Here is a 72,089-nt window from a genome sequence, read left to right on the forward strand (position 1 = left end):
ACCTTGACTCAATTACGTACGCTTATTTGACTTAAAATTACACTTATTATTTTTGTTAAGAGTGATATCTATTCATTCTATACTAGCGACCCGCCCTGGCTTGAATGTCTTTATATACAATTTTCACAGCTTTTTTGTAATTGCGTTTTAAATCTGTAATATCATCAAAAGTATTCATTTAAATGATATTCTGGAAAATGCCATATTAATCTATATTAAATGCACAATATGTTTAAGGTACTTTATTGGATAAAGATTAATGCTGTATTGCTTACAATCGCTTCGTTAAAAATCCTGCGTAAAAAGTAAAGGATAAAAAATGGTTATTATGTAGTATCTAAGCATACACAGGGATAGACAGACAGCGGAAAGCGACTTTGTTTTAAACTATGTTGTGATTAATAATATTTGTTATTTCACGAATAATATATCTGACATCACATTTATTTATATTCGGTCAGTACATGAGGAAAAAAAAAATAAAGAAACATAAACACGCCATGTTTATCAGTAAACGAACTGGAGCTACAAGTGTAATTTTAAAATGTATGTTATTTAATAATTTGTTTGATAGAAGCAGAGAAAATATTTTCAAAAGGAATACGTTTGATAGTTACAAACGACGTGCTCCGAAGATTCGTATACTATAAATTGCGAAGCGAGTGCATCATTTATCTGTATAGAAACATATGTCTTTCTATGTCATTCGAACTTTTTATCTTGCATTTTGTTTTTTATTTTTTCTCATGTAAAAAATGCTATGGTGATCCAGTAGTTTGAACACTTAAATGACAAAGGAGTGCGGGCAATCCTGGAAAGGCACCATTGAGATTTCATATTTTTAATTTTTCTGTATGTGTATAATTTGGCTAAGTTTGAGTGAGCCAGTGTAATCACAGGCACAAGGGACATAACATCTTAGTTCCCAAGGTTGGTGGCGCATAGGTGATGTAAGGAATGGTTAATATTTCTTACAGCGCCTTTGTCTATGGGCGGTGGTAACTACTTACCATCAGGTGACCCATATGTTTGTCTGCCAACCAAAGCCATAAAAAAAGTAGCCGTAGTATGATTTTTTCGTATGACGACATTAGACGAGACGGACATCACGCTCTTCTTAACATCAAACGCAGTGAACTGAGGATAAGGAGCAGTTGAAGTCGTAGAAAGTGAATTTAAAAATTTAGCTGAACTATCAAATGAATTCGAAGGAGTAGAATGATATTGATTTAAGAGTTCTGTATCAATATTAAGAACAGATGAATTATGAGAAGACTTACCAACTCCAAAGTCACAAGAAATTTTCAAACTCTGTGAGAATCGCCATTCTCGACTGTAGTACGATTATAGTGTCGTTGTGCATTCCTACATAATGTATTGCAGAGATTCCTAGCTTTAATTTACTTACTTCGATTTTCATCAGAATTATTTAATTTATATTTACTTATAGCAACGTTTTTCCTTAGCCAGGGAGCAGGAAGGTGTTTCAACTTCGCTGGGTGAATCGGCGCATGCACGTCGTAAAGTTGAGTGAGCAACGAGCAAAAAACATCAACCCCTTGTTTAATATAAGACGCCGACTCTACTGCTGACCAATCAATATTTCGGGCACCAGCACATCGTTCCAGAAATATTACACTGCAGAAGTATTTTAGGTTTAACTTTAGAGGACTTTAGGAGAATAGTGTTGAAACTGTTAACTTTAATACTGGAGTTAACTTTAATGTTGGAGTCGGTGGATAATTGTTCTCACAGGTATATTTTATTTATTAGTAAACTTGTTGAAACAAATATTAGATATTATTTAAAGTACGAGACTGATTTTTATGTGTTTACTCTGTTGCACCTCACCATTGTGTTTGTTTAGACAGAGTTAGCCATGTTGCTTAAAAAAACAGGTTTTATTTTCAGCAATTTTGTACAAAATACTTATAAATTATGAATACAAGCCTTCACCGTTTATCGCTCTTTCTATTAGTAAATTCATCGATAGTAAGAGCCCATATTTTGAGCTAAAAATAGCCATTCTTGTCATCTTAATAGTGTCTACTAAGCTATCACGAGTACAGAATTCGTATTATAATCAGCTATGAATAAAAAAAAAAAAAAAAAAGAATAATAAAGCATTGTAAGGAAACCTGGACATGTCGAATGAACCGTAGTTGACGCACCATCGTGGAATAAACTACTTCTATAAGTACCTCGGGACATTGGGCCTAGCGTATCAAGTTTGTTATCGATACTGTTGAGAGGTTGTGAGATCATACCAATGCGTTTATGTGGTTTTAAGCCAAATTACTCCAAATACCCACCCAATTTAGAAGACACCAATCTTGTACCGTGCGGTCTCTTGCCGTTTAATCTCCTATAGCTCTTGTATAGCTGGTTAGCGTTTGTTTAAATATCAGGCATTAAGCCAAATGCATTACACAGATATTGTAAAATGTTCATCCCAGAATACAGGACAATATTTTTTTATTTTGTATTTTTACATTTATAAAAACTTAAAAATATAATTTTGCAAATGTCACAAATACGGCCACTTTAATGGTTACGCTCTGAGTAATCTGTAAAAACCGGAAAAGCGTCATCCGAAATGTTTTCATTTCGTATTCGTGAGCGTATATTTTAAAGGCGCCATTTAAGTTATTTCATCGGTGTTACAAAAATGATTTTGGGCGGTTATTAATGTTATTAAAGCTTAATTAATAATATTATGAACCTTAATAGAAATAACACGTAAATTTAATGGAAAATTGTGGATCTGAATCCTGTAACTGAAGTCGTGGAATTTATCTAATGGTCAGTGGTTCACGACCTTTAGGGAAAATTGTGAGTAATCTTCAATCTACACTTGTCCGATAAATATCAGTTACATATATATCAGCATTGTAGCGTCGTGAAGGTGTAGGTTCCAACTTCTCTTTAAAAAATGAACTTAGCCTAGAGGTCTGTTACTCTGCAATTAAGTTTATTATGATGGCTGATCTGCCAGAGTTCACTTACAAACCACCCAGAACAATAATTTTCTCTAAAACAGTGCTGACGTTTTATACAAAAAAATAAGCTTACAATAATTGATACGTTATATATTTTTAGTAAGCCTATGTCCGTCGAAAACTGAATCCAATAGTGTGAAAATTTCATATAAATCGGATTAGTGCCAATCTGTCAGAAAAAAAATACAGTCATATTTTTAATCAAGAACGAAATAAAACTACACAGTATGAATCAGAAGTTTTCACAAACCCCAGTCTTTACGCATGTATGTATTTATATATTCATATATACATGTCCGTGTATTCGTTACGTAGGAGAAATGATCTCCTGTCATATCTATTACAAAGCGATTCCAACCGTCCCCTAAGCATTATGATGACATGGTTCTCATGACGATATTAAATCCTATTCAGATATTATTGAAGTGAAAAAAGGCAAAATATTTAAATGAGATAAATCTAAGTTAATTAAATGAAAAGTTTTGTAATAATCAATCAATTTGACAAACTCGCACTCGGGACTATGTTTCAATGTTTTAAATAACTTTTTGATATCGGTATGATATATCATGAACGGTAAAATTTCATATTTTATGAGAGTACTCCATGAAAAATAAAATAATTTAGTATTATAAATGTATTTCGTAAATGAAAATGAATTTCACAATTGACTCACTTTGCTGGGACGGCAAATATCAGGTCGCTCTCTTATGCTTCGTTTTTATATATTACCAATTGTCGTCCGCGACTTCGCTTGCGTTTTAGAAGTTGGTTCTCAAATCAACTCATCTCATCTCTCAGCCGAAGAATGAGAAGGTTTTCAGTTTTGTATTTCAGTTTCATGATCTTCTCATACCTGTACAAAGTCGAGCGGCCAGTAAAATAATAATAATAATAAGAAAGAAGAGAATTAACTATGTTAAAAATATCATAATAATATAATAAAACGTTGTACAATACTGAGTAATCAAACGAGAATTTATCTTTGACGAAGAGTAGATACGCCAACAAAACGTTGGTCACGAAAACTCTACCGGTTGTTCACCAATAAGTCTAAAGTTGGCCGTGTTGGTGAAGTTTTCACTTAAAAGATGCTTCTCAGAGCGCAACTATTGTAACTCGTTTTAGAACATCTGCGACACGACACTTGGTTTTGTAGTGATACTAGTCGCAATGACCGTGGTAGCCCTGTAGCTGGAAAACTTAAACGCAGATTGCGGGTTCAAACTCGGGTAAGCACCATTGATCTTTCGCGTGCTTAATTCGTGCAAAGACTTCATTATTATTTGTCCGTGTTATATTTTTTTCGAGTGTTAGCGTAAATAAGTGCAAATCGAGTATTTTTTGACCCAATTCAAGCGTCGTTTATTTCCGAATGTTTGTATAAAGGTCGTTTGTATTTTGACGCCGCTGCGGTGTAAAGTTGGTTCCACACTGTTGTTTTTGTAACTATCAGCATAGGAAAATCAACCGCTTCCAAGTAATTCGTTCCATTTAAACTGTTACAAAATTGACACATTTACGTTAATTTTTAATGAAATTTTCGAGACCGAATCTCACGCTGCGAATATTAAGGAGGAGCCAATTGTGCAAAAGATATTATAGTAACGTGTATATAAATTTGACTCTCTTTTCCCGCGCTCGCATAATCCGAAAAGATGACAGTCCGATATGACCGGAAACAGTTCCAATGGACACAAATCCTTAAATGTTTTACGAAATACCAGATATTTCAAGTTTCAACCGAGAAATATATTTTTTTATGAATTAGGTAAATGGGTCACCTAATGGTGGTCATACTGCCCACAGATATTGAAACTTTAAGAAATACCAACTGTTCCTCGTATCACCAGTGCACTACCAACCTTGGCATTTAAGACGTTATGTCCCATGTGTCTATAGTTACACTGGCTCACTCATATTTCGAACTGGAACACAACAATACTTTCTATTGTTGCTTAACATCAGATGAAATGTTGAGCAGGTGGTACCTACCCAGACAAGCTTGCACGAAGCCACCAAGCCACCAAAGAAGCTTAATTTTGGATCAACATTCGATCCACAACTGTGTCGTCAAGTTTGATTTTCGTTTGTTTATATTTTGATGGTTCTGCTGCGTGAACCTAAATAATTCCACAGTTTTAATTTTGTAAGTATCAGTATGGATATATACTGTTTTCGAAATAATTGTTTTCTATATCATCTCTGTTCCCGATGCTGGTGGCGCATTGGTGATATGAGGAATTGTAAAAATTTCTTACGTCGTCAATGACAATGGACGATCGTGACAACATTTATATTGTTTGTTCTTTCATTATTTTAAATTAAATATAGTTCGCTAACAATTGATTTACTCTGTATGGGTTGGAATATTCTTGTATAGCACGGTTACTGTACTTTTGTCTTGTACCGACATATATAAACTAGCACATACATCTATAGAGAGAGCGAGCTTGGAATATAAATTGTTCATACAATATATTTTCTAAGCAATAACATATCATAAATTATTTATTAATATAACAAATTAAGGAAATGAAACGTATTTATTCTCTCAATTTATCGATGCTATATCAGACTAAATGTATATAAGTTACACACTAAGTAAAAATCCCGAGATTATAGCTTTAAATTTCGTAAAGAAATATTTAAACAATTTTCTCGTTTAAGTATTATGTAAGTGAAAATTGTCTTTTAAGCTGTGCACGCCTACGCCATTCTAAACGTAATAAAGACCAAGAATGCTGACGCAATGGTAACATGACAGATACCCTTACGACCACTTCACACAATAGCCCTGAGACCTGAAAGTACTTTATAAGTCGGACTTTAATTTACCGACGCTTCATACTTCAATGTTAAAGTTCAAGGTATTTTGGAATTTCTTTAAGAATTTATATTTAAAATGCCTTCGTTGTCTATTTTAAGTAGTGAAATAATTTATTACATAAATATAAATGTTATATAAATGTTTATTTAATAATAAACATTTAATTTTACGTAAATAATTATGCGACCCGTCCTTGCTTCGCGTGGGTGCATTTTTTTTATTAGGAAAATAGGAGGTGTTTTTGGCGGTGCAAAAGTACATATTAAGTAGGTATTAAATAGATATATTTAACGTTTAATTATTTGTTGGATTATGTATAACATAAATGAGAAATATGTACAAACATTTATCATAATTATAATTATTGTGTAACACAGATCAAAATAATATGGTCACGGATTATAGTTTCCAATTATCCAAATTTGATAGTCCAAGTCTAAGTCACAGTTCAGCCATTTTGAAAATAATATTTACATATACTTGTTTTTTTATGGAATTAGTTGGCGGACGAGCATATGGACCACCTGTTGGTAAGTGGTACCATCATCACCGCCCATAAACAAAGGCGCTGTAAGAAATATTAACCATTACTTACATCACCCTTGTACCTGTGATTACACTGGCTCACTCACCCTTCTAGCCGGAACATAACAATACAGAGTACTGTTATTTGGTGGTAGAATATCTGATGAGTGGGTGGTACCTACCCAGACGGGCTTGCACAAAGCCCTACCACCAAGTAAAAAAGTTTGTTATTCACTTGTTCTCTTATTGAAAACTATATCTAAGGCATTTGAGTGTGTTTAGAAGAAGAAAGCGGAGTTTCAGAGAGAGCTTAAAAGTGACTTTGTTTTGTTCTATTTATAGATTAATTTATATACGAAAGCTAAGAAAGACTTGTGATGAGAACATATGTATCTTAACAAAGGATTATGGGCTTAAACTCGAGGAAGCACGACTGAATATTCATATTCTTAAATCGTGTTTATAATTAATCTAACGCCTGATCGTAAAGTAATTTTTATTTTAAGCTCTAAAGGCCGCGGAAAATTGCAACGTACAAAAGCGGTAACGTAATGCTAATGCTAGTCATTCTCGGGAGACTAGTCAGTGGCACAGAATATATTATTGTGGTCCACAATTGCATGTTTCTTGGCAGAAAACCCTAATAATATTTCAAATACCTTGGAGTTTGAAGATAGCTTATACTCACGGCTGTCAAAAAACCTAAAAAATAAAGTATGATGTACAATCATCTTAAAATATATAAGCTGTTTATGACGAAACATGAGTTTAACATCAATAATATTATTGGTTTTGCTTTAAACACAATACAAACGTATTTTACAGGTGAAGTAGGCACCTAGTTATAAAAATGTATTCGCTTTGAGTTAATAGTATTTTTTTTATTTAAAATAAACTCATAATAAAAAATAAAATTTAATCGATTACTTTCTTTGGATTTCCTAAATGAGTATTCAAGTAAACTATTGTTGCTGTTGAGGCCTAAAAGGTTCCAGCCATTTAAAATGTCAGAGCACTTAAGTCTGGCATCTGTATTGTGTCCTATAAAACCTCTAATTCTGTCTGCAGACCAAACAAAAGACTCGCAATTTTTGGCCTAATAAATCTTTTCACATAATGAAATGTTGCAAAATCTGTTTCCATGTGAGAAACGTGTTTTTTATTATATGTAAATTTTATATTAGCAATTTCATAAAATTTTCTTACAATAGAGACGATATGACTCAGTGGCTGGAATACGTAAGCGAAGACTACGTATTCCAGTCCACTGCAGGTTCAGAATGATGTTAATTTGTGGTCTACGGTTAAGGTAAACACCACGAGGAAATTGGAATGTGTAGAATGAAACTCTCCCACGTGTGTTTTCTTCGCGTTTAATCGCACTGGCTCACTGTACTGTTTACTAACAAAACCACATCATTACAAATGGTAGCGTTTGGGTTGAATAGCTCATGAAAAGTCTTATTTTTAACCAAGAATTAAGAAATCCTTGAATTACAATATGCTAGCCTCGCCTACAAATGTGAATATATCGGTCCAATAATCCGACCTCCCCTTATTTCCCCTTGGGAATCGATTCCCGCAACATCTGTTTTCAGTAGGTTTAATCCAACTATCATCATTTTGTGTTTATTGGTAATAGAGTTTCACTTTACTGTTATTGCCCCGTTTACAATTTTGTAAAGAATCAGGTTTCAGGGTTTGGTTTTAAATAAATGTACTTCTCAAATTGCAATTTATTAAAAACTAGGTAGTTGACTTTGCCTGTGCGGATTTCGTTTTTTTATCTACATATTCTCTTAAGAAGTTAATTAAATATTAAAGTAACTAATAAGATATGTTATACATTTTAATACACCAACATCGTCTCTAACATAGATTATTATTTTGTTTGTCATTTTAATTGTTATTTTACTTTTATTATAAATACTAGCTGTGCCCGCGACTTCGAAAAAGTTATTGTTGTAGCTTTAGTTACTCCTTATTACATCAGCTCATCAGTTCTACCAGTGAAAGTCCTGTCCAAATCGGTCCAACTGTTCCAGAGATTAGCCGGAACAGGCGGGCAGACAAACATTGAAAAAATAACATTTTGGTATATGTACCGTGTATGCATATGCATTTTGTAAAAACGATTATTTTAATATTACAAACAGACAGTCCAATTTTATTATATGTATAGATTATGTACTTCTACTTCTATCTTAGGGTTTGAACACCTTAACAAATTTTATAAAAATCGGCTTTGTTATTTAGCCATAGCAGCGTTCAGACAGACTGACAGATTTACTTACACATTTATAATATTTATTATGTTTTTCCCACTACATATTTTTCAATATAAATATTCATTCTGTATATAAACGAAATCATTCGATGCATTGCTATAAATGTTTGCTTTTTGCTCTGAAGCCACATTCGACAGCTAATAACTACAAGTTTTATACGAACTATAACACGGTTGACAACTTTGTTTACACACGTAAAAACTTTCCCTGGTAGTTTATTATATGAGAACTTATACGTAATGAAAAGTATTAACGGTAGTTTCTTATTACACACTTGGACGCTTGGCGAATCAGAGCAAGGTTGAAATAAGTGAACTTCACGATACTTTGACTATTTTTATATTGATTCTTCCACTTCTTGGTGGTAGGGCTTCGTGCAAGCCCGTCTCGGTAGGTACCACCCACTCATCAGATATTCTACCGCCAAACAGCAGTACTCAGTATTGTTGTGTTCCGGTTTGAAGGGTGAGTGAGCCAGTTTAACTACAGGCACAAGGGACGTAACATCTTGGTTCCCAAGGTTGGTGGGGCATTGGTGATGCAAGGAATGGTTAATATTTCTTACAATGCCATTGTCTATGGGCACTGGTGACCACTTACCATCAGGTGGCCCATTTGCTCGTCCGCCTACCGATACCATAAAAAAATATATATGTCGAAGCATCAAAAAGATTAATTAAGATTTATTTATTTTTATCGTACATGCTGGCAACCTCAGTATGACGTTAAAAAGAAAATAATTGAAAAGTGTCAGGATTGATTTAACATTAAGAAAAAATATACGAACAAAAACGACGAGATTTATATTCTTGGAAATAAATAACGTCTGATAACGAATTAATACCCAACCCTTTGTTATATATATGTCTGTGTCAGTTTAAGTATAACTGTAATACAAAAATGTAACTCCCTTTAAATATCCCACTGCTAGGCTAATGCTTTCTCTTTCTTTCCACGTAACCCTTTCACTAACACATAATTTACACGCAGAACTAGCACACAATATTAGCAATCATCATCAAGTCACCAGAATCCAAATCATTGATCAGGTTGTTATCTTATATTGTCACCAATTGAGATCTTATAGTGTCACCAATGATAATCCGTCGAAATTTCAGATTGCGATGCTGTCTGGAACTAAAAACATTTAAATACATTAAAATAAATGAGACCAAGAAACAGACAAAATACATCTGTGAAGATACGATTACGACGATACAGTCTTAGTTTCCAAGGTTAGTGACGCATTGGCGATGTAAGAAATGATTAAGATTTTTCATAATTTTTATTTCCCTATCTATTTTATAAAAACAGAATACTCAGATATGTCTCAGGCGAATACAAGTAAATCACAATACAATAAAATAACTTCAAGTTTTTTTAATTTACAACTGAAAACTCAGCGATAATTCCAATCATTGGTAGAAATGAAAATTGGCGAGCGAAACACAGTAGTTATCGACACGTGCGGTTAACTGCAGCAATGGCAAATAAGAAGTCTATTTCTCCCATATTTATGTCTTTGATTATTTTGTATTTGTCGACTATATTACATTCACAATTATAACACATATTTTTTTTATGAAAAAGAATATTAGCGACGCCTCGAATTTATTAAGGAATTACTAAAATTTCTATTTACCCCTCCTTTTATGCTTATCACTTGTGTTAGAACTGCCAAGGGACCAAATGGCCCAAGGGGTTGAGTTTTTTGCCGGTTCTTCTCGGTAGAATCTACATTCTGTAAAATGACGATTCAAAAGTACGATTTAACTGATAATATCAGATACATGTAACAAGAAAAAAGACGAATCTAAAGCATGAATACATTTCGTAATAATAAAGAAGATGAAACTTCGATTATAAGAAGTTCAATGAACTTTCATAAATTACTTTAAAACATATATTAAATACAAAATTTACAACAACCCTAATTTTGATATAACATCGTTTTTAAAGAGACACAAACATTAGTTAGTTAGTTAGACCAATGCGCAACCAACCTTGGGAACTAAGATGTTATGTCCCTTGTGTCTGTGACTAGCTCACTCACCCTTCACTCCGGAACACAACAATACTGATTGTTGCTTGGCGGTTACCAACCTGCACTAACCCGCATTGGTGCTGCGTGGTGGATTATGCCCCAAACCTTCTCCTCAAAGTGAGATGAGGCCTTAGCCCAGCGGTGGGAAATTAACAAACTGTTAATGTTGTATGCATATATAGATGTCACATTTCACTCACCCCCGATTGTGTAAAACAGTAATTTTCAAGTTTGTCATCTCAGAATAGTTCCATTAATAAAGCAATTAACCCTATCTATCATAATAAATTAACTCGTGACGTTCTTAAGTGTGGTTCCTAATGGAAAATGAATGTCTGAATTACGACGCTATACAATGTTATAGTACTTATATTTAATCCTCATATATAATTTACTAGCTAAACACGGAAGACTGACTGAGTATTATATCACTCAGTCAGTACTGTATAATGGCCGATTGTCTTGGCAATCAGTTGGGTTATTTAGAAGTTGAAGTGCTATATTTTTTGGTAAGTTACAACTATAGAGCATAAAAGCTTTTTTCATGAAAAATGTCATCATCCTCCTGCCCTTATCCCAATTTTACTTGGGGTCGGCGCAGCATGTCTTCTTCTTCCATACTTCTCTGTCAGACGTCATCTCACAAGTAACATTCTTTCAACCATCGTCTTTCACACAATCCATCCATCGTTTCTTGGGTCGTCCCCTACCTCTATATCCATCCACATCCATACTCAAAACCTTTCTCACAACATGGTCCTCATTCCTCCGCATAACATGCCCATACCAAGACAGCCGGTTTCCAGATAGCTTCTTAGGGCTAACCGCACGGCGGCGGGTAAACCACCACGACAGCATTCCCAAGGAGGGTTGGTGTCAGGCAGGCGGCCGACCATAAAATCTTAAGCCAAAACCCTTAGCAGCATGGATAGTAAAAATCATGAAAAATGTATAGTTACTTTAATATTAATTGGTCAAGCTTTGTCAAATCGGAGTCTGTAAATTTCAAATATTTAACATTCCTGTAAAGCAGAATCATTAAAAAAACAACCGAAATAAAACGTAATACCAAAAATTTAGTCGAAAATATTGAATTCCTGTAATTTTAGGTTTGGTATATTCTGAATATATACTGCAGAAAATTTACTTTAAGCTCGGTTTGATGAGCGGCGGCTGTTAGCGTCATAAAATATTCAAACATTAATTGTCTATATAAAGTGATACTAAGCCAATGTGAACTTAAACTTGGTATTATTAATAAAATTAATTAATTTTCTATGCATAAAGCATAAAAATATGTATATATCATAAACAAAAATAGATTAAATTGGACTTTGAAACTTTGTCTGCTTATTATTTAACTTAAGACGTTTTGCTATATACTTTTTTATAGATTAAAAAATAATAGAAACGACTTAAAAAATAGAAACGATTTAATTAAAAACTATTGTTCTTTTAATATTTAGAAAAGGTATCAAAAAAGTTGTTTTTAGCCATTTGCCAAATTCTTTTGCACTTTGAACAAATGATCTGATTTTTTTTTAAGTGGACTTTAGACTGACCCAAGACCCTAACCTAACCATTAACCATTAACCCTAACAACCAACAACTAGGACCATGTTATGGGGAAGGTCTCGAGCATGGAAGTTGATAGATATAGAGGCAGGGGACGACCAAAGAAACAATGAATGGATTGTGGGAAAGAATGTTACTTGTGAGATGACGTCAGACAGATAAGTATGGAAGAAGACAAATAAGTTCAGGAGGATGATAATACTAAATAAAATTTATGAAAATAATTAAAAAAAATATAAATACATAATATTGCTAATATTTAATTACAATGAATAAGTATTAGGTAAATTTGATTTAGAAAATACTATATAAAAATTAAATAATAAAGATAATGTAAGAAAATATTTTCGATATTTTATTACAGAACGAATACTTTCACCCGAAAGGATTTATTAACTTTACGGAGTCGGAAACTTGGTGTTATAAGCTTATTAGTTTATATCTCTGGTCGTGTCGGATTGCTGTCGCATCAGATTACAAGATTCTGTGAATGCGAGGGAAAAGAGCAGAGACCTGTTCCACGAATACTTATGCTATAAATCTTTGGCTCAGTTGATCAGTCCATAAGATTCCGTCAGGAGTCGATTCTGTTCAAAACTGGTTCAGGGTGACATTGTTACTGAATAAGGGACTGCAACAGTAGAACTTCATTATATATTGATATCGCAAAAGGAACCCCTCCAAATTTTAATTTTAATCTTACCAAGTCACGTGAACAAAAACTTCGGATCGGTTTCACTCTATAACTAAATAAATAGCCTATTTATTTACACGCAAATTCATCACAGCGATTATTCAGTTTAACTGGAAATGAAAGGAGTTTATTATTTTATAATCGACAGCCGCTTTCGCGTGTACAGTTCAGTTTCCAAAATGAATACTAATTGCCATCGCCAATTCGAACCAATTATGTTATTCGAACGTAATTAATTTAAATGGCGAAATTTTCCAAAATATACGTCTTAATTTGCGATATTTTAATCTCGCTTTGTCGTCATTCGACATGACACTTTGTAAGAAAAGTGAAAATTTGTTTCATTCTGACCTAAATGTTGTTTTATTTGAACTCTTGAACTCTCTTATTGCGATTTTTTATTTGACTTCCTTATTTAATGATTCGGGTGAGAGACTAAGTACTTAATATTTTTTTTCTTATGAACAATTGTTATCGGCTTAAATAACTTTGAGGTTTAATTTTTTTTTAATAGATAGAATACAATAAACTTTAAAAATATATCATTCAAAACTTATATGTATCTTTAGTAAAAGGCGAAAGATTTATACGTTTTGAAGGGAAACCAGAGATGGCCCAGTGGTTAAAACGCATGCATCTTAACCGATGATTTCGGGTTCAAACCAATAAATTTTCATGTGCTTAATTTGTGTTTATAATTCATCTCGTGCTCGGCGGTGAAGGAAAACATCGTGAGGAAACCTGCATGAGTCTAATTTCAACGAAATTCTGCCACATGTGTATTCCGCCAACCCGCATTGGAGCAGCGTGGTGAAATATGCTAGAAACCTTCTCCTCAAAAGGGAGAGGAGGCCTTTATCCCAACAGTGGGAAAACTTACAGGCTGCTAATGCTAATAATGCTTATATGTATCGCTGTATACCGAGAGAAATTATTATAAAGAGTATTTACAAATAAATTATGTACAAATAAAAAATAAGGGGACTGTGTTTAAAGCTGTGTTGTAATATTTTAATAAGCAATAATGTCCACGCTGTATATAAGAAAATGTATTCCTTATAAGAACTATTTAAATAGTGGTAGGACTTGGTACCACACACTTATAACATATTCTACCGCCAAAAAAACCATGCTCAGTAATATTGTGATCCGATTTGTTTGATGAGTGAGCCAGTCTAACAGACACAAGGACCATAATATATTAGTTCTCAAGGTGGTGCATTGGTGCTCTATGGAAAAGTTAATATTTCTTACAGCACCAATGTCTATGGGGGTCGATGACCACTTACCATTAAAAGGACCCCTGGCACATCCACACACATTAAAAAAATAACATAGTGAAATTGTATAACATTCCTTTGTGTCATAAAATTACTTTCTGCGTAGTTATGATTGGCGCAATAGATAAATGCACTATATTAATGGTTGATGTTAGTTTTAGGATAGCATTAGCAGCCCGTAAATGTCCCACTGCTGGGATAAAGGCCTCCTCTCCCTTTGAGGAGAAGGTTTGGAGCATATTCCACCACGCTGCTCCAATGCGGGTTGGCGGAATACACATGTGGCAGAATTTCGTTGAAATTAGACACATGCAGGTTTCCTCACGATGTTTTCCTTCACCGCCGAGCACGAGATGAATTATAAACACAAATATAAACATAGTTTTAGGATAGGAGAAAGACAATCGCTCGTTACACTTGGTAACTTAAAAACGCGGCAGACTAACTATACACTAACGATACACAGAAGTACGTCATATGTCAACTATTCAATATATGCAATATCCTAAATACGCTTTACAAGAAGTTATGCTTGTAATGTTATTTTATGCAGGAATAGGCCAATGGACCGACGTGATTTTGACGTGAAATATCTATTGGCGTGCCTTGTGGATAAGAAGGATTTGACGGGACAGCAAACGGCACGATACTCACATGCCGTCATGCCTCTCTGCCACATATATGTACGTTATTACTTTATACTTCGTTGGATACGTATGTTTCTTTTACATAAATTGTTGTTGTTACTATATTTAACTATAATAATATAAAAAATATTTTTATTATGTTAATCCATATTTATTTACGGATTTAAATATCAAAGGATATAATATATTATGCACATATATGTCGTTCGTCTCGTGACATTTGCTCTTTTTATTCATATAAAATATCAAATGTCACGAGACGAACTTAATACTTTTGAAGGTTAATTTTAGATGGGCGTTATTTTGGTGTTTACAAAGAAAATAAGGAAATTACGGAGTCTGACGGATGAAGACTTACTATAATATCAGGAGTATTAGGAGTGCTCCGATCTTTGTCACCCCTATACTGACTGGATAGAATTTTATTTTCATCAGATTAATTACACATAAGAAATTGTATTTGATTGAACTTGAATTGCGAAGTTAGTCATAATCGAACTTGCTCGAAGAATTGGTGCAAAGCCCAATCAAATGTAGAATTATTTTTATAGTTTGCAAATATACAAAAAAAAATGCCACGAGTTTACAATGAAAGTGCGCGTATTTTATTACAAATTCTCGTGTTACTTTGACATCGTTAGTATTTTTTCATAAACGTTTTCACAACAAAAATATCATATATCGAATAATAACGCACGATATAACGGAACTATAATATCTTAGCGATGTCAGTACATGAGCTGATCATCATCTCTGGATTTGCTAACATTTCATCTTTATTAGGCTAAGTTAACTTATAGTCGGGGAGACTGACAGTTGAATCTCAACCTTGTTACGAGTCGGACGTCAAAATAATAAATCATTAATATTTTTCTAATTCGAAAATATTAATACTAATTCTGTTTTAATTATAATTAATTAGATCCATTGTGAAAATTCCTTGAGTATACTTCTAATAAATCTATGTGTTATTAATATTATTTGAATGCTAGTATTTAAATTTCATGTCACAGAGACTTATTCTGTTCCACTCAACTTAACTGCACCTCTCACGCTTGCCTAACATTCGTGCTTTGCCAATCATTCGTAGGTTTACAGGCTGGGATACAAGCTGCCTTCATACCAAATATCATCAATTTAGGTTCATTGGTTTAGCTTTGAAGACGAAACAGACAGGAAGACAGATTTATAGATTAACGGCAGGAAAGAACTATTTTTCAAAAATCAATTGAAACCATATTTGTTTTAACCTAAATTGGCTTGGATATTTTGAATGTTTTTCTACTATATTCACGCCTTTAAATCATTTTTCTTATCTTTTAGTTTACTGGTTTTGTTTTAATGTTTTCGCCTGTGACTTCGTATACTACAGTATCCTGTGTCCTACCATGGAGTTCAAGCTTAATTCATAACAATTTTTGATACATTAGTATACATTAGGATAGAATTATCAAATTACTTGATAGTAGGGCTTTGTGCAAACTCTTTGGGTTGGTACCATATATCCTTGCGTCAATTAGCAATACTTAAACAACCTTTTGGAAAACCAGAAGTATTATTAGGTTCTCAAGGCACATAACTTCAAAGTTCTCCAGATTAGTAGCTTATTTGCGATACTATTAGAAATGTCTAATATTTTTTACAGCACCTATATAAATATATGTAAGTGGTGATCACTTAGTATCAGGTGACTCATTCGCTAGTCCGCCTACGAATACTACATAAAAAAAACAATATATATATTATATATATTATTTAATTCATATCCTACCGTCAAACAGTAGTACTGTCGGTTTGAGACCGTATAACTACACACATAAGGGACATAACATCTTATTTGCCAAGGTTGATGACACATTGTCCATTTAAGGAACGGCTAATATTTCTTTCAGCGCCATTGTCCGCTTACCTATATCATAAAAAAAATATTCTATAAGCATATTTGTTCCTACCTACAGGCAGACATAGGAGTAATTGTATGGTGAATCCCTAAACTTATATCATTATCCATGCGCTATCAACAGTGACATTATTTTGTGATATTCCCAACCCCATGTATACATTCTCTTAATGCATCGGCTGGCTTTGTTAGATCACAAGAGAATACGCTGTTTGTTTAAGATTCTTGTTTAGTATTGGAATACCGAATGACTTAAAGATGCTTACCAAGAAATGGACTATACCCGTATTAATTGACGAGAGACATATAATAATTACACTCATAAGTCGAACGTTTAAAAAGGGTAAAAAAACGTTTTGAAGAATGAAAAGGTTCAATGTAATTGGCCTTTTTAATATGTACATACATTAAATAAAGTATCAATTTTAAATAAAAGGGAAATGGTTGAATATATTTAATTTTGCGTCGTTAACCTGGCCTCAGTCGTGGTTTGAGCGGCGTAATGCTCATTTTCCGACTCGACATTTTTTTATTGTTGCCTTTAAAATTCGAATTTTCGAATGGAATGATCGTGTAAGGTCTGGATAAAATTATTCCGTAGCCGACGGCATTTAATGAGTAATTAAAATAATTAAGACTTCGAATTAATGTACGTTTTTATTACATATTATTTTTTAATTCAAAAATAGTTTTTAATTTAAGGTTAAGTAAGGCTCTGTTCTTTCATCAATCCACTTATGATATGTGGATGAATATAAAGATTTCAATGAGTTTTTATTTGAACAAGACTTTAGTTGAAATAATAATAGCTGTCTTTTCTCGGCGTTAGAAATTTGTTGAAACTCAGGGTTGATAAAATTCACTGATCACCTATGTTTAACATAAATAAAAAACACGGTGTTCTGATTTGTTCCGGTTTGAAGTATGACTAAGAAATAACTGTAATTTCTTTTATAATAACACGCATATTATTATTTAATCCAGAAACATTTAGCTTAAAGACATTTAATGTTCTGTTCTTCAACATAATACCTATTTTTTGCATAGCACTGAACTAATCCAATGTGATATGATTTGATACCTGTCATACCCACGATTATCATAATCATTACGATTACTTGAAGAGGTATATTAGTAATTGGAGTTAGTTGAAAACAATTCACTTTAATTTTGTTTACTTTTTTAATTTTTTTCTTATACAGCCGTATTACTGCTCCTTAACGGACCAGTAACTTTTTTCCGCCCTCTATAATTAATTATTTGTTAAATTGTAACGATTCAGTAAATTTCAATAGAGAAACATCCTTAATTTCTGCACATCAAAAGCTGGAGCCCTCTAATATGAGATCGTAACAGATTTTTATATGCAGCTATCACCCCATTATCACTGGGACAAAAATCGGCTTACGCTATTAATATATGAGATGATAGTGGTGATAATTATTTCAGCCACGGCGATCAATCATAAGGAAGACCGCTCAACTTCACTATTATCTTATATCCTTTTCTCTTCATTATCCTTAACACGGATTGTGTAAATACCCATAAAGGATAATAAGTTTCACTCTTTGTAAAGTGCCAAACCACATGTAAATAGAGTGCTTAGCTAATAGTAATATTTAGTTATATGCATACTTATTCTGTAAACTCATAAGATTATATTAGATTATTATAGAGATAAGTGGACTGTATTTTTGGTATAAAAGGGGTTGTTACCTCAAAACTCTGGGCTCTGAATTGTGAAGACACGTTCTTCTTGGGAGCGCTCCCTTGGTCTTCATACACTCGAAGAACACAGCCAAAGGGATGGGTGATATTATAGGAGAAGGATAAGTCCGTTAGACTAGCTAATTTCAAAAGCGCAGCGCACTCACATAACACACGTTTCCGCGGCTCACACCAGAAGGGAAGAAGACGTCATACGTCAAATCATTCCATAGACAAAACATAGAGGTTTCAACGTACGCATGCACCTAAATACGCTACATTATATAATATTATTTTTGTAATATTTCCTTTTTGCGCCACTAAATTGTTATTATTATATTTTTATTATCTCGCTTTAGTGCGTACGCAAACATACGTGGACTCTCTATATGCTATCATCATTCGATAGGATGTCAAATTCAACACTAACGTAAAGAATTCAAGCGCATAGCGAACGTCTTTACGTGTTTTTCGATGCAGGGGAGGACGTGTATATACTCCCCAGCATGAATTTGAAGTGTTTCCAACTTCCAAACTCCAGGCTGTTTCTGAGACTTTATGGATATCGATAGAAATACAAAATAAATTTTAAGGGCTGTCCTGAGATTTGAACTCTGGACATCAGGAACTGATCTTAAAGAAATATATGAATCGTATAATCTAAATCATAAATATTGAAGGTAAGTTATTTCCATAATCTTTTCTAAATTTATTTAATGGAAAAAATAAGCTATTAATTATGTATCCATTTGTAGTTCTAAGAAGTTGCTCTCCTTTTGGTATTTGTTTTTAAGAAAAAAAAATGACGAATTTTAAGTAAAGTCTTCACAAAATTAGTGATTTTCATGATCAGCTTAATATTTTCCATGTCATACAAAATGGCGGTAAATTTCGCAAAATTATCATAAAGTCGTTTCTTTTATAACAAATTATTAGGGTGTTTGATTATTGCGTTCGAGATTTTGATATACTCGTAGTCTATCGTTAAAATTAAAGATAAATTTGTTTAAGAAAGCCGATGAACTTGATTGGATCATAGTTACATCTGTAACTATATGAATACCGTATAATATGATTTTCATATATGTTGCGTAATTATCAATCTATCGGTCTAATTCCCAATCTAATTATGCCAGTCGAAGCCGAAGATTGTTGAAGTGAAGCCAATAACTATCATTCGCATTCCGGATACTTGTAATTGAGTGGAATTTGACAATTACTAGTCCATTTCGTAGAGAGTTACATACGGATTAGATGCAGCTGAGTGGAGGATGCTGAGGAGAAGGCAAGGATCATCATGTCATTAGCTGTTGGTATTTCTTTCGGCTTTAAGGTTCCTTCATTTTCTCTAAACTACGCATGTCAACGCAATTTTATATATATTTTAGCTTGTACTAGTTATTAAGCACTTAGAAAGAAAACATTTTATTGAAATTGGGCATTGAAGTAGAAATTTTTCTTTCAATTAAAATAGCTAATTTCATAGTAAAATAATAGGGGAAATGGATTTAGTAATCATTTTATCGTTTTTGATCCTACTCAACCTGAAATAGATGTTCAGAATTTATGAAGAACTTATATAAAATAATACACTTCGTATCATACGTGTATTTTTTTGACAATTTTATATTTTGAAATAGATCGTTTCGTTGAACAGCCCTTAAGATACGGTGTTATAATATGATATTTCTATCATTTGAACATTGTGTTTTTTTATTTCTTTGTATTAAGTTTAAAGGTATGTTTTGTCTACTCGTTAAGTGATAAATATTGAATACCATGAGGATAAAAAATATCAAAAAAAAAAAGATCTCGTTTCGTACTCTTCAGAGCGCTATTATCCTTAGTATGTATTTTTTAATCTTATTTTTTTTTATTTTCTTCGTGGAGACCATTTTCCTGTATCTCATTATGCGAATTATCAGTGTTTGCATTTTAACAAGATACAAGATTGTATTCGACATTCACATTGTCAGTAATTGTATTGTATGCAAATATCAACTCCGTGTCTCGTAGGAGACATCTGTATGTAATTCTGCCATTATTGTTTTAAGGTAAATTGACATAAGGTTGTATCTACGTCGAAATAACATGTATTTGTTATTAAACCTGCATCATATGTATGCTACACCAACCGAGAGGAGTAAAGAAAATAAACAATTCAGACAATGAATTGATGCGATATCGCTGGACGACTTCTTAAGTAATCAATGCGTATAATATTCAGGATGGATTCGCAAAATAATGGTCGTTTGAATGTTACTGAAGTTTAGTTTATAAGTGATAAAGTGGTAGTGTATTTATTACATGCAGTAGTGTACAACAACAACATTAACAGCCTGTAAATTTCCCACTGCTGGGCTAAAGCCTTCTCTCCCTTTGAGGAGAATCTTTGGATCATATTCCACCACGCTGCTCAAATGCGGGTTGGTGGACACACATGTGGCAGAATTTCGTTGAAATTAGATACAAGCATTGTTTTCCTTCACCGCCGAGCACGAGATTAATTATAAACACAAATTAAGGACATGAAAATTCGGTGGTGCTTGCCTGGGCTTGAACCCGCAATCATCGGTTAAGATGCACGCGTTCTGACCACTGGACCATCTCAGCTCTCATGTATAGTGTACATATGTACATATATTGTATATTCCATCTCAATTTCCATCACCTCCTTGTTCTCCAAGGTAATGGAGTCCATTATAAACTGCCAGCTCCTGCGGTACCTAGAGGAGTACCAGCTGATTAGCGACCGCCAGTACGGTTTCCGTCGGGGTCGCTCAGCCGGTGATCTTCTAGTTTACCTTACTCATAGATGGGCGGAAGCAGTTGAGAGTAAAGGGGAGGCATTAGCAGCCAGTCTGGACATAGCGAAGGCCTTCGATCGCGTGTGGCACAAAGCGCTTCTTTCGAAGCTTCCTTCCTATGGGCTTCCCGGGAAATTATGCAATTGGATTACCAGTTTTTTGGCAGATCGGAGCATCAAGGTCGTTGTCGACGGTGCATGTTCCACAAGGCTGCGTTCTATCACCCACTCTGTTTCTTCTGCATATAAATGACTTGTTGCAAATCAGTAACATTCATTGCTATGCAGACGACAGCACCGTAGACACCTCATACACCGGCCGTGCTAATATTTCTCGGGAAAACGTCGAAGAAAACCGGAACAAACTTGTGTCTGAAATCGAGTCTTCGTTAAACAAAGTCTCGAACTGGGGTCGGCTAAACCTAGTTCACTTCAACCCCAAAAAGACGCAAGTTTGCGCGTTAACTGCTAAAAAAACACCATTTGTCGTATCTCCACGATTCGAGAACATTCCGTTAGCCGCTACAGCTAGTATCGGAATACTTGGCGTTGATGTTTCGAGTCTCGTTCAGTTCCGCGGTCAATTGGAAGGCAAAGCAAAATTGGCATCAAAAAAGCTTGGTGTGCTCAGCAAGGCAAGACAGTATTTCACGTCGGCCCATCGTCTAAGACTATACAAGGCTCAAATTCGGCCTCACATGGAATACTGCTCTCACCTCTGGGCGGGTGCTCCCCAGTACCAGCTCCTTCCATTTGACCGTATCCAACGTAGAGCGGCTCGAATTATCGACGATCAAGCCCTTTCCGATCTGCTTGATCCTTTGGCTTTGCGTAGAGATGTTGGATCGCTCTGCATCTTCTACAGAATTTATCACGGGGAATGTTCCGAGGAATTGTTCGGATTAATCCCGGCTGCTGAATTTCACCTTCGGACATCTCGTCAAAATTCCAAATATCACCCGCACCACCTAGATGTCCGAAAATCCACAACAGCGCGATTTTTAAGACATTTTCTGCCTCGCACAACCACTCTGTGGAACCAGCTTTCGCCGGCGGTTTTTCCGAATCGATACGACTTGGGAACCTTCAAGAAAAGAGCGTACTCTTTCCTGAAAGGCCGGCAACGCACCTGCAAGCCCCCCGGTGTTGCAGATGTCCATGGGCGGTGGTAGTCACTTTCCATCAGCCTCCTGCTCGTTTGCCACCTTATGACATAAAAAAAAAAAAAAAAAAAAAAACAGTAGCAGACATGGAATATGTTAATCTAAGCCTTAGATAGAATTAAGATTCTTCTATTGGAATAAAGTTAAGGTAGTGACGTAAATATTCTAATATTAGATAGATGTCTCTTCCCTTGAGATAACTTACTACTAAACTTTAGCACCTGCAAAACTTACAGAGCTAAATACAGAGAGGTATAAGCTTTCCAATAAGCTTTGCTTTATGTATCCATTTGCATTTCACACGGAATAGTGTAGGAGTTGTTTCGTACTGTTATGTTATACTTGTGAAATAGATTATGCTCGACTTTATAAGCTATTAATAATTTTACATTGATACCGAGTCAAATAATAAATAGTATGTATACGTAATGAGTTATGTACGTAAATTGACCACGTAGTAATTCAATTTCAAGTCGAGTCCTAAATCACGATTGCGAGTTAATATCACTAATTTTCAGATGCTCAGTTTGTGATGCAGAAATCTCCCTTGGTTTCAACCTAGGGTTTACTTCGATTAACATTAGGTGTGTTTGAGATGTAAATTATATGGAATGCTCACCCGGTCCTGGATAGCTTCGTATCACTGAACTACTAAATTTAAACTCCGAGGTAAGTAAGCTCCCTTATTGCTTATGACCCAATTTCGACAAATAATTTTATTGCCGTCGAAAATGTTTAAGAACATTCTTCAATGAGTAATTTTATTTGTCGTTTCCGCGGTGTCTCCGTCAAAATAGTAGTTTAGTATTTATTTATATGAATAGGCAATTTATATAAAGTGTTTTTAGGTGTTGAAAGAATAAAGTTTATAATTTTTCTCTTGCTTGGTGATAAAGTTCGTATGTTAGAATAACTACACGTGCATGTGTTGATGCACTTTAATTTTTTATATGTTTTTTCATTGTACCACGTGATGGGAAGTGTTCATTGCCCATGGGCAATGACATAAAAAAAAAATAACCACTCCTTAAAAACTACACCAACCTTCGGAACTGAGATGTTATGTCCCTTGTTCCTGTAGTTACATTGGCTCAGTGCTCTTCAAACACGTACACAACCATACTAAGCATTGCTGTTTTGCGGTGGAATATCTGATGAGTGGATTTTACCTACCCAGATGAGCTCGCACAAAACTACCAAGTGACATTGACATTTATTGAATTCTTAATTGAATGTAAAGTAATGATTTATATCGTAGATTGTCATGTTATAATATTTAACTGAAATTCTTCAAAAAAAAAAATATTCTCATTCAAACTTTCTGACATTGAAACAGATTTGGCTCAATAGCTTTCTGACATACATATATACTTGTAGCACACGTTTCTAGGCCAAGGCTAGCGTAGGCTTTTCATTTTACATTTGCTCTGGTGTAGTAATGTTTAGGTTTAACACACACTTGAGCACGTTATGAGACAAGTACGACTATTCTATTTCATTCTTTCCGTTTTATTTTTAGAGATTTCATTTATGTCTTTTTTTTCAGATGAAATGTTTTCACTCTCAAATCTAATGCGTTCCTGAGATACTTTCTGTTTCTGATTTTGTTTAGTGAATTATAAAACTGAAGTTAATCCCATCTGACTTACGATAATTAAATATTAATAGTGATGTAATTTATACTTTTAGTGAGTTAAGGAATTAATGTTTATTGAATTAGTTACATCATCAACTTATCACTAAACGCTTAAAATTAATAACTGATATAGGTAACATTCAAAGTGATACGTATTTAAAGGTGTAAACAATATACATCTACATAAATAAAAATCAAACTAACCTTTAAAAATATATTAAATTATTCAAACTATACTCATTAACATGAATTATTTGGATGGGTCAATTATGTTTATTATTTATTTATTATTTTTAAATGTAGATGGATTGACTGTTATGATCATCAATCCTATCTTATATCGTAAAGGCGCCACCAACCTTAGGAACTAAGATGTTATGTCCTTTACACAAATAGTTATACTTGGCTTGCTTATTATTCAAACAGGAACACAACAATACTAGATGAGTGAGTGGTACTTACTCAGATGGTCTTGGGTTAGCTGTGGTCCCAATATCCTGTTAGTTCTTAGTTGTGTAAACTTCTGAGGGTTCAAAATTAAATCTTGAATAATTGTAAAATCATTTTAAGAAGACATACGCAATAAAGTATAAAATTAAACTAAAATACTAACAGTATTTAAAACGGGATATTTAACATGTTTTTTATTTTTATTTGTTGGAGCTCGATATTTCGACATTATCTACGAATGTCTTGTTCTCGTGAACAAAAATATTTAAAATCTTATAAACTAAAATATTTTCAAATATCGAAGCAAATTCATTTACCAATAAAAACAAGCGACAATCGTTTTTTCTTTATTGGTAAAAATATATTATCATCCCTGTGACCAAGCTATTGATCTCAGAATATTTCATTTATAAAAAGTTTTCTTAAAAATTTAAGGTGTATTTGATTAGATGTTTTCGGTTTCATTTAATACCGGGCATTTTATTGGCTGATTCACTTTAAATAATATAAATTCATATAACCTTCAAGGTATTCCATTAATAAGAACTACTATAAAATCAACGTAATAAATTCAGTCTTGGTCGAGTTTATATTCAGAGAAGTTGCTCGTTTGAAAATTTCTATTCCCGACAAAAAATATACTTTATAAATATTTTACAATATTAAATGAAACTTTTAACGAATGCTTAATTATTTTATAGTTATAAACGAAATAAAATTGTATTAAATTATGATCAGAAAATGCATTAATAACGTCGATCAAAACCTATATAATATTGAAGAAAATATTCAACCATTTATATGGTAATATTAACGTGAAATCCAAAACCGTTTTATGAAAGATTTAGGATTCGTGCGTAACAAAGTACGGAACAGATTGGAAGAAAAGAATTATTCTTCTGGTTCGTTGGCGAAGGTGAGACATAAAACGACCCGCGCCCGTGGCCAAGCGGGAATATATTGTTGAAAATAAGCTTTTTAAAAGGTTCACGTTTTTCTAACTGACTGATAAAAGGTTATTTGTTGGGTGTGCTACTCTTTTGAATTTAAATTCATTAATTGTTGATATTTGTATTTAAAAAAATACCCAAATGTTAATGCATTTGTAAATTCTTTCAGCCTTTAACGTTTAAGAGCAACGATATTATAATTATATTAAATTGCAGTGAACCAAATATAATGTCAAATTATATTTAAAAAGTAAACAGGAAACAGCTTGAAATTGGGTTGCAGCTGGGCAAAGGCTGACTCTGCTCTTAGAGCTTATATCCCCACGACGTTCCAAGGCAGATTACTGAAAAAACATTTGGCAAAATTTTGTGTAGCACTTGCAGATTTTCTACCCTGTTTTCCTTTATCACCGAACATGAATTTTAGGAACATGAAAATTAATTGATGTTTTCCAGCTTAAACCCCAAAAATAACCAGCCCTTACAGCGCGCTGCAAGTTACGCCTGCAATGCCCTAAGATGTCTTAGGGCATTGCAGGCGTTATTATGTCAACTTGGTCGGCCCTAAAAAAGCTGCAAACGGAGCAGAAGTTCATTACATATGCCCAGGTCTTGCCTCAGGAGCAATTGTCAGGATTCATTGGAACAGGCGTGAAACTTTAGAGTACTGAAGCTGTCGATAGCTCAGTAGGCAGAAGAACTGACAAACTCGGTGGATAAATATGGTGAATATGGTTTGTAAGGTGAGTTTCCCTATTAAAGTGGTAAGGTGTGAAGTGGTGTCACGTGGTAAGAGGTTTCTGTGATGTACAATAAAGAGTGGGTGGAGTGGAGTGGGTAACCCCGATTTTTAAAAGGTATTCTGGTGCACTCAGTGCCAAATTTAGTTGAACTGGCAAATGGGCCACTTGATCGTTCTTAGTAATGAATACGCCACTGACCTTGGAAACTAAGATATTATTTCTTTTGTGACTGATTCACACATGAAGCTGTAATATAACAATATTAGTACGTATTGATGCTTGCCGGTATAATATGTGATGAGTGAGTGGTCTAGGTAAGACCCAGAAGGGCTTGCCCAAAACCTTACTTCCAAGTGTCATCGAACTAAAAAACTAAAAAAGTTGAAATGAAATAAATACAAAGTGACACGTTTTTTGTTACAAGTTTTATTTATAAACAGAACTGAAAACATTTATAAATTTTATTCAATTTAAAACTATTTTTGTCTGATCTTATTTGGTCGCGCTTTGCATATATCTGCTGAAATGAAATCTCTCGAGTAAATTATTTAAACGAATCGTTTCAAGTACGCAATGTCTGAAGCGATGCTCCGCTCGTCCGCGTCTATCGTACGTAATTTTTCTTTTTACTGGTTGAAATAAACGACGATATTTTATTTTACAAAATATTTTGCGTAAGAACTTGTCTTTCTGTAGTTTATTTTATTTTCCTTAAAACAAGTATATCACCTGACCTCAATTCTAGTGATAAGTGAATAACTATAATATAACTTTTTAAATGAAAGCACATCTTGGCAATAATGACTCTAGGCCGTTTCGATATTGAATATAAAAAATGAGGTCTAAGGTATTATTTTACGTAAAGTAGTATATCCAGAGTTAACAATCCTGTAGAATGCCTTTAATAAATGAAAAATGTTACTTTCAGATATAAGAAAAGTTTGTTTTAGCAATAACATTGGAGTAATTTTAATAAGTACTGGAGTAAGGCTATCTCACTGGTTCGTCCCGTATCTATATTCCGAACCGATAGTAGCTTAAAATTTATTGGATTTCAGACATCGTACTCCAGTCTGACCTTTAAATTTACTCTCGTAAGACTTACAAGTAGGTAGCTTCACTTCAAAAAGCCTTTTGTTTTCGTCGGATGGGAGATATTTAACACTAGACCAAATCGGAAAATCTTGAAATAGAATCTGTTGATTTTATTGCTATAAATTGTTGGTAGGGCTTTGTACAGACCGTTTGCGTAGGCATCGCTAACTTATACAATATTCAGTATTGTTGTGTTCCTGTTTCAAAAGTTGAGTGTATCAGGGTAAAAGAGAGATAGCATCTTTGTTTCAAAGTGTATTAGTGCTTTGGTGATGTAAGGGATTCTTAATATTTTTTACAATGCCAAAATCTACTAGTGGTAGTCACTTGCCACTTGGCGTAATTGCCAATCTGAATTTCCATAAAAAAAAAACTTTATATTATATACAATATTACATTTATCGTAGCCAATGTATCATAATATGTTTTTTTGAAGTTTTACAATAAAATAATTGAAATCTACGTCACGGTTCGAGTTCACTCTGACAGAATAAGCCCACAGGAAATTGCCTCGTTTCTCAACATCGCACGCGGCTTCTTGATCTTTTTGCTTCGCCGTAGCAATTTAAAGTACAAGAATATTTTATTTATAATTTAACTTTGCTATTTACGCTTAAAAATTCAACACATTCATTAAGCAATCTTTGTATTATAACTTTAATGTTGGCGTTATAATTATATTTACTAATTATTATGAATAACGAATATCATACAGTTTTATTGATCGAGTTGAAAAGAGATTGATATAAGAAAATCAACAGCCGTACTAATGTTAATTAGTTTTTTGCCAGTTTTTATTAGAATAAAAAAAAATTTACGCTTGTATTTTTATTTAATAGATTTATGATTTGTAAAAAAAATAACAAGTATTAGGCACTGAACGCTATTTTGTTAGTAATTTTGAGTATATTCTGGCCTCATTATTAATCCCTTATAATATAATCGCTGGGTTTTAATTTTCACATTTTTAAATAAAATAAACAAATTGTAAGTAATCCGAAGTATTTATTTACAATTATCAAATACAATATTATTTACATTGATTTAGTGCCGTAGTATCTACAAACGCTCCCTGTACAAAAAACATTTTAGGATATGTCTGATAGTGACATCAAACAACTTAAATAGTAGCAAATTGAGCTCTTAAAGTCCAAAACTCAACGCAAACAATATTAGGTAGTGTATTACATTCACAAGAGGAGCGATAAGCGGAGCGGGTGAACGCGGAACTCTTTCATCTGACATGACACTCGACGCGACAACGACACGACGCCCGCTGGATCCTTCATTTCTTGTTTCATCTGCTGCTGAAACACTGCTTACCTCTGGTGGAACGCAGCTCGGCAATTTGGCCTGCAAAAAAATTCATGTTAAAATATTATTTATTAAAATGACTCGAGATGGCCCAGTAGAACCCGTGAATGGTAGCGAAGATTGCGGGTTGAAACGCGGAAAAACACCATTGAAATTTAATATTTAATTGTGTTTGTTATATTTAATTGTGTTTTCAATTCTCGTGTTCAGTATGAAGAAATCTATCAAGAGAAAACCTGCACTGGAGCAGCATGATGATATAAATACCAAAACATTCATCATAGAGAAGAAGAGGAGAGGAGGCATTATACCATTAATGGGAATTAATAAAAAATAAAATTAATAAAATTGTTTACTGGCAGCTACACACACTACCTCTAACTCACCTGTGGTTTTGTGTAATTGAAAATCGATTCATGACATCGTCGTGCTTGGTGCGCAAGACATGCAGCGTAGGCAATGGCGTGAGGAATATAGCTTTGCTCCACCACTCCAGCGAATAAGACAGTCGCCATTGGACCTAAGAAAATATAACGCTTTTATCATACATCTTATAGACTTACTCTTCAAATGTATTATGGAGGGTTAAGATAAGGGTACACATTCTATAATGGAGACAAATTCAAAAATAATCCAGTTGTAAGCAGTAAATAGCAGTTCAAAAGATCAAACGATATGGTGTAGATGTAGCAGTTAGTATTATTGAAGTGAAGTCATCCATCATAATTTTATAAATATAACTTAAAATAACAGTCTTTTGGAATCGTAGAGATGATAGATTTTTTGTGAATTTGAAATAGTTCTTTTTTGAGTTTAATAACTTTTGGCGCTTGCAGCGAAATTTAACCTGATTTAACGCATTTTGATAGACACATTTCATACACATACATATTTCTACTTAACGAAATAAAAATGTTTGTAGTTTTAAAGAAAACAAATGTATTATTAAATTTGACATTTGCAACATAAATCGCAAGATTCCGATTTGTATCGTATTTTTGAAAAATTCGGAAGAAATTCAGCTATTTTCCATCACAAAAACAACTTTAACATAATTGAAATGCAGAGTAATGAAGGCTTTATGCCTAGATAAATCTGAAATTAAACTTGACCTTATAAATTCACGAGGATCTGTATTCAAAAAGGTCAAGCTGATCTTCAATTATTTGCTACTCTACGTAGCCAGAAACGAATACTTTTAACAAACAAGACTCGTTTGTAAAATCTTTACAAATAATATATTATTTTATTGTTAGAATATTCTAGAATATTTAAAAAAATTACAACGAATACCTTACCTAAGGCATAAATTGGCACGTCTTCCCCTCCATGTGTCGCCCATTGCCGTGGTACTGCTGCAGCGTGAACTGCATCAGCTGGAGTACTGGTACCATTTAAAGGAAGAGCTCGAGGCTCTGAATGTCCTGGTCCAGTTCCATATAGTAAAGTAGTGTATCTTAAACCATCAATATCTGATACTACTGTATCAGCACCTACAGACATTAAATAACTTTTAATATTTATCCTGATTGTATCGTAGCGAAAAAAGACCTACAATTATATTCATAAAACTAAAGAGCATTAACATAAATTCGTACCTAATATGGGGTGGCCCCTGGGTGTGGCTTGCCCCCCAAAAGTCATTACATGGCCGTGGTCTGCGGTCACGACAATGAGAGTCTCTGCCGGATTTACTTTTTCCAAGGCCGCTAATAACGCCGTTTCCAATTCTAATGTCTCATCAAGTGCTCTATAGGGATTATTATAATGATGAGCGTGATCTATTCGTCCGCCTAAAAATGAAATAAATGAAAACATTATATGGGTAGCATTATTGAATTGTTAATGTTTTTTATTTTGTATGATGCAGAATATACATGAAGAATCCTATTCGGAGGATTTTGATATTTGTAAAATTATTTTAATTGACATAATTGAAGATGTTATTAGAAAGAGAAAGATAATTCATGTTCTCTTTTTGCCAGATTGTGTCGTATCAGCTCTTATTGACATTTTGAAAATGGAATGGATATTGAATGATACGTCAAACTTATTATAGCAAGTATTTTATTCACTTATTCCAAACCTTCTAGAAGTAAAAAGAATCCTTTGTCATTCTTCGTCAATATAGCAAGTGCCACACGAGTCATGTCTGCTAATGAAGGGTCGTCGGCTTTCACGGTTGTACTAGTAGCTGTACCTTCCTCTGTGTCTAGCACGGCTCCTCGTTCCGCATTAAACTCCATGTGAGAATATTCAAATAGACCTGAGTAACAAAATAAAATATTTTTTGAAGGAAAAACCAAATATAAAACCCATGATGTGTACTAAACTATTTTAGTTTCAAAATAATTATTAAAGGTAGCTTTGGATAAAATACAAATAATTAAATAAATGTATATATAAATATTTTTATATAGTTAAATATTAAGTAGGTATCATTGATGATGATTTTAAACGACATTATACATAATATAATTACCAAACATGAGTTCACAATCAACAATATCTTATGTTCTTACAGAGAAAAAAAGCGGAATTGATAAATATTTGAAGTCACTATTTTTTTTTAATTAACGAATAAATTCTGACTCTGCCGTAATACTTGCATGCAAAATTCATGGTACGATTAAAAGTAACGTATATGTTTACCTAATTAATTTACTACGCTGTTGAGTTAAATGCACGTTGCTGAGCTAGCTGTTTTATAACGAACACAAATAAACCAACAGTATTATGTTTAAAACGATATTCTTATGTTTATGTTATGTTTATAATGATTACCAGCGATAGTGGGTACAATCAGTTTTTTCTTTGCAATTGACCATTCGACGTAAGGTGTCTATTTTTATATTAAAAAGTTTATTTGATAGCACTAATATCCACAGGTCTAAGGAGTTTAAGATCTACCAGATTCTATATAAAAACAATGTGTTTCATTAGAAAAGTTATTTAACATCACACTCGATCCACAGAAAAAGAAAAAAAAATAAGACTAAAGGTATTTAAAAAATATTAATGCAACGAGCGATCTTTTCCCTGAAATAGTGATCTCTTCTGAACAACCAACCAGAAAAGTTCTTAAAAGACACATCGGTTAACTATTATATATACACATATAAATAATATGTATGTTGTATACATAAACATATTTGACATATTTTTAGTCTACAGGCCCTACAGGTCACAAAACATTGGATCTAAAATGGATATTTTCATAGACTTGTAAGATTGTTCCACGAAAATATTTTCCAACGAATATCTTTGTAATATCAAAAGCACACCCACGCTTCGATACCGTTGAATTTTTATTTATAAAATTGTTGTTTAACCTTTAAATTCCTTTAAATCGAATTTCGTTAAACGAAAATAAATATGTAATATCTGGAAAATTTCAAGTTGGTCATAATATTTATTGGGATGATTAGAAATCTGTTATAAATATAGATTAACTTAATAGATGTTTTAAATAACATCATTACACATTAACGGGCTGTAAATTTCCGACTGCTGGGCTAAAGCCTCTTCTCCCTTAGAGGAGAAGGTTTGAAGCATATTCCACCACGCTGCTAAAATGCGGATTGGTGGATACACATGTAGCAGATTTTATTCGAAATTAGACACATGCAGGTTTCCTCCACGAGATGAATTATAAACACAAATTAAGCACATGAAAATTCAGTGCTGCTTGCCAGGTTTGAACCCGCAATCATCGGTTAAGATGCACGCGATCTCATCACTGGACCATTTCGACTCTCATATTTTAAATAATTATTCATTATTAGTGCATTAAAATGCTTGCTTTTCTATTATTTTAAATCCTTTAAGTGATTTCATTTAATCAAAATATCGACTTCATTTTTATGAATACAAATAACGTTATCACTTTTATCTCTTTCGTCTACTTCAAAGAAAACTTTAAACTATAAAAATCTTACGTTTTTTGCCATAAATTTTATAGATTTGAGCGAATATTAACACCTACGGTTTACGAGAGCTTCTGAGTCGAAAAATTTCCGTTCTCAACTATAAATCTTATGAAATTAAAACTTGGCTTGGACGTTACTTATCTACAGAGACAAAAGCATTAAATTGGATTTTAAAAAATCTATTACTGAGACGATAAAAGGCTCTTAATATTAAAAAAAAAAACTCATTTAGTTAACTCAATATTATATCGGATTGAAATCGACGACGAATTTTGTCACATCACCACCAATTAATACTGAACGGCGGGTGCTTCCCTAGAAGTAAAATGGCCAGTGTGTTATTAAAAAAAAAAAAAAAACATTTTCATTATCGCTATTTAATCGAAACCCGTAACCCATTTTTCGTAACCTTCGATTTTTCCGGATGAAAAACCAATCGATCAATAACCTATCCCGGTACAAAAAATGATTCATTTGCTATGTGAATAAAGAAAAAAATGAATAAATAAACTTTCGCATTTATATAATAGGGATTAGCATTTTAACCCCAAGCCGTAAATCCTAAACATAAATCCGGATAATATCAGGAATAATTTAAAAGGATTTCGCAGTAGACCGCTGCGATTACACAAAAACATGCTCAGCACAAGTCCCGGTAACTCAAACATAATAAAAAGGCATCAGCGGTGATTACGCGGTCTCATTTAAATAATTATGTACCTAGTAAAAGTGAAAAGTCTGCATCAGAAACGTTTTATGAGCCGCTTTACAATAAACATAATTTGACCTTGAAATATATTCTCATTGAGCGTAAATTATATTAAATTTAATAAATAAAAGTCATTTAATAAGTACACGATCTTTGAATAAAATTAATTCCATATATACATAGGTCTAGGTCATTTTATATAACAATTAAATAATAAAATTAATACAAAGTTCCAAGTAAAAAGAACCCGGAAAATTCATTAAAAAGCGATTTCAGCGCTGCACACATTTTAAGCTATTTTGATTAGCTCCGTCCATTTTAACAACCGTCATCTTGAGTTTCTTAACTGTAACAAGTTCTGTGCAACTAGTTATCTTCTGACGGTAGTTAAACTGTTTGTTCAGCTGAAGATATTACTTCTCGGCTTTGTTTATCGTAATAAGCATATCTTTATTCGAAGACTTCGCATTAAAATCGTTGCTAAAATTTCGAGAGAATGTTTTAAATTTTAATCAATGATTGGATGTTTTATATATGATGATGAGCTATATATACTTGCACACATTCTTAATGGATAGTATATTGACACTTCTCTTGTGTATCATCACTACGAGGTCGTTATTAGTGACGAGGCCGCCATTGAATGCTATTTTATTATCCTCTAGTTTCCGGATATGTATGAGTTACCCTATGTGCTTTTCTGTACCCCTGACAACGTGTACGAAAACTCTCATGATGAGTTAAGTAGTTAAAACGTAAATGTGTATTGAGTGATGAACATAGAGAGATGAATCACCTAAGATCACCTAAGAAGACATGGTGACATAGAGTTTGTAAATATGAGAAAAATGAATGTCGACGATCAGATTACGAATAACAGAGGAGAATAAAGAGACTTGCTGTTCTGTCCCAAATAATTTGAGACAAAGTCAAGGGATAGAAGAAGACGTGAAGCGTTACAAACAAACTCACATTCGCATTAATAATATTATTTAAGATTTATCCTTAAAACTTATTTTTGTAATTTAATACAATAAAGATTTAATCGAACTCGATATCATAAATATATAAATTATACAGAACTTACATGAACAAATTTTGGTTAGGTATAACCACAACTTGTTTTAGTTTCATCGGAGAATTGGCAATTTCTAAAAGTCAGGCCATAAAACCCGCAGACGGAGAACCATTTTCATTGGCGGATAGAAAAGCTTTCGATATGCGAGAGCTTTTTAAAACGCATTACATTTTATTGTCTGACGATAGTTACACCGTTTGCGTAGAATTCTAACTAGCTGACCATTTCTGGCTGCCTAATATCTGTAGTGATTATTCCACTTACGGGGAATGCCGGATGCTGCGATCAAGTAATCGAGCAATAAAAATTTGCATTTATACTTTTATTCATATAAAGATTGCTATAATTGTCGAGGTATAAATTTTCTTTTTTTATTAAGTAATAAATTAGTAATAGCGTTCATATAACTGATAACAAATTTATTTATGTATAAATTGAAATAACGTCCTGCGAAGATTCTACTGTTGGTGTAAAGCCTCGTCTTCTGTTAAGGAAAAGGTTTTGAGAATATTTCACAGTGCTGCTCCAATTCAAGTTGATGTGGGGACACAATCATGTGGCAAATTTTCATCCGTAAATTTTTTTTGCGATGCTTTTCATGACTACCGCGCACGAGATGAATTATAAACACAGATTAAGCACATAGAAATTTAGTGGCGGTGGCGAACTCGGGGGAGTTCACCACAGTCCTACGTAGAGGATGAGGGAAATTGGGAAGGAGGATGGGGGAGGGAGGTATTCATGGAAGGCGCGCACAAGACGCGCTTTCCATAAATATTCAGCCGCCTTACGGCGGCTGCCGCTGGTGGGGTCGCGGTTGCATGCCCTTGGCGATCTCGTGGCCTCACCACTCGGCGACATGGTGGAAACCCGAGGATGGTTTTAGTGGGTAGGACAGGGCATTAGCATTAGCGTGCCCTGGCACGGGGCATTAGATCCCGATTCAGTCCCACATACCCATCCCGGTCCCCCGACTGGGCGGCATACGTAAATGCATTTCCTCCTCGTAAAACAAAAAAAAGGCTTGAACACGTAAATAAACGATCAAGATGCATGTGTACCAACAAAATGAGGTCATTAAAAAATTAGATTTATCATATTTTATTTAATCAGCTTAATATTAATGATAAAAAATACCTAAATAAAAGTTAAGCCACCCACTTCACCGATGAGGGAATAAAATATAATAAACTGACCGCACTTATTGTTTAACTGGAAACAAGTTCAGTTTAAATTACAACCATAATTATGTGGATACATTTCTGCACCAGTAAATAATGAACAATGCATTATAAAGGAATACTTTGTTGCATTTAACAAAAAGAGAGCGTTTTACTTTAATGAAAACTGACATCGTTTGTTTAAAACAAAATACCGTGATAAAATACATAAAGTCTCAAAGACAAGGCTTCTACAAACAATACACGCCAGTACATATCTTACTAGTGAGTAAATTTCTTAAATTTTATACCTAATGTTTAAGCTGCTGGTTCTTAGACATAAATGTGGGCGAATATAATACTCTTAAGATCTTACCTTTGCTGCCGAGCAAGAGATGAATTTCATTATAAGCACAAATTAAGCAATTAAAATTCAAACAATCTTTCCGTTGATAAAAAATAAGTAAAAAATATGTAACTTAAAATTTATAATTTTATTTACATGTAAAATATTTGATTTTCTACTTAGACCGTTTTGGCTAAGTACCTATAACGTGATAAAAATTCAAACGAGATACCTTTTATATTATACAAAAACAAATGTTATGGAGTAACTTATTTATATCGATGGAAAACTTAAAATAATGGTTTATTTTTATATACAGCTAAAGTTTATCCTCGCGAGATACGGTTGAACTGTCTCACATTCTTTGTCTTTTGTTTAAAATGAATAATTCACCGCTCATTTATTGTTCGAGAACTTATTTTGAATAGTTGGAAACGTTTTCCTCTATCTCCGTTTAAATTTAAGATATCTTACGTTCTAAAGGAACTTCAGTATAGTTAATACCCTTTGTATTTTCTTTTCATAATTCCCCAGAATATTAAAAAACAACTCTCGAAAAGTCCGAAGAAATATGTAAGTAATATAAGTTTCATGAAAAATCGGATATTTTTCCAAAAGTGTAATATTTGTCGTTATAGTCGAAAATGTGTTAGTATAAAATATTTAGTCTGGGAATTCTGTGTACAATGACGGTTGCCAGAGAGCCAACTAAATCATCTGCATTTAGCTTATACACAATGTTGCCAGCATGAAAAGACATGGCAAGAATTGTATAATTAAATTAAAATGAAGTTGTGCCTGGTTCAAAAAAAAAAGAAGATGGAACAAGGCGATAACTAAAGTGCGTCTAAGAATGGAATACATAAAAGCCACCCGCGAAGATATGAAGGCTTTAAATAAGCCATAGGCCGATCATGCTTACGGCTAGCGCATTATTCAGAGGAGTGTCACAGATAAATTGATATACCCAGTGGCTGGAGAAGCCGATTTGAGCCGAGGTGGCCCAGTGGCGCGTGCATCTTAACCAATGATTGCGGGTTCAAACCTAGGTAAACACGACTGAATTTTCATGTGCTTAATTTGTGTTTATAATTCATGTCGTGCTCGACGGTGAAGGAAAACATCGTAAGGAAACCTGCATGTGTCTATTTTCGAAACTCGCATTGGAGCAGCGTGGTGGAATATGCTCCAAACCTTCTCCTCAAAGGGAGAGGAGGCCTTAGCCCAGCAGTGTGAAATTTACAGGCTGTTAATGTTTTGTATGTAGGCTAGATGACGAAGATGATACACACATAAATACAACGAAGTTGACAAAAAAGGTTATTATTATTTACCACAGTAACGGACATGAACGGACGGTCAGCATCTAGCACGTGTAATTTCTTTATCATTGTGTAATTCATTTAGTATTGTTATTATAAGTGTTAAGATAAAAAAAAATTTAATGATTTTCTTATCGTCGCGTGATATTTTGTATCAATTATAAATTCAAATGTAATTGTATATAATTTAATATTAATAAATTGTAACGTGAGATTCAATAAAATATATAATAACAATAATAAAACCGAATTGAATTATTTTTTTCATTTCAGTTTCGTATTCCTCGTTGTATTTATGTCATCAATGTAAAATTCATTTTAATTGCATATATTTTTAGCGCATCATAAAATAAATACAATATTCAATGAGTAAACAAACTGGATCAGTTTGCTTTGCCTATTAAATACTGATAATTTAATTACTTTTGGTAATTTTATTTTCATATATAAAATTCATACTCTTTTTGTCAAAATATTACACATCGTGTGAAATAACTAAGATAATGTTTACGTTTTCACTTCTGTCGGTCGTCCTGAGACGCACACGTATCTGTTTATCTTTACTAGTTCCTGCGACTTCGTCTAGGTGTTAGGTATATTTTTCTGGGATAGAAGCAACCTATGTACTATTCCAGTCTATAATCAATATTAGTGTCAAATTTCATTCAGATCCGTTCAGCCGTTCTGGTGTAATTGACTATCGAACATCCGTTCATCCATCTGTAGATAACCTACATTAACATCAACAAGTTCTGCAATGACGCATTTTGTAACCTACTACAACGCATTTTATTAGCATTCAACGCATCAAAATATATATCAGCTAATTCTGTAATGACACACGTTTCTAACTACTATAAATATAAAACGCTTCGAAATAAAAATAGCAATAGCAATCAATAAATCAATCAATCCATTATTCGCGCATCTCTCGACTTTTACTTATCTCCTGCACACCAAACTGGTCTTGTCACCACACATCCTAGCTGATGCAATCATATTATTGGTAAGATAAGATTTAGATTTTTTTTTCTATTTAATTACAAAGATATCTCTTACAATCTGAGATAAAGATCTATACAATTTTTAATCATCTTTTACGTTCGTATTACTTACCTAATAAATAGTCAACTGTCCTTGGATCTAACTTAGCTAGTTGTTCCCGCGAATGTATGTATTGGGCTCGGAGTCGCCTTCTTTTTTTCTCTCTTGCCCAGTCCTCTGCTAAGTTCCTACCATCTAATCTTCTACCTTCTCTATTCGGATGCTCAGGATCAGGGGTTACCGTTGGTAGGAAGTGACGCCTCCCTCCACCCATTATTACCTGTTGAAATTATAATTTTATTAAATTCATCAATCAACTTGATCAGTTAATTTAAATCATTTCAATAATACATTAATATAAAACTCATATTATTCAATATTAGCTTATAATTGTATTTAACTAAAATATCTTTTAAAAAAGAGTAACTATTAAGTTTCTTGCCGGTACTTATAGAAAATATCTAACCGCACTTTATTATAACGTGCAAGTGCGTGCTCAAACCCAAGTGAGCTATTTATTCCCTCACACCCATAATCCGATGGAATGGCACCCTGATATACTCAAAAATATTACACGCGAAGGACAAAATGACTTTACGTACATTCCGAAAGAATGTAAATACTGTCTTCCAAATGTTTGTCTACTTATTTATTTATTCTTTTGGATTTGAACTTAAGTAATATATGCAGGCTTATCAGCTAAACAAAAACTCTAGGAGACAGTCAACATCACTATAGCACAAACTACAAAATCATTACATACAAACATCTGATCGAAGCGATCATTGACTCGGAATTAATAAAGACATTACACTTTTTGCCATTGTATTTTGAACTATATGTACGATAGACTGATTTTATTTATCATATTAATATTTATATTACGAATAATATTGGTTTAATTGCCATTACTTGAGTTAAAAACTTTACTATTGAAAAATTCAATCGTGACGTTGAACAAAGAACTATTTCATAAAATGCGACCTCAATCCCCTTTTACTTTCCATCTTGTATAGAAAAAAGGTTATTGGAAAAATAATTATCTTGCCCTACATCAATAGGCTGCCTTGGCCTTTTCGTTTTACACGTAAATATAAAAAAAAATGTTAAACAAAGAATGGCGGGTAAGTCTTTGTTTAAATGGTCATTTAGAGAGAACTAAAAGCCTAGCCTAGCCTGTAGCTAGACTACGCTGCTTAGAGGTAGTTTATACAAGCCCTGGATAGGTATGACATGCACTACCACTATACACTATTCATCACATATTCTACTATCAATCAGCAATACAAGTCATTATAATTACAATCACGTTTGACATATTATGGGTGCTAATATCTACGGGATCTGTAGTTAATTTGTCCTCCCGGGATGAGAATGCACAAACCACCAAAGAGTTTCAAATGTTAAGTAAAAGTTAAGTTGGTACTCTGTAACAGCTATAAATCTGAAATACATTTTAACCCAGAATATTTAAACTATATCCGATACTATTTAATACTACACGGACGAACAAAGATTATTCTGCTGAATCATGTTCTACAATACATAAGCAAAGGCATAGAATTAATCATTTAAGATAGATGCTCAGATAATTATTAATATTAATGACATACATTTATACTCCTTCCAGGCTCATTTTCAACAAGCTGTAAGGCGATATCTTTACAGTCGCGTCTGACAGTCGGTGGCACGCGGCTGTCATCTTCCCAGTACCTCGAAGGCGCGTGCGCATACAACGCTGCTGGTGTTGCATGCGTGATACGCGCTGTTGTTACTATACCACTTGATTTACCTGTTATAATAAAAAAAAAATATGAACTTGTCACTGCTCTATTCTGGGATAAGTTGTCTGGTAGTTATTCAACTTGCTCCAATGCAGTTTGGTGTAAAAACATATCAGACATAATATAGAGGTTTCCCAACTATATTTTCCTTCACTGCTAAGCATGAGATGAATTATAAACATTTTAGACCTCGCGTTCATATACAGTCAAACAGAAATAAATCTATAGTAATATATGTATAGGTTATAAGTCATCTCGTAAGCAAGGAACGTACCGAGGACGCTTTTAAGTTTTACATGATATATTGTACCGGTTTCAAGATTAGGTCACTCACCTAACTACTTTCTACGGTTGGTAGCGAATTGGTGATGTAAATAATGGCTAAAATTTCTTACGAGATCCGCCAATTTCTATAGCCAGTAATTGCTTACCATAAGGTTTATTTACTAATACGTTTATCAATGATATAAAAAAGGACATAAAACATGATTATATCAATTTTTATTAACAATTTGATTAACAAAATATATTAATTTATATTTTTCGAAACACTAACAACATTATTACTTATAATATTTTTAGTCATATTAACTTACCAGCCTCGTGCGCCCAGTCGATCAGCGAAGTAACTTTGGAATTGATAGCAGAAGCGCAGTTATTAAAACGACCTCCAGCGTCGAGGCCCAAGGTTTCATATCGAGCTTTCACTCCACATAAGAGGGCCGTTGCGCAGGCGGAGGATTCGCCCGTTTGAGCATCAATATTGTACGTCTAATGACATACAAACGAAATAACTTAAACAGGGTTAAGTCGGCACATCTGTGATTACACGCAGTCATATAACTTTGAAGATAATTTTTTTAAATTATATTAATAAAAGTAAAAAAAAAAAGTCAAATATTCCTTCATTTTACGACACAAGGATTGATGTTAGCTGTTTTGTTTTACTCTGTCTAAAACACACGACAATATTTATATTTATAGTTATTTAATCAAAATAAAATAGTTACACACATTTATTCATTGTTAATTATTAAATCAAATTATAAATAAATAAATAATGAATAAATATTGGACAACATCACATACATTACTCTGATCCCAATGTAAGTAGCTAAAGCACTTGTGTTATGGAAAATCAGAAGTAACGACGGTACCACAAAGACCCAGACCCAAGACAACGTAGATTACTAATAAATTTTTTTACATCGACTCAGCCGGGAATCGAACCCGGGACCTTGGAGTGGCGTACCCATGAAAACCGGTGTACACACTACTCAACCACGGAGGTCATCAAAATATACTAGACACTTATTTAGCTCCAATTTCAGAACATAATGCAATACACGCCTGACACTTAAATCTTTATTAACGACTGACTTCGAGTAAATAAGGCTTCGTTTGTAATTAAGCAACCAATAACAAAGTGATACGTAATAATAGTCTTTATTTTTACAAGAATGTGTTATATATGGCTTATACACCAAACATTCTGACCCCGTAGCCTTTATCGCCACCTAAGATAACACTATGTATTAACTTAGTTTTAATTAAGTTGGGCAAAACGCCATGTATATATAAGTCCCTTCTTGATCTTGTCCCGTAGTATATCCGTATAATATAATTATACTGGACGATTTGTTTAGATTAGAAATTACCGTGGGATCAAAGAGAGAAGTTGCACTTTAATCTTAGAAACTGGACGTAACTAGCTAAATTACTATGGCTTAGAAGTTTTAATTGTAAGGTCAGTCCGTGTGACGTTGACTTTATATATTTCGATTAAATATTTAACACGCTTAATGTTAAAGATAAGTGCTCGTTAAGTATTAATACTAAGTATTTGATAAGTTTCATCGTAATAAAAAGAATACCAAAAATATACATACATTTATTTATATATCTTTTTAATAAATAAGTACTAAGGTGTGAAATAATATATTGGTACCAATCTATAATCTACCTTAACATATATAAAAACTTTTTAGACAAACCTTTGCAAGAGCAACTGCGGGAAAAGTGTCCCAGACTAGATCCGCGTCTTCCCCTGATTGACCTCTCCGTTGTCCGCGCAAAATCCTAGCCGCTGTCGCTGTTGTTAAGCTCATACCGTCACCAACGACTAATATTACGTTCCTATACAAATAATATTATACATTTATACATATACAATATACTCACTTGCTTTTTAAAATGAAAGAAATGTGATCTGCTTGACGCACATAGCTATTATCGTGCGGTATCAAGTCTCATGAAATACTCTTTTGAAGATCAATTAAAGGGGCAATTATTATATGTAATAAGTATCTTAGAGCTGTCGAAACACTTTACCCTTGGAGTAGTAGTGCAAAAACCTTTATTAAAATTATAACGCCTAGCCTTATTGTCTCCACTGACGACAGGAGGTTTGGTTCGTTTTATGTTCAGAGCATCGGAATTGCGATTCAACGGGGAAATGCTGCTAGCATTCTTGCACTATTCCACGTGGTCAAGATTTATACAGTAGCTATTTTTAATTCATATTTGTATATATTAAAGGAATTAATGTTAATAAATTCTTTGTGCAATTTATTTTATAATAATATTTATATATTGCCTTGAGGTTACTTGGTGGTAGGGCTTTATGCAAGCCCGTCTGGGTAGGTACCACCCACTCATTAGATATTCTACAGCCAAACAGCAGTACTCAATTTTGTTGTGTTCCGGTTTGAAAGGTGAGTAAGCCAGTGTAACTACAGCCACAAGGGACGTAACATCTTTGTTCCCAAGATTGGTGGCGCATTGGTGATGTTAGGAATGGTTAATATTTCTTACAACGTCATTGTCTATAGACAGCGGTGACCACTTACCATCAGGTGGCCCATTTGCTACCGATACCATAAAAAGAAGGTAAATAATAGAGTTTTATGGCTGAATGAGGTTGAATAATATATTTTATTTTCGATATCATATCTTATTAAAACAATTTCGATGATATAATATTAATTACATAGAGTTGACGTATAAAATACATAACAGGATGTTTAATAACCCATTATATCGATAATTAATAATAATAATAATAACCCCATCGTCGTATCTCTACGTTGCCGACGTGATGGGGCTTGCGCGCTTCAATGATTCTTAGGGCTATACCGATAGAGCTACTCATGTCGGATTGGCCTAAGATGAGAAGACAGACCAAGAGAGATACAACCCAAGCCAAGGTGGAACAGCATACGCCGAGGGCTCCATGGCTAAGGGGGTGCTTAGTCGTAAGTATGCGAACTTTAGAGACAAGGGGACCTCTAATTTAATTTACCCTTATCACAGTGAACGCGGGGCTCTGCTGTGATTGACCGTTAGGTCCCCAGCTACTCGTGGGAATAATATGATAACTAGGTCCAAAATAAAGAAAAATATACAGGCAAATATGCCGTCGGTAGAAGAAGAGTCCTCACAGACTTCTTACTCATCCTCTATATCTCTATTCCCATCAATTCCATCTTCAGCGCCATTTTTGTGTGCGTCTTCGTCACACTCATCATCAAACGGTGCACAACTGGCGGATGTTGCACAGGAGACAATATTTGTCAAAGAACCCGTGCCCATCACCAGTAACTTTAAAAAACGTAAAAAATGGAGTCCAGAAATGAATAAGTTTATCCTGCGTACCTACCTTTATCTTACAAATTTAGAAACAGACACAAACTCATATCTTTCTTCATTACATATCAAATTTATAGACAAATATCCACATATGGAAGTAAGCAGACAGAGAATTGGCGACCAGCGTAGAGCTATTATACAAAAAAAATTATTAGCACAAGAAACAATAGATCAGATTTACGATGAAGTTAAAGCAGAATTACAAGTTATCCAAACCCAAGTTCAACAACACTCTACAAATCTTCAAACTTCCAATAAGACACTATCAGGAAAACGCATGAAATGGACAAACGAATGGAATGAAACAATTATTAAAATATATTTCAGAGTCACACATTTAGAGACCAATAAGACTGCTTATAGGACACGTTTACACAAAGAGTTTATAAATTTACACCCAGAGCTTGCACACATTACAGAGCAAAGATTAGCAGATCAAAGAAGAGCCATAATAAATAACAAATATATAAAAGAGAATAGATTAACTCTAATTAAACAACAAGTAGCTGATGAATTACGTTTAACACATACACTAGCCGAAAACATAGATAATGAACAGGTACAAACAAGAGAACAAAGTAACATTGAACACATCAATTCACCCAACTATACACTAAAATCCAACTTAGAAATCAACTTGCAATCTAGAAATATTCAAAACACTACAGTTACATGCACTAATTCTACTACAGCAACACCTATCGATGATGAAACTACAGACCAACCAACTTTATTAACGATATGGAACGACTCAACAGCACTCAATCTATACTCGATACTACCTTAGAAGTAAACATTGAAATAGAGAATACATTCTTACGTGCTCAAGAACATTTTTCTAGTACAGAACCAACTAGCAGACCATACATTCCTAAACAAAAGACATCTAAAAAGTTTAGTTTTATTACAAAATACATAAATACAAGGATACTAACAAAATTTGTAAACACTGATACTGATTTTAATACTCTACAAACAATAATTTACTCGGCAGCATGGACTGCAGCTAAATGTAATGGGGCCAGAATGTCATTCTCAACCCAAAGCAACCTAAACAGCAATCAAAATAAATCATTTCGAAAACCTAGTTGGCAAAGAAGATTAGAAAATAAGATAGGGAAATTACGAGCCAACATAGGCAGATTAACACAATATATTAGGGGAAATAGAAACCGAAAAGTAGTAACTGCAGTAGAAGTCATAAAAACACAATACCAATTACACGCACAACATGAAAACACAAACACACAACTAGAACACTTCTTAGATACTTTGAAACAGAAACTCAATGCAACAGCAAGCAGGCTGAAGAGGTATTTGACATGTACAGCCCGTAAAGAACAAAACAATAAATTTGCTAACAACGAAAAAAATTTTTATAGAAATTTAATATCGACGGATAAAGATATTGACCAAAATCTAGGAATACCTCCTTTAGAAATATTTCGTGAATTCTGGGCTAACAGATGGGAAAACCCCGTACATCATAATGAACACATAGACTGGGTTAATGAAACGACTACACATATTCCAGAGATGCAGTTTGAATTCATACCAATAGATACATTCATAGAAGTCATTACACGAACACACAATTGGAAATCTGCAGGCTCAGACAATATTCATAACTATTGGTACAAGAAATTTACTAGCACACACTCATACTTACACAAGTATTTAAACATATTTATTCAATCACCACATTTACTACCGAAATACATAACACAAGGAATCACATACTTAATACCTAAAGACAAATACGATACTACAAATCCAGATAAATACCGTCCAATAACTTGTTTGCAAACCATATATAAAATTCTATCAGCTTGCATAAGTGAAGAAATACATAAACACTTAACTAAATACAATATTTTAGCCGAACAACAAAAGGGGTGTCGAAAAAATAGTCAAGGTTGTAAAGAGCAACTTACTATTGATGCAATCATTTTAAATAGTGCCGCTAAATCAAAAACAGACATTCATACTTTGTTTATAGATTATCAAAAAGCATTTGATTCGGTTCCACATAGCTGGTTAATATATGTTTTAAAACTGTACAGAATAAACCCAACATTAATATCCTTTCTTCAAAATTCCATGCAACACTGGCAAACTGTACTGAGAATAAAACAATCTTCCATGAAATCTCTAACTTCTGAACCAATCCGCATCCAACGTGGAATTTTTCAGGGGGACGCTCTTAGCCCCTTGTGGTTTTGCTTGGCCCTCAATCCTCTTTCACAATTATTGAATGAAACCAAGGAAGGATTTACACTTTACAGTAATAACTCCCAGTATACCTTATCGCACCTAATGTACTTGGATGACATAAAACTTTATTCAACCGAAAAAAACACCTTGTTTAAGTTAGCAAAAATTACTGAACAGTTTTCAAAAGATATTCAAATGAAATTTGGAGTCGATAAGTGCAAAATTCTGTCAATTTTGAAAGGAAAATTTACTAACAACAACTACCTACTTGAAACCGGTGAACAAATTGAGCCAATGAATGAACAAGATACATACAAATACCTTGGTTTTAAACAATCTAGGCAAATTTTACAAACGACAATAAAAAAAGAACTGCTTAAAAAATTCTCTCACCGACTAAATCTCGTATTAAAGACACATCTCAACTCGAAAAACACAATAAAAGCTATTAACACATATGCAATACCATTACTTACTTACTCTTTTGGAATAATACACTGGACAAAAAGCGACATCAAAAAACTGCAACGCACAATAAATACAAATTTAACCAAAAATAGGAAACATCATCCAAAATCTTGTATCCAGAGGCTCACACTACCTCGCCAATAAGGAGGAAGAGGATTGATAGACGTACAAAATTTACACAATAAGCAGATCTTATCACTCAGAGCATATTTCCATGTTAAATCCGAACACTCACCTCTACATAAACACGCAACAGAAATAGATAAAAAACTTACACCACTAAACTTACATGACAAAAACACTCATTTAACTGAAAACGTCATAAGTATACAACAACAAATGTCGGCATGGGCCGGAAAAACACTACATGGAAGGCACCTAGCCGATTTGAACCAACCCTACGTCGACAAAGATAAGTCGAACGAATGGCTCAAACGAGGTGAACTGTTTCCTGAGACCGAAGGTTGTATGCTCGCTATTCAAGATCAAATAATAGCAACTCGTAATTATAGGAAGTACATCATGAAAGATCGCAATCAACCAAGTGACTTATGCCGACATTGTAACACAGCCTCTGAAACTATTCAGCATATAACGGGGGCTTGCAAATCTCTCGCACAAACCGATTATAAGCATAGACATGATCAAGTGGCCGCAATCATACACCAACACTTAGCATTCAAATATAAACTTATAACAGAAATTAAACCATACTACAAATATAAACCACTAAGTGTATTAGACAACAGAAACCATAAAATCTACTGGGATAGAACAATAATTACTGACAAAACCATCCATTATAATAGGCCAGATATCACCATTCACGATAAAACCAATAGAATTGTTTATCTGATTGACATAGCTGTTCCTAATTCACATAACATACAAACCACAATATCAGAAAAACTAAGTAAATATCAAGATCTTGCCATAGAAATTAAAACACAATGGAAAGCACAAATAGTACACATAGTCCCAATAGTCCTTTCATCGACAGGTATCGTACCAAAATCCCTGACAAAAAGTCTGAACACCTTACAAATGCCAACATATATACTCCACATGCTCCAGAAAGCCACAATCCTTAACACCTGCCGTATCACCCGAAAGTTTATAACATCTTCAACTACATCGACCACATTCTTAATATAAACACTTCTTAACGCTTGGCTGTGGCCCGCGTTTTAAGTTTTAACCCCCTCGAAAGAGGAGAAACATTAAATGTTGAAAATTAAAATAATAATAATAATAATCTTTATTGGCTGAATAAATTACACTACTACAGACACAAAATGTATAGTAATTAAAACAGAACAAAAAGACACTTATTCTATGTAATACAAAAATTATACACAAAACAAAAAATGAAAAACAAAAGAGTTTACGAGTTTAAGAGTTTAGTTTTTTTTTTTTTTAGTTTTATTGAGTTGTTTCAATTGTTATTATATAGAAAAAAAATATTAGATAGAAATCTACATTTATTAAGAATTTATTATTTTATTAAGAATAAGTTGAATTTCTCTAATAAACGTTTATGCAAATAATTTCACTCGTATTATAATCATAATCTCTGCTCGCAAGAGAACAAAGTAGGCGTTTTTATTTTTGCAAGCACAGCTGCTCAGAGCGTGAGCCGCTGATTATATTTATAATTGTATTATTCGAGTCATAATAATATTACCAGAACTAACTACCTACGTTACTGATAAACCTAAGAGAATAGCGGGAATTGAAACATAATTACAATTAAAATAAATGTAAAATTAATTAGTGGTAATTAAAGACAAATAGAAAAAAAAATACAATTGTAGGTTTTTTTAAGTAGTCATAATTAATTTTTGCATAAAATTACTGATATATTTATATGTCTCAACAATTATACGTAAACTACTTATACTAATATTGGGAGCAATAATAGCCCAAGGAGATGAAACTTGCGAATTTCACATCGCTAAGCAGCCCGTATACCATAAACTATTGAAGCTAAGTTGTGCAAACTCTACGTGTGAAGTTAAAATATTCTAATCGGAGTTCAAAGTTGGTACGGAGAAAATGTATTAGATAATTCTATAAATTTACGATTTCTACTGTATATATTATGCACTCGATTAGAAAATTATATTTGGAAACTACGTGAAATAGATTATAAAAATTTTTGACACGTGTGTTCTTTTTTTTTTAAAAAAAAAGTTTTCTTAGTTTAAATTGACGTATCAAACGTTAAAGTCAACAATTTTGATATTTTTTACATTAATTGTTATTTTTTTTAATATGAGCAAAGTTTAAAAAAAAATTTTGGTTTGACCGTACAGCCCAGGTTCAGACGTTACTTATTTATATTTAATTTGTTAATTGCAATCTATATTAGCTTTACATTAAATTGAATCCTAAAAACTATCGATTTCAAGGTACGTTTAATTAAAGTAAGCTATTAGGAATTTTCAAAGATTTACTGTTGCGAAAGTAAATAAATATTACCATTAACATATAACCTTTTTGTTATAAACATTAAAAAAAAAAAACGTAATATCCTGCGTATCGCATAAATCTCGTTTCTGATATTAAAAATTTGACAATTCTTATGATTTATAAATACTGTAAATACAATGTATGATGATTAATTTTCAAAAATGTTTTTAAATAAATATACATATATTAAATTAGTCGTTACTTACTTGGCCACTGGATTCTTCTCGGTCGCGTATAGGAGACGCTTTTGTAGCGTTTCTTGAGCTTGCGCATACCAGTACTGACGATCTGAAAGATTACTTCATCTTTATCTTTATATATATGGATGATATAAATGATATATACAATATATGAAGGATGATATAACTATCGTTTAATGTAAATGGATGTTGATATACATATTTGTTTCAAATTAATTGACTTTAACACCGTGATCACCGTGAAAGCTGACAACCGGTAAATATTTCAGCAGGGAAGTTCAGTTATTAACAAATTACATGTTTATAGACCTGAATTTTCATGTGCTTAATTGGTGTTCATAATTCATCTCGTGCTCGGCGGTAAAGTAGAACATCGTATGGAAACCTGCATTGTCTAATTTCATCGAAAATTCTGCCACATGACTGTGTATTCACCAACCATTGGAGCAGCGTGGTGGAATATGCTCCAAACCTTCTCCTCAAGGAAGAGGAGGCCTTAGCCGAGCAGTGGGAAATTTACAGGCTGCTAATGTAATGTAATGTAAAAATGTACTATTATTATCCATAGTACTCATCGTGTAGTTATTTAATTACAATTGAAGTGAAGATAAACAAATCTTGTTTCGGTACGATGTTAGGCTGTCATTAACACTGGTAGACGTTTGCTTACATCCAATTTAGCAATTGTTTAATTCTTGTTTAATATAATCTGTATTAAATCTATACCAAAATGTAGGATAACTAAACAACTATTCAAGGTCTTTAAAAATTTTGATTGTTTTATAGTATAGGTTGGCGGAAAAGCAAATGAGCTCTCTGATAGTAAGTGGTCACTACCGCTCATATACAATGGCGTTGTAAGTGAAATTGACCATTCCTTACACCTTTGCGCCACCAATTTTGAAAACTAAGATGTTATGCCCCTTATGCCTGTTTACCCACTGGCTCAATCATCCTTCGAACCAGAACATAACAGTAATTAGTACTGCTGTTTGGCGGTGGAATATCTAATGAGTGGTGGTACCCAGACGGCCCTACAAACAAGTAAAAAAGGTCACATTATGATTTTGTTTTATTATACTCAAATAAAAAATAAATGTCAGACAAACATGATATCTATTTATTGTGTCGTTTCTTATAGGAAAGATTCAGACGTACACAATAACCATTTATTTATGTCTAGACTTACAGATTTTACATACAGTTTGACTTTTGTTGAAAAGAAATATATCTCAATTACCATCCCAAACAAATTTCCTTTGCCACTATGTGTAACATAATGATTGCCCCCTTAGATCGGCTTATAAAGCGTCAGAAATATATACGACGCGACGAGACGTAAAGCTATTTGCGTATTTGGCAAAAAAATAATGAGTTCTTCTGTCAATGGAAATTGACATTTAACACTCTCGTGGTCCTTGAAGCACTTAAAACTAAAATTGTTGTCCTGGGCCTGAAATCTCTCCAGTAGTTTAGGATTACCAGGGAATATAGAACGCACCTGTGTTTGTGCACACTTTTTAATATCTTCTGTTTCTAGCTATTCTCCGTTGTGTAATGCCGAGTTAAATCAGTCTTAAGGACGTCGTCATATTTATTACATAAACAAACCACCATACCATATTTACTTAAAAACATTTTAAAATGTCTGCTCGACAAGTAGCGCACTATAACTGGTAGGTTTAACAAGATGATTTTTCGTAACAGGATTTTTTTATAGAATAAAGAGTAGCACGAGTTTTTGATAATTCATCCCCTAAGCGGGTTAAATAGTGAATAAAACTTTGTATATAAATTCGTCATTATTGAAAAATTGAATTTTGTTATTTAGGCTTCTTTTCATGAGTAAAAGACAATAATTTTGAAAATTTGACAAGACGTTTTTGAAAATTCATCCTATAAGGCGAATAAATAGGAGATGAAAATTAGTATTTAATTCATAGTCATTAGTGTATTGCCAGATATGAAAAATCATCTAGGGGCAGCGCAGGTTACCAAAAAACTCTAATACTTAAGAATATTAAGTGGGTTCCTGAAAACCGCTTCCAAATATATATTTCATCGGGTATACAGCTAGTTTAATTAAAATTAAAAAATAAATAAATAACTTTACTTACAAACGATCTTTACAAAATAAATCCAACGATTTTTTCAATTGAAAATGGAAAAGTTTATAAATACAAATCACACTTCAGCCTGTATGTCTGTTTAACCGCAACTAACAAGTAAAAGTAAATAGCTAGTGAAACGAAAAGTTGTGATTTTCGTCGATGCTCTGATCCGCAATTGTCACAAGAAATAACATCAAAGCGATCTACAAATTCCACATTTCTTCTCCACTCGAGCATTATTATTTTTAACCAACGACTCGATTCTGACTTCAGAGCTGTTTACACATCATGGACTTTTGAGAACTACATCACGCACACAACGACCCATACTTACACAGATATACACAAGCATATTATTTTATTACATAGAGATATAATTCAATGCGAGTAAGCGTAAAAATAAGCAGGCTTCTCTGAAGATATTTTCATGTGAATAGTTCACATTTATATTTACTTTATTCAATGAAGTAAAAGTTGACTGATAGCTATTAAGTTTCCCGCTGCTGGGCTAAGGTCTTCCATAGCCTCAACCCACAGTAGAATAAGTTCCAAAATATCATAGTTTTGGAACTTATTCTGCTGCGGGTTGAGGGGCACCGTTAAGTTACGTTCTGTTTATAAACAACGATGAATAATTACCGTATGTTTCCTTAACTTCTGCATTCATTGGTGCCGGAGACAGGACTCCATTGTTGATCGTGCACATCATGATCACGATGCAGCACCAAGCACTCATGATTAACAAGATTCATCGGTGCTGACGATCTTTCCACAGGCACGAAAGAACTGTTAAAAATTTCGCTGGTACAAGCAGCTTTGAATTCTTCTTATCCATTAATCTGCAACAACAATACATTTGTAGTTTATATGTTTTTTGGTAAATATCCCAAGTCAGGCCAGTAAAGAGTTATTAAAATCCCTAATAACCAGGATTCCAGAGGTCCAGGATTTTTAATAATATACTACAAATTTAGTTGGTATTTTTATATACTTTGGTAGTTAGTAGTTGTTTCTACATCAGATACCTCGGAGACGTAAAGGCGCATCTGACATCTGAACTATCTATAATGTGTTACTTGGTGGTAGAGCTTTGTGCAGTCTGAGTAGATACCATCCACCACCAAATCATCATATATTCCCACCAAATAACAATAATAGTTGGGTTCCGTTTTCCAGGGTGACTGAGCCCTTGTAACTACAGACACAATTATTTTGGTGGCGCATTAGCTACGTAAGAAATAGTTCAAAAATGTTTACGACTCCAATGTCTATGAGTACTGGTGACCGCCATAACGTGGTCCATTTACCAGTCCTCCTCGATTAGTATCGTAAGTTAATATAAATTGAACTAGGCTTGGGCACCTTCCACTAAACATCAGATATTTACTTATATTGGCGTCTTATTTATTCGTTAGCGCTATCGGACACAACTACTTCTGAAAGTGCATTTCCGAGCAACGCAATTTAAGATAAACTTTAAACGTTAAATTAACACTAATCTGACATAGCAAGTAGTATATATTTGTTTTTGTTGTGTGGAAGTTATCGTTCTATATTAATTTATATTATTTCAGATGATATTTTATTTAGTTCATCAAGCATATTCGTCAAGCATATTCGTGTTGTGGCTTAGTAAAACCCCCGATAACAAATGGAACAGAATTGAACCACAATAATTTATACAAAATGATTTAAAACAATTATAATATCCAATAATTTAAACTAAACATCGAGTAAAATAGGTCAGCTATTTAATTTATCTTAAACAAGCTAAACCTGCGGCTTTTCACACCAACCGTCACCACAATTTTACGCTTGAAGGATGAATTATAAACAGTAACCTCTATCCTTCCCCAGGTCTTAACTATCTTCATAACAAATTTCATCTAAATCAGTTCAACGGTTTAAATGTGAATAGGTAACAGAAATACGCAATTTTAATATGAGTCTAGACAGACAGACAAGCGCAAAATAAAATGCGACAGTTTGTTAATTCAAACTATAAGACGAAACCTTATCTTTTTTGAGAAGAAACTTGAAGCTTTCTACACAGGGCTGCTCAAATTCAATTCGCGGATAAACATGTAAAATTAATCCCACTCATGAAGAATCACGATCTGTTACTTCACCAATGAGAACGAGATTGATTTTAAATACAAATTAAACATATGAAAATTCAGTGCCCTGGGTTCAAACCTGCAATTTTCAGTCAATATCAACATTTTCTAACCACTGAACAATCTCGGCTTTTCGACGAAACATAACAAGATATTTTTTTCCGCATAAATAACAAACTTCTCAACTCATGCAAACAAATATTTCATCGTGCGAAGTTTAATCTATCTGACTGTACATTTGAGGTAATATCCTGGAACAATTCGTATATATTTTGTCAACTCATTTGAAGGGAGATTGTTTGTATGTTGGAAATATAATAATAGCTATGTGGCTGGCACGCCAACTAATAAGGGTAGAATTACATGCGGCAGATTTGTTAACGCAGAACATTATTGTCACGTACTGCACGTAATTTCACAACAAATAAAACAAAACCGCGAAGTCACATTTTGTTAATGATCCATTTTCCAAAATGTGAATTGTACTTCATTTAAAGAGTGTTTTCAAAGTAGTCTTGAGTCGCATTTAATGAAATTGATAAAATTTAAAGCGGTTCATAATAAATAGATCTCTCTCTCTCACAATAATTCTTTATTTTAGTTTAGTAGTTAAAATATCAATTGTAAAAAGTTTTGAATAATTTGTGCAAAAAAAAATATATACACAAATATTTTTTTACCAAAACAATTGGTTAATGTTGAACAAACTTTCATCTGCGAATTTATTTACAAAAAATTTGTAAAACAATCTCGTTTTTAATCATTGAAATTTGTTAAAGCTTCTCGTTTTAAACATTAAAATATTAGGTTGTTCGGAAAGTAATTTCGGATTTTCCGAACAGATGACTTAAATTAATGCTGGTTTTTACTTTCCATGTTTAAAAGGATACCGAGAAAAAACTACTGCGTAATACCAAATTGTTTTCCAAATAACATCTTACAAATACTGTCAAATATCATCAACATCGCTTAAAAACATACAAGAGTCACATAAACAAGAAATAGTTAAGCGGCCTTTTCACCTTAGCTTAGGCCTTAGCCAATTAAGGAAAAGTTAAAGAATAAAACAGTGTAAACCCTACACAATATAAAAATAACATAAATACATATTCATACACTTATATTACATGCCTATTTAGTTCACCAGTATTAATATACCAAAAGCCCCGACTCCAAATAGATTGGGACACGGGCAAAGAAAAATATTAATTGATTGATTGTAAGTGTTATTATTAACATTTATTTAAATAAAACTTAATAAATATATTCTTTTTTTAAATTTGTTATCGAAGCATTACTTATTAATAATCAAAGTAAAATACAGATCTGAGAAAAACCAGCGAAAGAAACCCAACGGATTAATTTGATTTTTTTCAGAGCTCTAGCACATAGGTATCGTACTTGGAACACACCATATCCTTGGCTGCATGTAGAAGCTCAGAAAAATGCATAATTCTGATAATCGATCGAATCAATTCGTGCGCGCGCGACATAACGCTCACGTAAACGTGTCTTCGCGTGATTGTCCGCTGTCCGAGTCGATACTCATTTTCAATATATTCAAAGTGGTTGATTGATTGACGGTAATATATAGAAGAAAGTGGAAATTGATCAGAATATTACGTTATATTCATACACAGGTCGAGGAGAAAGGGGTCTATCTGCGATCTTTAATCTCAACCTGTTTGTGTTTGCAACTAATAAATAAAACAAAACAATACGAGAAGACGTATTCCGTTGTTTACGACGACAGCAGAGCAAAATAAGACCCGTAAATAAATCCTAACAAGGATAGAACAAGTAAGTTTTAAATGAGATTGCATTCTTTTCATTATTATTTTGCTCGGCTATGTATTCTCCCTCTTTTAACTTTTGGAAAGTTCCTTTGAGATTAGACATTTCTAAGTCCAATAGTTTGGCTTTTGGAATTCGAAGCGAGTGCCAAACTTCATCCTTACGATATAAGTTTCAAACTTAATTTCTCAAATAAACAAAATCAATATTATATACTTGATATGTTTATATTAAAGATGATTTCGAATCGCGTCATCGTCTCGTTGATGTTACAATAAATAACAATCATTAGTATTATATATATATGACGGAGTAGCTTGTCCCGGCTTGTTTTTAAAACACATGACGTCAGCATTGCTGACGTCACGAATGTCAGGGTTTGGATTTCTATCCATCCTCGAAGGTATGAAATTAAGCTCAGGAAATATTCTTCTCTGATTTATTCCAAGCTGAGGAGGTCCGATCGCTCCGACCGCTCGAACAAGCCTCTCGATACCGGCGGGCGTTCGGCCTTTTATAACAAAAATGGGTGGGGGCACTATTCACTCAATATAACATCTATTAATGGACGGTGAAATATTTCAAACTAATTTAACATCTCAAATTTCACTAAATATTATTAATTTAATAATCAAACAGTTTTCAATTATCAAAAATAATTAAAACAATAATTTCCGGGCACGTGTTTTTCTTAAATACGTGATTTTCCGCCGACATATATATTATCAACGTCTTAACAAAGTTTCAAGTTTCTGTTTTTCACTCGTCCTTTTTGTTGTATTTTCTTTGAAAATTAGAACACAACTGGAACATCGTAAGTTTTAACGAACCTTATATTTACACTTGCTCACTGAACCTTCCTGTTTTAATACAACTAAATATGGCTGTGATGTTTGGCAGTTGTATAAATGGTTGTAATAAATGGGAGTGGCGCCTCCATGAATAAATGTGGAATTAACCTTTCCATTAACAAAGCTAATTAATTAACATTCGTATAATAATACTAATAACGCTTTGCGCAAACATAGACTACTTAAAGAGTAATATTTATATCTAATTAACTTGTAAATTAATTTATAAATAATATCGATAGATGATATATAATAATATACTTAGATATCAATGTATTTATGTTCACACGTATATGCATACGTGTGCGTGTGTACTTATAATATTTTATACAGCAATAGATGGGGTCAGTAATTAAATCTTACAAGTAATGTACATTGCAAGATTTTATTCAAAATGTATTCTAAAGCTAAATTTATAAGTCAATTATTTTTTTATATTTTAAATATATATGTAGCTTCGAGAAGAATTATATAGTGATACTAGGCTAGAATTCTGACGTGAAAAAAAGTATTTCCTTGGAACGAAGTTCTTTTAAGCGGCTTAAAGAAGAATGAAACGACAAAAATCGTCATATAAGGAATAAGCGTTAAGTCCTCATTCACATAGGATTTCTTTTAACAATTTTATTGTTTGTTATTTTTTGCTCAATAGTTGTTAATTTATATAATTGTGTCTTTTATTATTTAAAATAAAGCGAAAGCAACTGTACACGTAATTAATGTATATATTTCATGTTATGAAAACTAGATGGCGTTATGTCAAATTGTAGGCAATTCTAAATCGCGATGGCAAGATTCGCTACTTGTTTGTATATAGCACTTTGGAAATTTTTGACTAACCATGGTACCAGTGGCACCTAATAGTTGTAATAGTAAAACATTAGTGTTGTGAATCATCCTGTGGATCCTGTGGATCTAGTGAGCTAGTTGTTCAGCAACTTCATACCAAACTTATATTCATCTCGTTTTGTATTTTATTAAAATCATATTATTCGAGCCATTATCGCGGCCTATGGGCTTTAAATAAAAACCTCCGGGCTACCCAAATAGTCACAAAACCGTCAAAATCAATCCATACCTTACAGATATAAACACATACAGTAGAATCATATATATGCATACAAGGATTATCTTTTTTAAAACAACTTCGCACGTTAATGTGGTAATATTATCTTTTTAACTTTTTGCAAGAAAAACCGCGACAGATAGAGCCAGTTAAGTAATAAAACTATGAAACATAAATGGGGAAAAAACTTTAAAAAAGGTTTAATAAACCTGTCTAATTAACGAAGTTACTGTCTACTGTTAAGGAACTTATTCCTGAGTCATAATTATAAAAATTCTACTGATTACGAACATTTATCTACCACTGTATTCGTTTTATGGAACTATTACTAGGGAAATTGTAAAAACCATTTGAATTTTCATATTTAAAAATGGAACAACTTTTATCATTCATTTCGATCATTCTGACAAGTTCGTTCATTCTACTCCCATCTCTTATATGTGGACTTTTAGTGTAGGAAACTCCTTGGGTGCCAATTTCTACGTGTATTGTTTGAGTGGAACTTTTGCCGCGTGTATTGATTTTGTTTGATCTTTTTTGAAGTTCAATTTCATTCGTCAAAATAACAGGAAGTTTAATCCAATCTATTTACTTAATTACTAATAATGTATATTTAACGATACATCAAAATATATCTTGTAATTTTTTTTAAAAGATTATTTAAAATGTATAATAATTCTATTCTCTTTTTATAAATGTCTAGAATAGAGATTAATAAAAATGACTAGAATGACTAGAATAAAGATTGTCTCCGATGCGTTGCAAACTCATTCTAACAATCGTAAAAAACAGGCTGTAGATACATGCCCCTGGAGCAACAGCTGAGCTTGGGCGTCTTATCCTTTTTTAGGAAAACTTACTCCACCAAGCACAAATTAAAAACATGAAAATTCAGTTGTTCTTTCGTGGGATTAAACCTGCCATATTTATTTAAGATTCGCGTTTTCTTGACACTAGGCTATCTAGCTTAGATATATAATCGCAAGCTTTAAATAAGACATTTCTAGTAGTCTTCATTGATTTTTTTTTTGTGATATATTCTGAATGCTTAATTTATACATATATTTTTATGATATTTGAGTATTCATAAGAATTTTTCTCAATAAATTGCGATGGGAAAATTAATTGTAATCATTGTAATGAAATTTGTATTTTCTGTTACATCCATAGTAATATTATAAATTTGAAAGTCTGTCTGTTACCTCTTCACGCTAAAACCGCTGAAGCAAGTTAATTGAAATTTGGCGGTTTGTGGTAAAGCCGCAGGTTCAGCTAGTAAATGTGTAAAATAATTAAGCTTGTAGGCTAAGTATTTTATTTGTATTAAATTATAAAATGTATGTTGTTGTAATTGGTTGAGAAGAGTAACTACTGATTTTCTTGAGTGAGCCGGTGTAACTACAGACTTCGTACTAAAGACTTCGTATGTCGCTCGTGAAATGATTACGAACGAGTTACGCCATTTTGATGTTGGACATTAATGATACGCCATTTTGATACGTGTGTTTTTTATTTTTTCAGTCAAGTTCACGTAGTATATACTGATATTTTACGCTTTTGTTTTGAGGAGAGTTTCTTCTTATAGAAGATTTATAAGTACACTGTTTAATCTTTTGACAATATGAATACTCGTTCGTAAATTCGTATACGTTTTATATGGAGTCAATTAGTCATTGTATACTAACTACCAAAGAAAATAAAACAAGGTTTACTTTGGTTACTTTCTTATATTTTTATTACGTCATTTCAAAAGAAACCCGGCTTAAGTGATTTTTGTTGCGTGATTGAATCCAATGACCTTTTCTGTGTGCTGAAAATCTGTAACAATTATCGTAGGGTTTCGAGTTAATTGGACCAATTTACATACAACCCTGTTCATTTATGAGGCAATTTTCTTTACTTAATAATTGAGGTAGCCCAGAGCATTTGAGATGTAATTAATTTTTGTTATTTAAGTACATAAATAGAGTGCTTCTTAATTAGACCAATATCAAAATCAAATTACGCTGTGCTCAATATGTACCCGCTTTTAATGTCATATTAATATTAAACCGGTGGAAAATGATATGGGATCCGATGTTCATATTTCTAACGTCAATACCTAATTGTGATTTTCTATACAAAATTACAACCCAATGTACACACTGCAATAAACGATATTTCAATAAAAGAACGCTATACCAATAGCCCAAAACGCTATTTGTGGTAGTAACGCTCCTTTTTTATGATGTAGGTAGCACCCATAGACAATCTCGCTGTAAGAAACCATTCTTTACATCACCAATGTCTCCCCAATCTTGGGACCAAAGATATTATGTCCCTTGTGCCTGTACCTACGCGCCTAATTTGTCAGTCTGTCTTTCGTTAATATAAAGAAAAATCTTTAATCATTACATTCGTATTAACTTAAGAAGGGAATCAATAACTCTTCGTATACTCTTCGCAATTTATATTAAGACATGAACCACGATTCTCTAAGGAAATAAGATTATTGACTTGCGACTCTTCCTCAACTAAATTGGCATAAGGCTGATTCAATTATTTAATAATGTTAAAAATATTATGTTATATATCAACCAGAATAATAACATATCGTCACAAATATTTCGCCAATACGTGCCTATTATTAAATACTAAATCATTATAAAACACTAAACAATTATTTGAAAATAATAGTAAACTTATTTCTTTTTTAGTTTAACAAATATATTAAATTATAACGCTTCAGAACACTGACCATTGTCACCGTTTAAATAGTTCTATCGATATCTTTCGACTGCTTTAAAACTAACAGCTTAAAAAACAAAAAAAAAGCCATGGGTCTGAATCAATTCAATGAGATTTTCGTGGTCCTACTTTTTTATATACATCTCGTGCTAACGACAAAGATTAACATCGTGGTAATCTACATGTTTCGGCGTTCGGCCACCGGCAGTGGTTTATCTAAAACCTCTTTAAACGGAGTTCTTTGCCCTGCAATGTGACATTTACGAGCTTTTCGTTTTTATTTACCAAGTAATAAAAAACCATACCTACACTTTAATTTCTACTAATTTCACACGAACTAATAAAAAATCGCATTAATGTTATTTTGTTCGGTAACGCTACCCGTAAAAATAGCCTTAGAATATTTAATTTAGTAACATTATTGCTTTGTTTAAATTAACGTATATTCGAAGCTTTTGACATGTTAATTTTTGACTTCTATTAGAAATATGAACATAAATTGGTAGAGATTTACATACATTGGTAAAGAAGGCATATTATTCGATACAAGAGTATAATGATGAAAAAAAAGTGGAGTTAATGCTTGTTGACTTCCAGGCAGGAGACATAACATACATATATAATTTTATTTAACTAATATGACTGTATTTTTTTGTATTGTATATTGAAAAAGAGTAACAAAGAGTTGTGTTTCTTGCCGGTTCTTCTCGGTAGAATCTACATTCCGAACCGGTGGTAGCTTTACTTTAAATAGTTTGTTAAATGACGATTCAAAAGTGCTTGTAAAAGCCTACATGAATAAAGTATATTTTGATTTTGATTTTTTGATTCTGATTGTAACGTTGTCACATTGAACTGATCGTAATCTAATTTGACATATAGATAACCTGTACAGATCATAGTATAGAACTAACGCTGTAAATAAATAATACCATCGTTTAAAACATTGGAAACTAACTGTTACTAGTTGATGTATTTTAATCGGTTGACCGCTCAGTCAATTTGTGTCAACAGCAGAACAGTTCTATTGAAATATACATACAAATAGGCTCATCAATGCAGTTTTAAAGTATCAAGATATTATATTGAATAAATTTTAAAGCTATTCGTAAAACAGGTTCGGAATGTAGATTCTACCGAGAACCTTGAGATGATAAAGAATGAGAAGGACTTCGGTTTACAAGCGGTGGAGCGTAAGCCAAGCTAACAAAATATTCAGATTTATGCATATATCTTATTTTTGTTACGAAGTCCTGTTACGCGGCTTACAGTAAAGTGAACTGATACAAATGACCACGTAAGGAAAAATGTGCTGCCGACCTTTTCCTACCTATATATGACTTTTAGTAACATTATTTAAATGTCTTTTCTTATATGGTATAGGTAGGCAGGCGAGCAAATGGGACACTTGAGAGATATTAACAAATATTGTTATTTAATTGTGTCTGTTATGTAATACATATGTATCGATAGCAACTTTGTTACATCTTATTTATTTTCTATAATATATGTAGGCGTCCGCCAAGAAATGCGGACAAATTTGCCAATACCCATAGACTTTGGCACCGTAATATCGACCATTCTTATCATCGCCAATGCGTCGCCAACATTTGAAACTAAGACATACATATTTGTACCTGCAATCACACTGGCCCAATCACCTTGCAAATTGGAACACAACAATGATATTGTTGCTTGACTGTAAATTATGTGATAGTGGATGGTACCAACCTAGATAAGCTTGCGCAACAACCTACCACCTGATTTATATACATATAACATAAGACATACATATTTGTACCTGCAATCACACAGGCTCAATCACCTTTCAAATTGGAACACAACACTGATATTGTTGGTTAACTGTAAATTATGTGATAGTGGATGGTACCAACCCAGACTAGCTTGGACAACAAACTACCACCTGATTTATAGGCTATTTATATATATATTGATAAAACATGTTTAAAAATAAACTGATAAACAATTTACCGTGTCAAAATTTGCAATGAAATTTCATTTTAAATCGACACCTAATCCGTTATAAAACAAATAAATGATTTTTTTGTTACAAATACTATCTCTGCGACTTGTTAATTTTCCGCTTCGATTCGATTCGAATTACGTTGTCATATTTTGAAAACGGCTCGCTTTTCCAGTGTGATTTTCCAATTTAGTACAGTAAAATCCATGCATCTATGTTCTTATAAATATATAAAAATTGATGTCGATAAACTCTCTTTGAAGGTTTAAATGAATAGACTTCACTGATCACTATGAATGTTGTGTGTGTGTAAGTGTATTTTTTCAAGGAGAAAATTTTGAGCGTGGTAATCAAACTTATTATTTTTGCTCTGCAAAAATTAACAAATGTGTGAACTTCATTTGCACACATACACAGATTTCCGAACGATATATTTATTTACCGTCGAGCACTAATTGAATTATAAAAGCAACTAGCCTTTAGAATCGGCTTTGGACTAATAAAAAAAACGGCCAAGTACGAGTCGGACTCGCGAATACGATTACGAATTGTTGCGTCCTATTATTATCTATAAAAACGGCAATCTGATCTGTGGGAACCACCCTTGATTATTTATTTTATTTCGGTCTTCAACTGTCTAACTATCACGCTTACATTTACATACAGCCTGTGACAATCAGATAGACAGACAGATGGAGAGCGTAGTTTTTTTACTAAATAAAAGGGTCCCGTTGTACCAACAAAAAAAAAGACCCGCTGAGTTTCTTTCGCCGGTTCTTCTCAGGTCAGGGTGTTTCTTTTTCCTAACCGGTGGCAGTGTTTAATTTGACTATCAATAAGTAAGTATAATGCTTCTATATTGAATAAAGGAATTTGAGTTTGAGTTTGACCCTTTGGATACGGAACCCTAATAAGGGTCTACATAAAACGATCATATTAAATATCTTGGTTGGCATATTTTTTTCCGATAAATTCAATCGCGTGCCAAACAACGGGCGGACTTTATTTTATAATAGGTGTATATTTACAGATAATCATAAAACTATGATGATACGGCGACCCTACTTAACCCTCTTTACAGATAACAGATAAATGATCTCGCACTTCTATTTGCGCACATATTTGTGCGGCATAGCTTAGTGGGCTTGAATATCTATTTCAAGCGCACTAAGCTATGCCGAGCCTGTATATTATTTGCTTTTAAGATATAAAATTAAAAGAGACATGCTAAAACAAAGGTACAACTTACTTCAAATATTAAGAAAATATTCTCATGTCAGTTGTGCCCTTATAACAATATTTTTATTTCCATTTACCGACTTGTTTACAACTTGTTTTGTAAATAAGTCGGTTGTTGGTATTTAATAGCAGAATGACGGTATTTAATGAAATAAAACAGTCGCGCAAGTTATAGCAACTACAAGATGTCATTAGCGCATAAAAACGTAAAAGCACGAAGTAAACATTCATCATATTATTATTTCCTTTTCGTTTGCGTGTTTCTCACCAGTTGACCCAGTCTACAATTTGTGTATTTTTATTTTATTTGTGCAACTAACAATCTAAAGCACCCGCAGTAATTCAGCTGCCTACTTTCCTTATTACATTAATTTGTGGTTAGTTGCCGACTTATTATTCCAATGCTCTAGTGGCTAGCTTGTAAGCTATTAAATTTACTTGGTAGGGCTTTGTGTAAGCCTGGAAGGGTACCACTCAATTATCTACGTAGTACTTCTATAAGTGCAACTTAGTATTGTTGTGATTGAAAGAGTAACTACTGAGTTTCTTACCGGTTCTTCTCAGTAGACATCTACATCATCTCATCTCTACATTCCGAACCGGTGATAGCTTTACTTAATATAGTTTGTTAAATGACCATTCAAAAGTACTTTAAAAGACTCCTTGAATAAAGTATATTTTGATTTTGATTGAAACTTAGATGCCATCCAGTATACACATATACTGGATGGCATCTAAGTTTCGAAGGCTGGTAGTCCATTGACATTGTAAGGAATGGATAATATTTCCTAGAGGGTGTCAATGGGTCAGGGCGGCCTATTTGATGATCTGAATACTACCCTACCTACTAATAAACTAACCTACTTTAAATAAAAATAAATTCTGTATAAAATTTTGCTCAAGAAAATAATGATATTATAGAAGATTTCTCAGTTAAAAGCAAGGCTTACGTGTACAAATGATAACACTTATTTTTACGTTCTTTAGATAATTGGTGAATCTTACATTTTCCATGAAACACTGATTCCAACGTGCCATATTCACATTTTGGATTTTATCCAAATGAATATATGATTTAATATTCGGAAAACAAAATAAGATATCTCGTAGGAAGATTGCCAACAATACTGTTACCACGATAAAAAAACATCCCTAAAACGTGTTGTATTTATATCATCGCTGTAGTTTCGTTTTCTTTACAAATTCTCCTCTTTTCAAACTTTTATGCACTAAATCTACATAAAAAGTGATGTCAACAATTGCTTTTGTTATATCTGTTTCCACTTGTTTCGTATTGTTTAAAATGTAAGATTTTATTCAACAATTTGGTATTGTGTTGACAAAGGGCGTACTTTGTAGATTGGAATACCTGTTATTACTTCTACAAACAATATTGAACAAATACTAATGGGCCACTACTGTTTACGAAACCGTGAACAAAGCGCGAAACTTGACCGATAATTATGGGTTCGAACGGAACATTGAGTTTTCACGTTATAAATTTGAGCTTATTATAAAAACATGCACTTTAGTTTTTCTTGTCGTGAAAGGCCATTATCTGAATATACATTGCTTTGAATTATTTAAAGGTAACGCCTTTATTATACCAGAATTGTATTTTATATTAAACTTTAAAGGTTTGCATTTAAAAAATAAAAATTCGGTCTAATATTTTTATTTAATCTCTTAAGTATAATTTTTCTTACTCATAAGGAAATCATTAATAACCTTTTTGGATATCTTATTAATATTATATAGTAACCTAAATGCTAAAGTAGGGAAATTATAACACCTACTTGAGGTAAATTGTGGCCAGCAGAGAGCTCAAGTTGTCGACCTCGAATCGTAAAAGAATTGTCGACATTTGCCCTGAATATTCTACCTACTTGATTGACCTAGTGACTTCTGACATACTTTTTCCCATAAGAATGACATAAACCGGTTGAATATCAAAAATATATATGTTATTCCATCGATAATAAAAATTGACTAAAAATGTCTATAAATATTGGTTATTTTCCATCTCACTGGTTAAATGCGAGTTGGTGGTACAAGCAGATTTACTTAAGATAGCTTCCTTTACAGCTGAAGGTATCATTAACTACTGATCCACCTAGGCTCAGTATATCATCGTAAAGTTGTAAATTCCATTATATTATATATTCTATCCCGCGAGAATGTAAACTGACAGAAGAGAAAACATATAAAATCAATACCTTTTAAACTTCTGGTTAGGTGAGGTTAGAGTTTATAATAATCTAACTGAAATTTGCTTTCTAATATTGCAATCAAACGGAAAACAATGCGTTAAATTTTAAGCAGTGTTTTGCGGTTTCGCTTTTCACTAAGAAATCTTTAAATGGTCAAATAATAATACTTACTTATATTACGTTCTTCAGATAATCGGTCCATCTCCTTGAAAGGAGAGGTGACTTTAGCCCACGCGTGGGACGTATAAAATCTGTTACTTTACGTTACTATGCTGCGGTTCACAATAATTCGATAGTTCACAATCTCGCGAAATAGATAAATACTTACTGTTTCTTAGTTTATGGTTACATATATGTATATAGAACTTTTTTTATTATTTGTGAACTAAAAGGTACATTTACAGAATAAGTTTATTATGTACTTCGCTAAAGCAGTACACTCATTATATGAGCATATACAAAATACGACGCAGTCGTTCTTTGTGCAAATTTGAATTTTTCAACTTATCATGATAGTACTATTCGGAACTAGTAGTGTTTAATACTGGTAAATGACCACTCTTCGTACTGAAATGTACAATGTTATATACATAAGTATATTATTTTAGCAATTAACTTTGTCTTGGTAAACAATTTAGATTTCATCCTTAAACAAGATGACGGTCAAATGGGTCTGATGTCAAGTGGTCCCACGTTGGCACTGTGGAAAAGAACCTATTCCTTACACCGTCAATATATTTCTAGTGTACGTTAATAAAACGTTATGAGCTCTGTGCTCCATACATTGGCTCACTTACCCTTGAAACTGAAACAAGGCCGTTCAAAGTAATGTTGTTTATATAGTAACTGTTCAGGGTGATAATTATTTTCGAAAAAACAAGCCTTGTATAAATTCACTTAATTTTATATGAGTATTAGTAGTAGCACTGCCTCGTTGGTCCAAATGATCCTTCCTGGGTTCAAACCCTAGATCGAGTCTCGGAAAGCAAATACGTTACTCCTGGGCCAAAACTCTTGCCGGTCGAGACAGATTCGCCGTCCATTTGGATTATAAAAGTGACGGAATAGAGAGTGCATACACTTGGAAATTACAATATGTCCTGCGTAATTGCCTAGTCTTACTTTAAATTGGCCTCCTCCCCCCTCCCCCGTGCGATAAATTAGTCAGGTCGACATCATCATTATCAGTAGTAAGTCATAAAATAAGTGTTTAAATATATTATTGTTTGTCTCTAAATATATCTAGTACTAGCTTATAAAATAAATTTTCTATATATCTACGGATATATCTTATACAGCTTCCATCAATTTAAAGAATATCGTATCTCATAATTTATTCACATACATTTAAAGTAACTATAAAATGAATATGAATCAGGAATATGAATTTTCTTGAAATGTTTATAATGGTCTTGCACGACGTCACTCAAGAAAAACTGACCTAAATTAACCCTTGAGGGGTCTATTTCTGTCTATCTCCATCTGCGGTTATCTCGTAGAACAAGTTAAGCTTTATTTACATAAAATATAGTTTGTTAAATGTATGTTTTATATCATAGAGGTAGACGGTCGAGAAAATAGGCCGATGATAAGTGATCACCACCGCCTATAGACAACAATGCTGTTAGTTATACTAACCATTTATTAAATGGTCAATGAACCACCAAACTTGGAAACTAAGACCGCACTCACCACAGGAACACAACAATATTGAGTACTACTTTTTGGCAGTAGAATATTTGACAAGTGGGTGGTATTAAATTCTCCATATGTCTCTATAAACTTAAATTGTTTACGAGCTAAATCTTAACGCTCAGACATTCAATTAGTTGAATCTGCTCAGCTACGCTGACCGCACGATTGCCAAGCTAGTCGCAAGAGTTACTTCGTGGGAAATTTAAGTCTTGGCGAAAATATTTTATTTTACAAAGACAATCTGTTTCAATATTTAATAAGTACATACACACACACACATAGAAAAACAAATGAAAAAAATACACTATCTCTAGAAGATATAATATTAGAAATATAATATTTGTTTCACCATTGATCACTAAAGACCATGAATCATCAAAATGGAACACTTTAAACATTCGTGCAGTCAACATCGTATGGTGTGGAGCTCATGGTTAGCACGTGACTACGACATATTCTTCAGCTCTGTCGCAAAATCATATTAAATAAAAATTCGCGGTTAAATCCTGGATTTATCAGAGAATATAAAAACTCATTTAATTTTCTTTTCATGACGTAAGTTCTTCCTTCATTTTATTTTATCGCGTACAAAATTTGGCTTCACAAAGCAACAAATAATGTATAGCAAATTGTTCTAACGAATTGACACTTTATTGCAACCGAATCGAAGCGCAATCGAACACTATTGTGGTTTGGTCAAAGAACGAACGGAATAGAATCGTAACCGTTATAGATTAGTAAGTAATTAAATCAAATGTATTTTATTCATGTCAACTTTAGAATAGACGCCAAGAAATTCGCATAGTTGCTCTTTCCAAATAACCAGATTAACAATTATGTAATTAGTTCGTAAAAATATTTTTTGAGAATCGATTTTAATTTACATCGAATTGTTTTATCCTCAGATTGTAAAACAAAGGGTAAACGGAGCGGACGGAACATTAAAGTGAAGCATCAAAAGCCAATACAAATTTAAATCAAAAGAGAATGAAAATTTCCCGGTAGTGCGAAACGGCGCGTTCTTTCTTTGTTCTTTTTGTTAAATAATAATTAATTTAATTAAAGTGTCAGCACTTTTGACGAACAATCTGATCTAATAATGGTGCCACGAAGAAGATCGAGGGCCCTTCGATGGCTGTTAGTAAGGGCTTGAGTTGGAGCTCATTTTGTTTTGATGTCAGTACTTTGCAGTGCATGAGCGCTGACAAAAGTACGCTTTATTTTTAAAATAAAACTTTTACGTTTGTACATTACGTTGAGTTAATCCGATTATTTTTATCGGTGAAAATAAATTAAGTTTCATATTATTGTAATTATATATGACTCGCGAGGATAAATAACCTTATTTTTTTTAAATATATTTTTCAAATTTTCTTTCTTTCATCTTAAATTGATGATTGATTGATGATGCACGCGTTCTAACCACTGAGCCGAGATGGCCCAGTGGTTAGAACGCGTGCATCTTAACCGATGATTTCGAGTTCAAACCCAGGCAGGCACTTGCACATCAGACACATTGCATGTGTCTAATTTCAACGAAATTCTGCCACATGTGTATTCCGCCAACCCGCATTGGAGCAGCGTGGTGGAATATGCTCCAAAACCTTCTCCTCAAAGGGAGAGGAGGCCTTTATCCCAGCAGTGGGACATTTACGGGCTGCTAATGCATCTTAAATTTTCTGATTAGGTAAAGGTTGAAAGCAGGAGTGGATAGTGTTTTTGATCAACAGCAATACTAGTTTATTCTCACGGCATAGCCCGCCTATCTATATATAAGGTAAATTTTATGATGATCGGTTTAGAGTTAAGGCATAAAGCGTAACAAACAAAAATATATGAAATTTTACAACTTACACAAATGAATAAATAGTCCAATACCGTTCATAAAATCAAACACTTTCTACTAGATGTAGTTTACAAAAACATATTTAATAATATTCTGGAGCATAATACTGTGGAACATTTTACCAACTTTCAAATGTGAATTGGCCCTTGTAAACAAATATTTAAAAACATCATGATTTTAAAAATATTTTCATAATTTTAAAGGATATGTTGCTTTAAATATGGGTGTGCAAGTACGCCTGGGTAGACACGACCCACTCATCACATATATTACCGCCAAACAATACTTGGCATTTTTGTATTCCGGTTTAAAGGGTGAGTGAGGCAAAATACCACAACGACAAGAAAAGTAACATCTCAGTTCCCAAGGTTGGAAGGTTGGAAGCTAATTGGTAATGATGTAAATAATAGTTAATATTTCTTACAGCGCCAATGTCAATGGCAGTTATCACCAATTATCAACATATGAAACATTTGCCCATCCTAACTATCCTATAAAAGATTTGATGGTTTGATTTTTAATATAAAATTCTTATAATATTAATTTACCTCAAACTATTTTACATCAAGAAATATATTCGACAAATATAAGAAAAATAATGAGAGCGGCAACTTAATGAACACATATATTTATTAACATATATATATATATATATTAACATATATATTTAATGTTTTGGTATTTCGCAGAGAATATGCTTTGTACCAATAGGTGAACATTATTCTCAGTTCAGACCCATCTTCATTAATCACGATAGCAATAAGGACATACCGCCATAAATCCGCGTCGTCCGACATATTGTACTTAATGTTACAGCACATAAAAGGGCTTTTAGAATCGTGGACACGGTTTTGCCATAAAAGAACGCGGTTATTATTTATTTACGCGACAACGAGTTTAACTTTGTTTTAAATTATTAATACGATCAGCGTTTCATTCGTACACGTACGTCACAAAATTGGTGTCTAATTCTTTACAACCTTGGTAAGCGTTTTGTGAATTGTTTTCATGAGCAAATTTCCCCTTCTTACTTTATATAAAATTATTTTGTGAACGTGTCTGATTTAAAGGTTACGCTTGTTTCAAATAATTCGTTTAGTAAGGAATTTTATTGTTTGAAGACACTGTGGTTATTTTTATAATGAAATATATGTGTCTTGGATGTCAATACCCTACGAATGTAATGATCCCGAACGTTCCAGAACGTTTCATATAATTTATGAAACGTTCGAAAACGAAAACGTAAAAAATATTCGATGTTAAGAATTATATTTTAAGCATCAATGATTGGGATATTTTATATAATCCACCTTTTTTTCTCCAGTTCTTCTCATGTCATAGTGTGCGTCCTGATTGACAGCGGATCTCGAACACTTAATCCGCCACGTACGTACCAAATATTCGAAATGTTTTGGACTACGAGCGGACGCGCACACGATCGATTGCATTATGCTGGCAGATCCGCGTGCGCGGTACGCCGTCTCAGGATGCACATTAGTTATTAAGTGTAAGTATGTAAGTGAGATTCTTGCCAATCAGTAAGCCAGTGTAATGTTGTTGCTATTTTTATTAAATATAAATTAATATAGACATAGCTTTATTGGCCGCTCTAGCGACCTATGTATTATGAAAATACTTTAAAACGAATATAATATCTAAAGATCTTTTGGGTTTAGTAATAAATATGAAATTGAGTGTCAGGATTTACTAATTCTGTACTTCTCGATACCAAGTATTGCTGTTTGGCGGTAGAATATATGATTCTACCGCCAAACAGCAATACTTGGTATCATTGAGTTTGAGTGTGAAGGGTGATCGAAGGCAATTGCCACGTACAAATTATATAATATATTTATTTCCAAGGCTGGAAACCTATTGGTGATGTAAGAAATGGTGAATGTTCCTTATAGTGCTAACATTGTACGTAAATTTACCAATTGTACACAGTAAAAAAAAAAAAAAACAAAAGACCCGACAGATGACCCTTGCGTTGACATACAGGATCCATTTCATTTCACGAAAAATCAATATGGACATACCCATAACAAAAATTCCATATCGAGCATTCTAACTTTTAGCTCCGTGATTGAAAATACATCTTCGCTCCGTTTGCTATGAATCCACTTCGCCAAAATACCTGAACCGGATGGGCATTTTTTCTAAAAGAATCTACCTATTTTTTTATTAAAGCCTTAAAGGCCCATCGGTGTTCGTTATTTCTAGCAATATTCCAGTCGCAAGTTTAATCTTTTGGACTATTATAGTATATACCTAAAATTAAAACTCTGGAATACTAAAAAGTGGAAACTAAAATATATTTAGTTTTAAATTATGGATTTTATCGTAATTTAAACGAAAGATTTCATTATAATGATGACAAATAAATAAGTGATACATCCCTAGTGTGTATGTGTGTGTGTTAGCTATAATTACACTGACTCACTCACTATTCAAACCGAAACAGCAATAACCAGTTATACGAAACGCCTAACCAGTGGTGAAAATCAACAATGTCTCACATCAATAAATTTGAAGGCGTAAAAACATCAGAAAATACAATTTGTATTGCCATTGTGACTAAAATCCTTTTCAACCGTCAAGCGTGAATGAATGGAGCTTGCCACTACGGATAGAGGGTTCCATTTCAAATCTGCCTACGCAACATAATGCCTTTTCAAGAGGTGTCGCTTGATGATAATGTACCAAGCCGTTGTTAGGAAACAACTACGTATTAAGGAGTATTTACATTAGTAGAGTAATATTTATATTAAACATGGAAATCTGACAATGACCCAAAGCTTGAGACGTTGGAATTGTTTGAATATCTGTAATATTGTGGATTTTTTCGTGTATACAGTTGGATTTATTACCTTACTATGATACCCTTTTGGGATGGCTTCTCGAAACGACTAGCGGCAGTTTAACGATACCACCTTCCCAACTCCGAAGGACTACCGATGATTTCCTGATAGTAAACACACAATTAGTCTTATCGGCCCAATCTAAGATTCACATTGCAGGCCTAATTTTAAAATCATTTCCTTATTACCTTAATATATTGTAAATAAAAACAACAGTCTTCTTAGAAAATACATACGGGAAAAACAGCTTACAAGCAAATGTATACACCACATAACTCAATATTGTCAGTTGATACTGTTTACTCTCGTTGAGCGTGTATTTGTAAATTAATATTTATTTTATAACGAAGCTCTATGTTTTTATTTAATCATAAATACTTTCCATAATCATCTCTTCTGATTTTCCACATCGGACGGACGTTCTGTAACCGCATTTTTTTGTTTTGATTGGATCAATAATATATCATAATAAAAATATCACATCCAGTACAATGCTCAATTATGATCTATGAATATGTATAAGTAGTGGTAGTTTCACTTAATATAGTTTGTTAAATGACGATTTGAA

The 72,089-nt window shown here is 33.2% G+C and overlaps 1 protein-coding gene across 1 annotated transcript; it reads right to left on the bottom strand.

The window, feature by feature from the left end:
- Nucleotides 1-28,475: 28,475 nt before the first annotated feature.
- Nucleotides 28,476-51,952, bottom strand: LOC125067099 (alkaline phosphatase-like). Its single transcript, XM_047675479.1, has 11 exons — nt 51,771-51,952; nt 49,027-49,108; nt 42,013-42,154; nt 40,615-40,789; nt 39,848-40,026; nt 38,307-38,514; nt 30,733-30,912; nt 30,245-30,439; nt 29,945-30,139; nt 29,033-29,166; nt 28,476-28,685 (listed from the first exon to the last, which is right to left on the bottom strand). The coding sequence occupies exons 1-11, from the start codon at nt 51,865-51,867 to the stop codon at nt 28,476-28,478; spliced, it is 1,797 nt and encodes a 598-aa protein (XP_047531435.1). The 5' UTR covers nt 51,868-51,952.
- Between the last annotated feature and the right edge of the window lie 20,137 nt (nt 51,953-72,089).

This window comes from Vanessa atalanta, chromosome 10 (assembly GCF_905147765.1).
Source record: "Vanessa atalanta chromosome 10, ilVanAtal1.2, whole genome shotgun sequence".
NCBI classification, from domain to species: Eukaryota; Metazoa; Arthropoda; class Insecta; order Lepidoptera; family Nymphalidae; genus Vanessa; species Vanessa atalanta.

What these genes read in the sequence shown, in the direction of transcription:
- LOC125067099 (XM_047675479.1), bottom strand. Translation starts at nt 51,867, where the DNA reads ATGAGTGCTTGGTGCTGCATCGTGATCATGATGTGCACGATCAACAAT. An exon ending in AGAAGTTAAGGAAACATACG is followed by an intron (nt 49,109 to 51,770) that starts GTAATTATTCAT and finishes GTAATCTTTCAG; the next exon opens with ATCGTCAGTACTGGTATGCG. An exon ending in CGACTGGGCGCACGAGGCTG is followed by an intron (nt 40,027 to 40,614) that starts GTAAGTTAATAT and finishes TTATTATAACAG; the next exon opens with GTAAATCAAGTGGTATAGTA.